Here is a 58,109-nt window from a genome sequence, read left to right as displayed (position 1 = left end):
TCCCAAAACTCTTCAAAAGAATGATTTATTTGGAAAATTACACATAACAGATTTTAATATATAAAACTAAAAATTTCTATGCTATTAAATCACGATAAAAAAATGTTGTTTTCACTCCTTTTTGATTCAAATATTTCTTACTCCGAATTGATATCTCCATGACATCCAATTATTATTTAAATTGTTGTTGTCTTTTTTTTCCGATAAAAACATACTTATAAATTGTTAATTATCCGTGTAATACACTTTTATCATTGTATATTAGCTGCTAATATTTTCCAGTGACCTATTTAAGCCTGAAGTTCGATGTCAATCACTGATAATCCCTTAATCTAAAGCTGAGTTGACCTGCCAACTACTGAAACATATAACCATTGGTATGTCACGTTAGACTGTCTACACTATATAAAAGTTATTTATCTACATAATATAATTAACTTAACAATAAAAACTAAAAAAGCTTCATGTGACTTAAAAATTAATTACTTTTGGTTTTTACAGCTTCATTCTTATTTTTATTCTTGAAATTGTAATTTAAGTCAGAATGAGCTACATAATGTAATGTGTATCTTGAGAATGAAGCATCATTTATACTATTGTTAAATCAATAAAACAATCGCTAATGATTAATTCACATATAACATAGATTTTATGTTATATCCATTTCTGTAGGTTCACACTATTTTATAATTATTTTTTGCTATCTCTTGAATAATTAAAATAATGCTAATACTATTATAATCCTACTACTACACGAGCAAAGTCGGCACCTAAGCTGTTAAAAATAAGCTGTCTATATTTGTCTCAGCAGGAATAACCTCTATTAAATTATAAGTAGATGCGATACCAAAATACAGCATCAATATATTTCAATTGCTTATTGGTTAAAATATATTTATAATTTCTCAATACATTCTCAATAATGCTAATACATTTTAAATGTGTTACCAACCTGGCAATACATATGTACATTCGTTTCGTAATATCGTTCCATTTTTAAAATTACCCTAACAGTGTAAAGGTGCTACTGCAGTTATATTTTACCTAAGTATTACTCCGAAGAACTTAATGGAGTACGTCAGGTGCACTTGTTTATGGATCGTAATCCAAGAAAGTGCCTTTGTATCATTAAAAACTAACTTTGTATTGAATTCTCACGTCATATTCAACTTGAATTGAAATGGATATGCGCATAGCAAGTACAAAAGAATTTAATATTTAATTTGATAGCAATAAATAAAAGCAGTTTCTTTCTTTTTAAATATAAATAACAACGTCTAATAATGGTTTTACATTCGCCTATAGTATATGCAATTAAAAGAAGATTTAACAAAAAAAAAAAAAGATATTTGGTAAAGTATAACAAAGGTTAAACCCTCTATCCATTCACAAAAATAAACGGTTTTTAAGGTTTTTTGCCCTGTTATAACCGTGTAAAAGGTTAATATGTACACATTTCTAGCATACTATCGTAGACTTCAGTGGTCACAAGATTTTCAAAATTTAGATTGAAATCTTTTCCAAATTATAATATCTTAATAAAAATAAATTACATACATTTTCATACAGCGTATTGTTGGTAATTGAAGATTTTATTTATAAAGTAACCTTGCTCGATACTTCGAATCCCGTTGCAATTGGAAAAGCGCGGGTAAATTAGATAGTTTTGGCTACTTTCCAATATTCATATTGAAATGAAAAAGCAATTAAGTTTTATGAACATCGAAATTAGCACATAGGGGAATTAAAAGCAATCAATTTCTGTAAATTAAAACTGATTATGACAGTTAGTGGATTTTAATTCAAGTAAGAATAATAGTATAACTTTTATTATAATATGACATAATGTCGCCATAACCTAAATTAATATAGCTTGTACACGATGAATATACCAACAACATTCATAGATATGTATTATTTCAACATTTGCACAGATTGCATAAAAAGGTCGCTTTTTGCGTTGCGCGATTTTCAATGTCTATGGGCTTCAGAGATGGGCTCAATCGGAAGTTGACACGAAAATCTTTCAAGTATGTGTTAACTTAAGCCATATAGTAAATAGTACTAAATCAATCAATTCCCGGAGGTATATCTGATGAGATTAAGGTCTCAGTAATGAGGGTTAGATTTCCATGCCACCGTCCCGAAGGAACAGCTTGACAAACGTAAAGTCAGTGAAATGGTAAAGGAAATTCGAGAAACGCTTTGTATGTTTGCATTATATAATATGCATGTGTGTATCTTTTACATTTTAGAAGTATTTAATTATAGATAGACAGAATTTCATACGATTGTGAGTTACTCTCATTTTAGTAAGAACTTGTAGTTAAATAAATTGATAATAAATTGGAGATTAATCTGTTAAAGAAAAAAAAATAAAACGTCACAAAACTATGCAGTACTATTTATAAAAGGCAACTAGCATTTAATAAATAGTACGTAACAATGTGTCTTTTATTTGTTTTATTTTGCAGTTCGATATAATTTTTACATGTAGGTATTACTGAATAATGTAGATTTATGCTCTGATAACGACATTTCGTCATAACTAAAGCTTTTTCTATTGTGAGGAGGTGTGAAGCCTCATTAAAATATGCTCGAGTCGATATTATTATACGTGTATGAACTACAAAAGAGGTTGTTATACCCGTTTAAATTTCTTTACACTCTCATTCGCCAGGACTTAACAAATAATGTTTTGTTTATATTCGGCGCGTTATAAAAATGCTAAGAGCAAACGTTAAAAAGGTTGTCGACTTCATTGGAACGTTTTAAAAGTACTTAGCTGAAGTTTATTGTTTGTAATAGACATTAAATATCGCATAAATATTTTATCTAAAGATATTAAAACAAAGCGTGGTTGGTAAATGGTAAACTTTATTATTTTACTAGCTGTGACCCGCGGTTGAAACCGCGTAAGTCTGTATCCCGTAGGAATATCGGTATAAAAAGTGCCTATGTGTTATTTCAGTTGTCCAGCTAACTACGAAGCAAAATAGTATTATTATTCACCAATAGATGTCAGGAAAAAAAAACACGAATAAAACACGAATATGACATTTTCTAAAAAAGATTCCTAGCTAGATCGATTTATCGCCCCCGAAACCCCCTATATACTAAATTTCATGAAAATCGTTGGAGCCGATTCCGAGATTCGAATTATATATATATATATATATATATATACAAGAATTGCTCGTTTAAAGGTATAAGATAAAGATATTTTAAATTTACTGCCTTCTATATTTTACGATATCAAAGTTCTAAACTTTAATGTGATAAGTGTATTCATCTTTATGTAAATGTTTTTTTGATTTTGGTTATTGCGTATATTAATGTTAATTTATAGCTATGTCCTTTTAGTTTTCATTATTATTAAAAACTAGACATCTTCATGCGGCCCCGCTTGCGCAGTCAAAGGAAAAGATATAGATAGATAGATAATCCTGGGATTTTTCACTTTCAATTCCTGTTACCGTGAGTATACCGGATAAAAACTATGCAATATCCTTTCTCAGTCAAATTTCATCTTAATCGGTTCAGTGGATTAGGCGTGAGAAGAGACAGAGAGAGTAACATTTTTACTATTAATTAGGATAAGAATCTCCTTAACGTTTTTCTTAAGGTTACTGCGTAGTTTCTTATTGTTTTAAATAATAGAAATTACTCAATGAGTAGTTCTTATACGTAGCATTAAAAAACACACACAATACCAATAACAAATACGACATAATTAATTGTTATTTATAATAATTGAAAAAATCATAAACATTGGACAATCCATCGCAGCCGAATTCTAACAAGCACCGTGGCCTCTTCACTAAATATACTCGAACACAGTAGGGTTTTAGTTGGTAGGAATCCGACATAACCCACGGTCCTATGCAAGATTTCTCTACTATTAATTAAACATTTCGCAGGAGTTACGTTAAAACGCTGACACGGGTACAGTATGTTAAACATATAATTTTTGATCATGCTATCACTATATTCCTTTTTAGACAAAAACTATGAAAGAGACGTAAGCCAATTGGCTAAATTTTAAATAAAGTCATAACAATATTTCAGCGTAACGAACACAAAAGGTATATTTCGATACAGTGAACACTCAAGTTAGCTGAAAAGGCATTTCCTGTAGATTTTCATGTGCATGTTCAATTCAAATAAACGCATTCAGGAAAACCCGCTTTAAACCCGATATTCGATCAAAACCAATAACTGTTGGCTGCGCTATCTCAATTTGTTACATTCATCATTTATTCCATGCGAAATGTACTTTCTGTGTAATAATGTGATATACGTTTATAATAAAACTATATTTTTGAACTTTTGCTTGAACCTGATTTGCATGATACTTTTTTATTTGAAAACTTGGTCTCCCGTGTGGCCACATTTGAATTTGGTCTAGTTTTGATAATTTGAATGTGGTTAATTTTTTTCATAAAAACAGAGAGAAGTTATCAAAAACAGTAACATAAAATTTTTGAAGGACTGCTAGGACCTGGGACTGCATAGACCTTGTTGAAATTCGAATTAAATAACTTGCGTTTATTAAATACTTTTAATGTAAATAACTCTAAAATGTACACATTGTGGAAAGATTTCCATTAAATGAAAGCTTTACAACATTATGGAAATATTTTAATATGCGTTTATGAAAACAGGGAAGACAGAGTGTATCTTTGTCCTTTTTATTATTAGATGGTAGATATGCATTATTAAGTATATATATCCAGTATATACGTGCAATAAAAAACTCAATATATTACTACCCAAATAAGGCCACAGCTGAAACGATAACTTAAAAGATAATTCCGAGTAATACTTTAAATAAATATCCCTAAGGAAATTATAAGCGGCAATTTCCAACAACTGAAAACGATAAACCCGATATTAAGCTGCTTTTAGCAGCCGTGGAAAACAATGCGAATTTTCTTGTGACGTAACAAATTGATAAAAATTTGATGAAGATATATTATGTTTTCCGTAGCTTCAGCTCTTTTTTATGTATCTACTTCTAATTTGGGAAATAGGTCATTGTTAAATTATTTTCATTTATTACTTAAGATTTTTATAGACGATGCTTTATATTAAGCTAAAATAATAATTAAATATTAATTATTTTATAGTATGAATTATGTTTTAGATGAGAGTAAAAACATATTCTGTATTTTAACAGTAACGAGGCATAATCACAAATGATAAAAATATTTATTAGAGTTTGGAGTACGCTTGTGCATTGTGTGAGTCACATAGACCTTAGGTAACAAATATTAAAGACAGCATAATAAATATTACAAGTACTTAAAAAAATTAAAGAACATGTTGTTCATATCTGTTTATTTAAAATTTTTCCATATAATACCATGATAATAATAATAAGAATACCTGTCTATCTGTTCGTTAAATTCCTTTTATATCGGGATACAAACTAATGTTGAGTGACGGATGTGATTTTCTTGTCTCAGTGGAATCAACATTATTTATTTATTATTTAGGAAAGCCAACAAAATGCTTACATCAACACAAATACAAAAGAAATGTACAAACAAATACAAATTTAATATGCAATAATTACGATGTAAAGGCCAACTCCACATGCTTAAAAATAGAAACGGTTATTAATAAAAAAATAGAAGTGAAAAACAAACAATTACAATGTGATACTAAATTGGAGATTTTTAGAAAAAACTATATTGCACCAAAAATAACAACATTGTCATAAAATGTGTGGATTTTATTCAACAATAAAATAAATTCATGACAAAATGTACAATTATTTAAAATAATATTGTTACTACGAAATGTTTGTTTTTACTAATTTAATGTAATAAGAAAATATTCCTAGTTATTGTCGACTATGTTTTCAACCAACTCAGCCATTTCCCAAACAAGGTACAAACCCTAAAACATTTGTCACACGGCAAAATGCCGCTTCAAATGCGGTATTATTTTATGAAGTAATTTATTTCCCCGCCAAGTATGTAAAATTATTTTGCTTACTTTGAAATATCAACCCTTTACTAGCAAATTTAAAGGATGTCTGCAAAACGTGAGTCATTCAATTTTGTATTATAATCACGATAATATTATATACCTACCTACTAATTGGATGTGGTTGAGGGTTAATTTATTCTTATTAGAACACGAGCAGGTTATATGTTGGCTGTATAATGTAATGTTTCATCGCAATAAATTTTAACATTGTTTGTAGGATATGAAGAAAAATAACTCATTGATAAATAGTACCCATCTATTTATTTATGTCCTCATTTCAATTACAGACTGCTGAAATTTAGGACATTTTGTGTTTTTTACATTAACTTATTTCAAAAGCAATTCAAGCACTTTCAAATACTAAATCAAAACTTTTTATTATTTAGGTAGATGACTGATGACATGATGATAGGTTCTAAATAGGTCACAATAGGTAGGTAGGCCACATATAAATAATTTTTGTTTTTTCCGCAACTTCTTCTAGAAATTTCCGATTTTCATTAAATACACTCCTTTACAACGTGCTAACAAAAATATTATTTAATAGAAGGTTATTAATACGAGTTATATTTGTAATGGAAACACAGTTACCTATATCAATAGTGAATTTTCTTTACGTAAATTATTATGAGTCGCATACAATTGCATTACACGTGGCGAAATGTAATGAAAGTCATAAATACTCTGTGACGCGTGTTGCGTGGAGATAATTAACGATGTTAACAATATATCAATGATTATATTGAATATTTATACATTCCACGGTGAAAATAAATAATTGGAATAATATAATTTACGTTCATTTAATCTTTTTAATGCCCATTTATTGCAGGATATTATATCATTTATACCTAAAATGACTTTTATCAATAATTATTTAGTAAAGTGATAAATCGTTTCACTTATTAATCTGTGTCGTATAAATTGCAAGGAAATTGAGCGTTAGATCATATACGTATAGATTGTTTCAAAACTCTTAGTTAATACTGTAACAAACCAAAACTAATACCAAACAACCATTCACGAAGCGCGTTTCGTATGCGATGTGAAACTAAAGTATACTGTTATGTTTTTGTGTTCATGAAATAGTTTCATAATGAAAAGTTCTTAAAAGCTAATTATGCATTTTAAAATTATTTCAATTCTGCCAAGGCTACAATAGTAGATAATTGTATGAAATATCATCAAAAAGCATGAATCTATATTAAGTATAATATTATAAAAACAATTTCCTTCAATTTATATTTCAAAATTTAATAACAATGAACAATAAAAACTAATTTTAGTATCATAACTGGAAGTTTAATAAAACACGGTTAGGTAACAATTAGATATAGATATTGTTTTAATTAAAATACTCACGATACGCCTTAATTAAATAATAGAGCAAATGAACTATTGAAACAACGCGATGTTGTTATAACTAAAGCTAACATAAAGCACACCTGTATCATGAGGGCTCTGACTCATCAACTCGTCACTTAATTATTGAACTCACTAGTATCGTAATTATATGTTTTCAATTCATATGATATTGTTTGTATTAATATTATAGATATATATTCATATATTTAATTCTGTTTCATCCATTATGTTAGCAATACAATCAGGTAGTACAGATTTCGAGTCCCGAGAGGCGTAAATGGAGCGGAAAGTAAGACGTCTGACAAAGCATATAAACCCTGATCGCGTATTTATTCTAAGAGAAAAATCTATTTGTTAAAGATGTGATAGGTTTACATGGAAGAATGGGAACGCAAGCTTTTGTTACGTACTAGAAAGGAATTTATTTAAAAATTTCATTCAATTGGTCCTTATCGTAATCCCTCGTAATTTCTTTATTTGATGCCATTTTTACGACTAAATAATTTATAATCATATAGAAAATGGAAGAAATATATACCAGCCACAGAGCATTGAATTATAAACACTCACAATACTTTATCATCACAAACATTGTCATTATCCATTACGCAGAAACTCATTTGCTCAACACATTGTAGTGCGTACCCACTAGAACACGAATTAATAGGATTATCACAAGTTCTGAAAACATGTGTGTATGTATGGTTAATTTTGGTGTTAGGCGGCAACCGCGAACAGGGAGCCTACCGCGGAAATAGTAATTAATGAGCTAACCTAACCGACGCAATTTATTTCATCCGATCGACGCCGTACAAATGTATTGTAAACGTTATTGGAGTGCTGTGTGAACGTTCTGATTAACTGGTTAAATTGCTAATGTGTTTATGAACTAAAAGAAACATTGATAGAAGTGGATGATGGAAATTATCAATCTACACCTATATGAATTCTCGTATTGATTGAATACGTATTCGGTTATGTTCTATATGAGAATTCGAATTGCATTAACATTATTTTTCAGATTGTTTTCATTTTAGTGTTCTTAAAATAAATCGGCAGTAGCTGATGATTAGTATTGGTGAGAAAATGAGTATATCGCTTTCAAAAATTAAGATTTGATTAATATCTAAGCTATAAGCAAGTTTAAAATTAATTAAAAAGCACGGAATAGTTTCAAAGATGTCAGAACCCTTGTTTAGTGGGAAGCAATTAATAGTCTCAGCGATCCATTCCTGTGGCTCCATATTGTAAGTTTCCATAAAGTGGATAAGCTTGAAGTGAATTTGTAATGAACATTTTGAACTGCGAGCGGAAATTGAAAGAAATTATTCCTGAGCGTGAATTTATTGAACGAGGATATTAATTAGGTGAATTGTTGTATTCTTTGCTTGTAAACGCATTGTAAAGAAGAAGCACCTCAAAAAATTAAACAGCCTTTTAATTTTTTTGTTTGTTTTCAAAAAAAAAGACCGGCTTTCGAAATGCACGCACCACACACACACACACACACCCCAGCTTCCAAATTGAAAATTTAGTAATAAATAATTTAGTTCACTTAGCCGTAAGTTCTGAAGTAACAGAGCCAAAGAAAAATTAAGCTGAATTGAGAGAAGTCCCTCCTTTTTTTGAAGTCGTTTGAAAGGTTGTTTTTTTTTATTTTTATCATACTTGATAGATCAGTTATTTTACTCGTATTACAAAAATAAAGTTGCTCGAGAGAACAAAATATTTTCTCACCTTTTCAGTGAACTACTAAGGAAAATTATTTGGTTTTTCATTTGTGAGTAAACCAATGTAGGTATTATATATTATTTTAAATCATTTCCACACATTCACATCATTATTGGACATCTTTAATGAGCTTGTCTTGTCAAAAGCAGTATTCTAATTTCATACATACCTATAGAGGGAAAAGGGGCTATGGAGAATTTAATTAATTATGTTATGCACTAAGCGAAAACCGATTACTACTTAATAGTTTAATAGTTACCTATATAGCGTAGCTGGATAGATGGATAATAATTATTTTTAACAAAACCTAAAACGCCTTCAAATTCTTAGAACTAGACCAATGTTTAAATAAGACCCCTTGGAAGGTGCTTTCAAATAAAAAGAAGATGCTTGAAAACAGATTGATCCAGTGTAAAGTTTTGAGGTATATAACACAAAAACAGTCGAATTGATAACCTCCTTCTCTTTTTGAAATCAGCTAAAAAGCCATACTTTAATTACGTAAAAAATTTTATTGCAATATAGTTTCCGAGTCTTATATTTTCACGCAACACCATTGTAAAAAAAATATATATAATAATAATAGAAAGTAAAAATAAATGTTTTTTATATGCGCTCAATATATAAAACAATATCCAATATTACAAAGGAAGACCTTTTCACAGCGTCCTCTACAAGGCCTATCATGAAGGTATGATATAATTATACTAACAGGTGAATGAAATTGCTCCAACAACTCACAATATAAGCAAAGGTCAGAGTATTAAATGCAACAATGTTTCCAGTGATGCTTGCACGTTTTGAATTAAACTTTTTATATATTTAAGGTGGAGAAATCAAGTAAGACTTCAGTGGTCAACTTAATATCAAATGATCAGGATTATGGAACGATTATAATTTTCAATGAATATGTATACATTTTTATATGAAATTATAGGCAGGCTTTTACGTTTTTTATGTTTAAAGATCATTGATTTATGTTCTTCTTAATGACAGATTGAATATATGTTTTGTTTAAGTTTTCCCCAATACGAATATACAGGGCTGTTCGCTCAGTCCAAACTTCACCTTGATCACTAAAAACAAAAAGACGCTGAAAAGACAACAAAATAAAAACGTTCCCAAATAGTCCAACAAACAAGCAAGAGTTAATATTGAATAAAGTGTTATTCAAAAAGTAAAATTGCTTTCACGCTGTAGTTCAATTTCGTTAAACAAGGAAGCGCCCTGTGTTGGCATGTGTTAAAATATACACCCCCAGTATTAGTTGTAATAAATTGCGCAGCATGTTGGTGGGAATCTGTTTCTGCTTTTTGAAAATAATTGATACGTTCGCGTTCTCAGCGTGATATTGCTTTCATAAATGATGCTGGTCTCTGGGTTCACAACTAGGTTAAAGATAACACTATATAGGGTGTATGTACATTCTTTTAGTCTATACCTCCAATCGAACTTTCGGCACACATGTGGTTTTTACTCGCTGATGAAAAGCATCATTCCCAAAATACAGTTGCAGAATTTGTTTCGTTTGTCTTAATTTTATTTTGTCCCATTCATTTTCTTTAAGCATGTGGAAGTTCTCAACTTTAAGTACTTGGCTTTATCCAATCAACGCCGAAATATATTTAAATTGCGACATATTTCTCACAATTACCTTATCATTTAAAATGTTTGCCCTTAACTTACCATTTAAATTACGGTAAAGTGAACATTAAAGTATAATTATTCTATACAATAGTAACATTTTCTACCAAATATTTGCAGTATTCAATAAATATTACAGATAACATAATACTTTACTAGATAGTGCTATATAATCTGTGCTACATACAGTCTGCAAAATATCATTCATGTTGGCAATCGTATCAAAAGGTTCTAATGCTATATTTATTTTCCTTGCAACGCATTGAGATGTTTACGATCTTTGAACCAGTTGAGCGCCATAAAATTGCCCGAAGAATATATCAATGGAAATAGACGCAGAGGAATTCTTATAAGGTTTATATTCCTGTAAATTATTTTAAGAGCTTTTATATCGTTAGAGTTTGAGTTTTAGCTTTTCTCTATTAATTTTAAAATTATTTATATACAGTAAGCATTTAGAATAACGAATCTAAAAAAATATAATAGATTGAATGAGGAATGATTGCACATACTACTTAATTTTAATTGTTATTCATTTCTTTGTTTTATGTTCTAATCACTATATAAAAAAAAGTTCATATATTTATTACAGTTATTTACCTGTAGATTTCTAGTTACGTAAAAAAAATCCGTGTGATCGAACAGATTTCATCGCAGTTTTCTCAGATTCCGAATGAAGGAGTGTTAAAATAAAAAAAGGCATTGAAATTGCTCCAGCCTCTGAGAGATAGCGAACGATTGGCGTTATCGAGCTGTGAATTAAATATAAACGGAAATGTATGGAAAAAGCGTGCCATAAGTTGTCGCTATAAAAGGTATTTGCCAAACACATCAATAGACATTTGTGCATTCATTCACACACATGACATAGGATACAAAAAACATAAGGGATAATTATCTGCTAGTAATAGCATTTGATACATAATTGTCGAAATGAGTCACCTGTTAAATGTTCAGGCAATTAGAAAACATTTTTGATATAAGATATTCACCGAATAAATTAACTATCCGTCTTCATTCTGCCCTTCAGTCTACCCTTACTGTCGCTTAGCTTTGAGAAAGTAAGGCGTCAATTATTTTAACTTTTGCTTATTTATCTATGAATTTGTATGGTATATTTATATGAATGTTGTATCCTTGTCATATTTAACGGTCTATATAGTTTTCTAAATTTGCTTCATTTAATAAAACATACACATTATATTAGTAACAAAATAAACACACAAATAAATACGTGGCATGTGGCGTGGCATTATCTTATTGTCGTATGTTTTATTTAGTTTCACAATTGAAACGTAACTTTTATAAGATAATCTATTTTAAAAAGAATTCGGTTAAAGTTCCTATAGATGAAAAATAGACGTACACGTAATAGAAACAAACATTTCGTATATATCTGTTTATAAGGCTTGGTTTATTTTTATATAAAATATAAGAAGATATAAATTTCTACGTTTTTCAAAGATTCTACTTTCATGAAATATTAAATAAGATATTAATGTTTTGTACAGAAACAGTTTTGTCAAGGCGACGAGTAGTTAATAAATTATGTACGCTCTTGTTTTAGTGGGAAGCGTATTTATAGAGCACGAACAAAAAATAATAAAAAAAGTGTATTCTTTGTTACAAAGAATATAGGGTCTATGTACATTGTTCATTTTGCAATAGAAATTCTGCAGTGCAAACCGATAAAATTTCAATTCTAAAATTGTTTGCATATTTGGTATTTTTGTAATATTGTGATTCGTAGATATATTCGTATATGCTATTATAAAATAACGATTGAAGTCTGTTTAAATTTAAAACTCATCAATTAATTATTTTAATAAAATTATAAAGAAGTGTTGTATGGGTAATCTGTTTAAACATTCAACCGATTTCAAAAAAGATGTCATGAACAGAAAGTCACATTATCTGTGAGTGTCATAGGCTATATTTTATTCTGAATTAATCCCGGATCAACGCGGACGGAGCCAAGGTGAGCGGGTAGTTTATAATAATTAAAAAACATTGGGATAGATAATCCCTACTAATATTATAAATGCGAAAGTAACTCTGTCTGTCTGTCTGTCTGTTACGCTTTCACGCCTAAACCACTGAACCGATTTTGATAAAATTTGGTATGAAGATATTAATGAACTTGGGAAAAGACATAGGATACTTTTTATCGTAAAAAAAGGGTAGAAAGGGTTGAAAGAGGGGATGAAAGTTTGTATGAAAGTTCGTTATTGTCAAACCGATTTTGATGAAACTTGGTTAACTTTTTAATGCAAAGAAAATACTCCTTACCATATCGCGCGATATTAGCGAATACTACGCGGGCGAAGCCGCGGGCGAAAATCTAGTACAAAATAAATTCAGGCGAATCACCACGGTTATGTTAACAAAGAATATCAATTCAAAATCTGAGTTTCAGAATGGCACGGGTATTAGACATTTTATACGTTTTACAAGCTCGGATTCTTAAAGGCTACGCATATGATACCTATACCAGTCGACTGATCACAAAGCAAAGCTGTTATCGTCCTTTTTGACGTTGAAATAGTGGCAAGAAAAGCAATAAACACATGCAATAATTTAACATTCATTTATCCTACTAATACAATATAACAAATAACCGCCTTCTTGGTACAGTGGTTAACGCGTGAGCGTAGAACCGAGGAGTCCTAGGTTCGATTCCCGACGCACAAAAAAAAAGTCTCGGTCTGGCAGGACACAGAAGGCTGATCACCTACTTGTCCATAAAAAAAAATCGATCAGTGAAACAGATGTATATCATCTGCCCCATAACCCTCTAGGGGACACGGGACTTCACTTTTATACTACTAATATTATAAATGCGAAAGTTTGTAAGGATGTGTGTGTGTTTGTTCCTCTTTCATGCAAAAACTTCTGAACCGATTCTAATGAAATTTGATGCGGAGACAGCTGGACAACTGGAAAACATTAAGTTCACCTTTTGGCCCGATATTCCTACGGGATAAGCTAGAACTAAATGAAAAATAAAATTCATACGTACAAAATTAATTTATAATATAAAAACAGAAAGTAATTTTATACATAGTCGTATTCCTAATGTTATGACTAAAATTAATATACCAACATATCTCAGAATTGTAAGATTTAAACACTTTTCGAAATTTCATACTCTACTGAATCTAAATTTCAGAAAGTTCTCATTGAATTATATTCCTTGGGAAAGACATTTTACTCGATTTATTATCATGACCCAATTTAAGTTTGTTACTTATGGCTAATTCAATATTATGTAGTGTAACCATATGTTATATCAATATTGTCATAAAATAATAGTCATAGTAATTCAAATATTTTATGTACAATTGATTAAAATAGTATTAAATATGTTGAAAGATGCCTTAATGACAAAAATATGAAAAATAAAGTAAAGATAGACAGGTTAATATTTTATAAAACAACTACATTTTAACAATGTCATTGTTTGAACATGTCATCGCGTAAAACTATCTTTATCAATTTTGTTAAACCTAAAATACGTAGGGTCGCTGCTATAAAGATTATGCAGGGCCACGTTAACCCCTACAAAAAGGTTTGGGTTTAATTTGAAAGCGATAGTTCGGTAGAATGGCAAAAAGCGGTTGTTCCTAAGAAACGTCATCAGTCTTGCAGGCGCCCGACAAGTTCCATCGATTTTGTTCATTCCTACGCTTGGGTCGTGCAAAAAGCAGAACTTAGTTATAAGTTCTGGTGAAAAAGTCATTTTTCAAGGCGCTTTTTATCCGTGCTTAGTACGTAAGTTTTCAATTGATGTGTGACTGAATAATATGAAAAAATGTTTTGGTTTCTTATGATCTTGAAAGGCTATTATAGGCATCTAGGAATAATATTTTAATACTTTATATTTTAATATATTTTATAGAATTATATTGATCCTTTTAAAAATATACGGTTACTTGCCCTTATTGACAGTGCGAATACTTATAATATGAGATTTTTTTTTGATATTTAAAGATATCAAGAATTCTATCAAAATACTTGTTTATATAACCAGCCTAGTGCCAAATTTAGTATACTATTGATCCCAGTCTTTGAAATGTAATGAATTGTGCATTCAGCTTTAAATATCTTTGACCTTTCAACCCACACATAGATATAACTCTTCTTAATATTTCAGTTTCCTAGGTTAAAGTTCAAACAGATTAGGCTATTGTCTGCGAATAGCATAAGGTTTAAGCCATACTATAAATTTTGTTCTTGTAGTTTAATTGTTGAATGTTTAGTTACATCCAAAGAATCAAGTACTTATAGATCAGAAATCAGAACGATATAAAGTGAAATTCGCTTGTTAATTAATATTCGTCTCTTATGAAATTTCTTGACTGCTTGAATGCATTTAATATTTACCTACAACATATCATACATTTACAAAAAACTTTTATTTTCTAAAACATTTATGCCAAGTTCTGGTCTAACCTTTTTTAAAAGCTCTATTCAAGATCTCTCTTGGGGCGTAGTTTTAAAAGGCTGCAAAATTTAAACTACAGTTTAACGTAAGAAGAGAAAAAGTACATAAATTAGGCCATCGGGGCTCAGGATTGTCCATAATTCGGTTCAGATAATGCCGTGGGAATGCTGCAAAGTTTATATTGTTAACTTCAATATTAAATAAGTATATTACACAACAAAATGAAGCAAGCTTTGCAAGTACTTCACCGGGATCAATACAGTGGGTTCTTTGTTTATGTAAATCTGGATTGGCAAGATTTTAAGAAAGCGATTTCTTACATACCTCTAACGTCACCGAATAAGAGACAAAGGTCAGAGAATTTTCTGTTATCCTCGAGAGACGGTAGGACACCAGACACTGTGACTTTCTATACTCATATTAAAACATAATACCTTTTTATCTTCATTTCATAGAACTAGGATTCCTTATCCAAAGGGTACAACGAAAATGGTAAACGTGACTCAATTACTAAGACTTCGCTGACTGTCTGACTGTCTGTACGTCTGTAACCAGGATGGAATTCAGAAACTGTGATAGTACGATTTCAGAAAAATTAGATAATTCCCGCAAAAAAAAAAAAACTTTTTCCCAGTCATGTTAGACCATAAAAATTATATATGATCCTTTATCTTTGGATACGTTCCAGAAAATTCTATATTTTATCCCCTATTGTACGCATGTGATTTTCTTGAAGCTTTAAGAAAATTGCGTTTCGTGTGACGTCAACGCATTTGCAACTTACGATTGACTGGTATTGCAATATGCATGGGAAAAGGGTAGCTGTGACGTCATTGTCATGCTAATTGGATGGAATATTGGTTCTGATATCCACTAACTTGTTCGTTTGAGGTTTTAAATTAAAAAAATTATTAAAATATCAAAAGGGGCAATAATGGAAGAAGGAAATTTAACATGAATATTGGAGTTTACTATGAATTTTGTCTGGTATACCGACAATAAGCAGTCTCCCCATGACCACGCTCGCTGTAAAGTGTTCGAAACGTCGGGTTAATAATATAATGAATATATCCCGATTCAAATCCGTTAAAAAGTTTTTAATTGAGAAATTTTGAAAGAATAGAAAAAATTTGATCACGAGGCAGGATTCGAACCTGCGTATCTTGCCTAACCGTAGCAAGAGTTGCTACGGTTAGGCAAGATACGCAGGTTCGAATCCTGCCTCGTGATCAAATTTTTTCTATTCTTTCAAAATTTCTCATTTATAAAGCATTTCAATGCTATAAAACTAAAAATTAAGTTTTTAATTTCTAAGTTAAAACTAATTAAATTCTTATGACATCCGGTTAAAAATATCGACAAAATATAACGTTTCCTAATTAAAACACGAATGAATACAAACATGAAAACCGCTTCTGCGAAAGCCATGTGAGTATTGAAAGGATACTGGCGTATAGTATTTTTCACTTAATAATACTTAAATAAGTCGCTGAACGTACACACCGAGTCAAGTACGCTCGGCAACATGTTGAGAGTAAACAAAGAAGAAATTAAGGCCATTAAGCGAAGAGAAAACACGTTATGATACGATTTATAGCGCAAATACATCGATGAGGAGTTACGTTGAGAGGGGTACAATTTGTTCCGATTTATTGCTTAGAATGTCGCGGATTTGGCGAAAAATAATTTGGCATTATGCCAAGAAAATCTGAGGCCTTGCCCATGGGTGAATTCACAGTATATTCAAATACTTTGCGCCTCAAATAAACACTAGTTTTATTACTTGACAAACTCTAATATTAGGTCCTTTTTTGAAAGTGAGAGTCTAGCGCGCTTTAGCACGAATTGGGTTAGTTCGCACCGGGGCAAGTAGCACACTCCCGCAGAAGATCAGCGTGAAATAGTAGCATTCTATTGTTTGTCTTTTAGTGAGTGGTGGAATCGGAGGCTTTATCCATTTCCTCTCCATTCCCAGTTCACTACACTCTTAGCAACTGTCTACTTGGCCATGGATGGCACCGAATTCAAATAGAAGAATGAGAAGCGCTTATAGGAATTATATTTTTTTCTAAAAACAAATTTTATCCAATGCTTCATTGAACTTTGAACGTAATATTCCAAATAAATAATATGATCATATATAAATCAAAATTAATTATTTCAATTGAATATTTCTTTCGATTTATTTATCTAAAATGTTACCAGTATAACACAACTCTATATAACTGAAAAATCTAATAAATGGAAGCGAATGTATCTACTTTTTTTATTAAATTCTGTATTATTGTTTTGCTCTCTGTGTTGTCCATTCATGGCCGATATTGATAAAGTACTGGCCTTCCGTTACTCATCATTCACTCGAAACGTTATCATAGTTTTGCAAAGGCTAACTCGTACCACTCGATAACGTTTGTGCCAGAAAATAGAAAGGCTCTAAGCTGATTAGGTTTTACGTGAAAGGTTGAGCGAAAAGCAAAAAAAAAACGGGTAACACGCATAAGAAAAAGTTTAAAGAGTTACTATACGTAGTGTGAATAGAAAAAGTAACAACAACGATTCCAGGCATGTTTCCTTTTCCTCACCCTTCCCAGTCCATTCCTTCTTTCCATTCATCAATCCGTTCCTCATCCTTTACCCCTTAAAAACGGACAGCGCATTCACAGAACCACTACCACTGCTAATGTTTTTGAGGGTTGGTGATCGCTTACCATCAGGCGACCAGTTGCCCGCTATGACATATTAAATAAAATAAAATAGAACAAAATCTATTGCTATGCAATACTTTGAAATATTTTTCAAAAGCACACATCTGCATTATACGAAAGTATAGTGTTTCGTATTATTACTTCAAGGCTAATCATTTTTTATTTATAATTAATTGCCTGCATTTTTAAAATCGCATATGTAATTATGTACAACGTACAATAAACCGTAGCCACTCGGGATTTCTTGAGTAAAAAAAAAACTTATTTGTCTTTCAATACATCCATTTTAATTTCTCACTTTTGTATAAGTTAGTTAGGGTATCTAGATCAACATAAATATTTTACATATTTACGATTCACCTACAATAGCCTTGCCAAACAAAAACGTCTGAGCAGAAAAAAGTAATTAGGAAATTCAAAGGAACTCATTATATCCCTTTACATTACTAAAACGGAGCGTAAAGAAACTTGGAAACATACATAAAATAAAGGTAACCTGAAGTTTGATTACAGTCTTTCATATTAAAGTCTTTAGTACCTACGTACTAGGTACATTTACCTATTATTCTTACCTATATACTTATTCCTTAATATAATGAGGATGGCCCTCATCTCTACCTTTTATTTTAAGGAACTATAAATATTATGAAAGTTCGTTTTACGGAAGTAACATCGCTATATTGTTAACGCGAGAGTGTGTTTTTATTTGTCTTAAATTAATATCACAACGGACATATTATACAGTGTGATTTTTGTTTCTGGAGGCAGATTAGAAGGTTTAGCAAAAGAGAGATCAAGCTTCTTTTTAGTGCATGGCGGGCAACAACCAGTTCATTTATATTTGGATAATATTAGAACTAATATCAGCCAGCAGTCTCATGTCTCACACAAGCTATGCTTACTTTTTACATGATATTAGGACTTCTCAAAAAATCCTATCAATAAATTTTTTTCGTTTCATATCGGAAATACTTTTAAAGAGGCAACATTTGTAGTTATTTGTGTACAATTTCTGATACGTTGTGTGAAATTTGATTTGAACAAGCGCGAGATTAAACTTTCATGGACTGGATATTGTTATTCATAAGAATAGAATGGCTTTAAGCATTATAAATATTATTTATGCCAAATATTTTGAAAACTTTAGAGAATTAGCTTATACCCTTGCGTAATCAATTAAACAAATAAATAAAATCATGTTTTTCTTTTGAAACACATTAACAGTTGTTTGTTTGATTGTGTCCACATCAGAAGTGACAAACAGACAAATAATTAAATAATAATTTTGGCCCATCAATCACACTTGCCCTTAATAAAAAAATAAATATATATTGTTATCCCACAAAACAAACATTATCAGACCTATATCATCTAAAGTATGTCAAATATTTTTGATAAATGTGATAAATATTTATTTTTACTCTAATAATATGAGGCTATGTTTGTATTTTTTATGTTTTTATGTTAATATGGTAACACACGGTTTTAAGTTTAATGATAAGATATTTCCGCTTTTCTTTCACTTAAACTTCACATTTTTCTACAACCTAAACACCTAATAAGTAGAAGTAACTAATAACATACATATTTTATTTGACATACACTATATATAAGAATATTAGTTTATACGCTTCTTCTACAGCGCCAATCAATATAACAAATTACAAGCTGTAATCTAGAACAACCATAATTACTTGGGTAACTTATCATAATGGAAGTAACTATTACTGTATTTTTTATTACGGCAACATTTAATACCAGCTTAGTATTTTATGAAATTTTCTTGCATAAATCCAAAATGTATTGTGTATCTAGACAAGATTTACTATACTATGATTTATTAAGGATTGAATTTTATTCTATTTATTTTCATTCGAAAATTTTAGAAGGGTAATTAGGGAAAAGAACCGTTTGATATTTCCTTTGTTTATTTCACACGTAGAATGGCTGAAAAAGGTCAGAGTTCGCGATTAAAATATAGTGTTACACTGTGAAAAGTAAGTTAATGGCTACGAAGTATTATTTCATCCTAACTTTTTTAGTAAATTCATTTCATACGCAATGAAGCAATATAATCACAATATACTATTTATTTGACATTTAAACTTAATATGGTTAAAAAAAGGCCGAGTTGTATATGAACTACATTTTTAGTAGTGGTGACGCTTTAGACAAAGGGGACAAAGCCGGAGTGGAGTATTGTAGAGTTCTATTTATCTCCATTGTATGAAGGTATTTCAATTTTGTTCGCCGTTGAGATTAAGAAATGAGTCTAGTATTAAGCTCGTTCAAGAATGTTCTCGAAGTTGTGGGTTTTCAGATTATTTATTATTAATTCTACAATATATATAAACAATCACAATATTGAAAAATATTATAACTTTGAATAGATGCCATTTGCAGAATAAAATATATACCAAGTACAAGACATTTATTTTTAAATGCTTACCAAACAAATAAAATCATAATATTAAAAATAAACAATGTTTAAAACTAGTTTTGTGTGCTCTCGCTATTAAAATTATATATTATATAGTTTTATTCGTCAGTTTATTCCCAAAATGCGTGTTTGTTATTTCCCCAATAAATTACACTAAGATATAAATGAGATGCTTGTTTATAAGACACTTACCGATTTTTTATATCACAAAAAACTCACTTTACTTACTAAAGTTAATAACTATGGTTTTAATTTAGTTTTAGTGTATGCACCTCTTTATCGAACTTTTGATTATTTGCGGCAAGTTCGTAAGAAAAATATATTTTTATATCACATCTCAAAATATTTTATCTACTAGTTCTATTTTCGTATATTATCTATATCGAGTTTTGCGCGCGAAAATTACAATATGGCGTCGTGACGCGGTACGGCGCTTTCCTCAACCCCTACTGAGTGAACAAACCGACACCAACTTACATTTGCTGAATGCGCCGCCTGATGCGCAAGTCCTTAATAATATTTTATAAAATAATTAATTAAACTTTTGAAATTTTATCGGAATTGAATCTACACTGATACCCAGATGTAAAATTTTGTGTAGAACTTTTTTGTGACTCTCAACTTAATATTGTTATATAACAATTAGATACCAGAAAATTGTGTTTAGTGGTATTATGTGTTCGAATCGGCACATCAGGTGACAATTAATTTATTACAAAGTTTGGGAAGCGTTTAAAAAAAGTTAAATTTTAAAGCTGTTATAAATTAAAATTCATATTGAAGAATTTTAAAATTTATCTCCTTATGATCTCAATAATTACGTATTTAAATATAAAAGCTTGAATATCAACAATATATTGTAACTACATAGTAGTACGATATCAGCACAAAATTATGTTATTTTCGTAACAACCTTACTGATATGCGCTATTTGGAGTGCTCGTTATCAATATCATATCTATCATTAATTGTAATCACTGGGGGCAATTTATGGACACCGATAGCATTGTATATAGTTAAGCGTTGCCAAAACAATGCAATAGGTAATGAAATAATGTATATAGAAAACTGAAAGTCTTCCGTTCAGAATTTCTGTGGGGGTGACCAATTTCAACAACTGAAATTAACTAATTGCTTAATTATGTATTCCCGCACCCGACATAACTAGTGTGTTCTATGTTCCCTCGCTATCAATGTCCGGGACGGAATGTTCGACTCAACAGACGAAAGTCAGTTTGAAGCAACATCGACTATATTTGATTCCCCGATATCAGTTATTAAATTATTACTTTTACCAACCAATTACGTTCCAATTTTAAAGTACAAGAGAACTTTTAACTTCTGTATATTCTCCTAGAATAAAAAACTACAAAGCTATAAGATTACAGTGTAAACTTAGTATAAACGAGCTTTGAGTTTGAGATCGAAGAAACTTTAACGTCGCTTTTAGCCTTAAGATAGAATAGAACCAAGAAAATTGCATATTTCTTGTAAATATTTAGAAATTGTTGCTATTTATAGCTTCTTTAACATCTAAGGAGTTTTTTCTACTATAAAACGCGTGGCTTGTTACTTTCTATTTTATAGATGTCGTTACTCAAACGCTAACCGGAAATCCTGATAACAACACCGTTAAGTTCGTCCATCCTTCCTCCTAACCCACGAATTCGCTCTTGACCTAATTTTACGACTCGAGAGTTCCTTTATCAAATTTAAAGCTTGTTTGAAAAATTGCATCCATACGTCTTGTCTTCAATATTTAATCAAACTTTTTGTTAAGATACCAGACATATAATATAAATTGTGTTTTTCTGTATGGGTATTATTAGACAACTTAAATATATTATACACTCGTTGTTGTATCTTTATCAGTACAAAAACTTTATTGAAAGCGAGTTAAAATTAATAAAACAGTCAAAACAAATATCTACATAAACTTCTGAAAATGTTACGTAGTGTATCAGAAAGGTTCGTAGTTGGTTTCATATTATTATCAGCCTGTCACAAAATTACGAGTGAAAACGGTGGGATGGCATAAAATATTATCGTTGTGTAATGCATTATATTCTTATGAATTTCTCAATACAATAATTTTGGTTATAATATCACTCGGCTCGTTGATATGTTTTTGCTTAGGGTGCGAGAACATTTTGCTTAGAGTTCATTTAATATTAAATGAATAATATATATTATTCATTTAATTGATATCACAGTATAAAATCTTTACTCATTAAATTTGAAGTAATTAAGTTTGATTGGCAGCAATTTACAGCGAGCATTCACGATTTTATAAGCCATTTATATATCATCGATGGTGTAGTTTATAGAACTATTTATGTATTTAAAGGTTTTGATAAAAAATAATATTCGTTAATTATTAATTGCTAGGTCCTGGAATTTTTTAATTATTAATTAATATTAAATATTTATTTTACATTAACTTGTTACTTTTTTTTGTTAAGTGCCTCTTGAATGGATAAGCATTTGAATTTTAATTAAATAAATATTAGTTTCCAATTTATAATACAGTAATTACGTAGTAGGACCATAAAATACTTAATTATTTATTTTATTGCTATTAGCTTGAAAACATTTATTTTTATATAGAGATATAACATCATAATAGCTGTCTCTGCTAATATTAGTATATAATTTCACTTGAATAAGGTAAGAGGAAGCCAAAAATCGGCCATCCTAACTAACTACAGTCTTTGATACACCCACATTATCATTTAAGCTCAGTAAGAAAACAGCTAGGGGCACGCTGAATTCTGAGTCAACATTTTGTTTACTGAGGAACCTCGCCTGGCAGCACATACACGAAAGGTTAGAATAATAAAATAAAAACCCACGCACGAATACGTTTATTAGACCGCGTTTATATATTTTCTTCTCCCCGTGAAAGTGTGAACGGAAAAATGTATTTCAAAACAGTGTCAATACAAAGAGAATAGAAGTGTATTTAATTGACAAATTAAAAATAAAATTGGCTCTTTTATATACTGAAACCATGTTTTTTGTTATAATTTTTCAACCCACTTCGAAAAAAGGAGGAGTTTATCCATTCGAAGGTATTTTTTGTGTTTGTTACCTCATAACCTCGTCCATACCCTTGGTGTAGCTCTGAAAATTGAATGGTAATGTAATTTTTTGTTAGAAAGATTTTACAATTATATACAAGCCTAACATAAGCTACAGCTACCATTATTTTAGTAAAAACATTAACGATGGAACAACAAATTAAATGGAAATTTATGATAGGAATCACAACATTTACTTAGAATTGCAGATAGAAACTCTAAGCCTGAACCGTGTAACTGGTGTGAATATAATCCTGTAACTAGCTTTTAGAAAGTCCTAATACATTTACATAATACGTATCTATTGGTAGCTAAAAATATTCACCACTGATTAAGCAACTAACAAAATTATATTATATATTATTATATATACCTTGATGTCCACTATTCACACAATAAGTTCTACGTCGCGTTGAAATTCACCATAATTTGTAGCTAATGGCGTAGAAGTGGATTTGACCACGACCATTCCGCAGAGTCATAATGCGTCTGCATTCATCACAGTCGGGACCACAAACATCATTCATTCCGTATTACTACGTATCGTACAAGTGACAATGCATTATATTAACCCTTTCCTAAACATGCACATAGCTACGCAGCTTGACTTGAATGGATCCTATTCACAATACGGTGCATGAATTGAATGCAGTCGCTCTCTCTATTTTATACGAAAATGGAGTAGGCTCGTTGATGTTATCAAATTATTTTAAACGTTTAACGCAAAAGTTGTATATATTTAAGATTTCTGATTTATTTGTTTGCTAATCGGTTCGCTCAATATTTAAGAAAAATTTTTGAGAAGTGGATTCGATATTTGCTGAAGAGCTATTTGAAAAGTTAATCTTTACTGAAAATAATATTTATTAAATGAGTGTTTTATTTGAATGTTAAATACCAATTTTTTGTACTTAAATAAATATGAAATTTTCCGCCTAGATATGATCGACCCTGTACCAGATTATTTTAGACCAAAATTTACGTTCTTATTTATTTATCCCTACACTGATATATTATCTTAAAATGTTAGTTCTTTGAAAAACATAAAACCATACAAATATTATTCAAATAAGGCTTTGCAGGATGTTTCGTTCTATAAATAGCACTTGAAAATTCAACGTCGTTGCGAATTACGCTCATAAAATAGATACAGTCACCATTAAAGAAGCAATAAAATTATATAAAAGAATCCCTCTCATTCATTGTGAAGAGGAAGCGCTGCAAGGAACATCTCATTTTATCAACTCGGTGATAATAATTATTCACAGTTAATCTTTTTATCGCAAAAGCTTTCTAATGACCGCAATATTATCCCCACTTTGTGCTTGTCCCGCGCCGTTTAAACAAATTAATTTTGATAAACACACTTTGATTTCATGTGGGAATCCGATTAGTTCTTAGCTAGGATTACTTCTTCATTTGCGTTATAGGTTTAGCTTTTAAATTGCTTGTTATTCTTGTAAAAATATTTTGCAGTGATTCTTTACCTGTCCATTAGAACTTCCTTTAATAATAACCCTAGCCCGTTAATGAACCAATCCTCCATCTACTATTATATATACTCTTTTTACATACATAAATATAGAAAGTTTAGTTGCTTCAGGATCCCTTCCAAGTAAAAGAAACAAAGAGGTTTTGCAAACTCTTCAAATAAGCCGCCGAATTAGTTTGTGTCTTCCCTTACCAAACTCTATATATTTGGAATAAATGCGAGCAAATTCATCAACTTTTGCAATATCGAGTCATATGTACAAGATTACATGTGTCTAATAAACGTACCCAAGCTCAATATAATAAGAAAAACCTTTTGTGAGACGTAAATCAATACGAATAATGTAATTACTAAATCGAGATAAGCCGTATTTCAGATCCATACATATCTAAAATTATAAGAGACAAATTGAAGAGAGAGAGAGAGAAAATTTACATCACGAGATTAATGGAAGACTCCTCATTTATATTTATAGTTAATACCATCAACTCTTACTACTATAATAATCATAAAATTTAAAATGTACAAACTTCAATTGTCAAAAATAGTCTTGAAAGATTGATAGTTCAAATCATTAATAGAACATTTTTGTTGCTCGGGCAAACTCTTACAAGATGCCATAAAATTTAATCCTCTATCTTTGAAATTGTATTTCCGGGATTTAAACAAGTTCCGCATTAAAACCCAGGAATATTCCATTTTATGGCATTCTAAACTAATAGCATATACCATTCCTGACTATAGAAATGACGATGGATAAAAATTTACGACTCGTATTTAATGTATTCGCTTGTATTCAGTACTTATGTTTTGAAATTTTTATAAGTTTCTCTAAAAAAATAATAATAAATCTTGGATAAAGAATGTGTATTAATAAAAAACAGCGGCTTTGTTTGTACAAATAGGTATTCTGGCAATGTCCATGGTACGCCTCCTTATTCAGCATATGAAATCGATCCTTTATTACTGTTCGACAAATAAATTCCTTTTCTATAAATAAATATAACGTTTAATATTGGCAGAATTGTGTTATAGGATATTTGACAAGATATACAAAAGGGCTCTTACATAAAGCCTGATCGTTTGCACGTAAAGCAGCCAGGCAATAAGGTCACGGCAAATCAGGTCTGGGTTTTCACATAAATCCAAACTCCAAGTCCTTTTTTATGAACCTGTCAAAACTTTCAACTACCACTCCACACCGGTATTATTAGCCTATTATACCGTTCCTTAACATTCAGTTGGTTTAAAAGTACTCCATCGGTGATTTATGATAATGTCCAATTAATTCATGGATGCAAATTATACTTTGTTTTAGGTAGTTCGGGATGAGAAAATTTAGTCCAACGTGTAAATTTTACAGACCCTAGGTTTGTTTATGAAAATGCACCATTGTTATAATATATATTTTACCTATTTACTACCTAGTTCCGAATTGTTAAAAACATATCACGCCTCATTTTGTCTATAATTTTTAGGGTTCCGTAGCTAAAAAGAAAAAAACGGAAATCTTCTAGGATCACTTTGTTGTCCATCCATTTGTTTGTTTATCTGTCAAGACGATTTTTCTTAGGATCGCGTGGAGGTAGTCTCTTATTCCTTGGAGCTCAAACTTCTAAAACAAGGTAATCAAAAGATACAGGGGCTTATGCTGTAAATTTTCTGTATTCTTATGGGAATCAAATACTGGGTACTTTCCGTAAGCTTAGAATTAAATTTAAGCAGCGTTTTATAGAACAGAAAATTGTAAAAAGCACATCCTATAGTGACATCATACCATATATATACTGAGAATAGTAGGGAATCCTCAGACTCGCACTTGGCCGGGTCTTTTTAGATGCACTGAAAATATGAACTTAAAACATTAACTAAAAATATGAGTTTTCTTGAAATATTTTCATATGAATTATGATAAATATTTTCATATGAAATATTTTCAAATATCTTCATATGAAAGTTTGATAAGTAACTATTTGAATAATGGTGTTTATTTCCTTTTATCGAGCAACAAAGCAGTCAAAAATACTAAACTACAGCAATTTGTTTTGAACATAAAAGACAAAATATTACTTATGTCAACCTCTTTGTATGAGAACAAAGCTGTCTAAAAAGTTTTAATAACACCAGTTTTTACCTCATCCGCTGCGAATAGGGAATAATAAAATCCATTGCCGTAGCCTGCATACTTTAAAATACTTTTAAAATATAAGTGCAGTGAGATGTGTTTATCTCCTACAGAGGCAAGTTATCATCTTCAGGTAATATATTGCTTATACAATCAATATTTCAGAGGGTTAAATGATTATGTTGGAAAGGATTTTGTTTGCTGTATGGGAATAAAAGTGAGAGACTGAAAAACGTAATCCTTTTATATTGGTGTAATATCTGAAAGAAGTTTGTAAAAAAAAAAACATATACCTAGGTAATATTTCTTATAAATAACAAGCGGTCCGCTCCGGCTTCGTCTGTGGTAAATATAACCTTTAAATTAGCAATAAAATAAGCCTTTCAAATGGGTATAAAGCATGAGCAAGCATTACAAAATATTGGTAAACGCAGTAAAATGAAGTAGTTCTTTAATATTTTTATCAGTACTTCATTCTGATTATTGGTTGCCAGTTGTGTGGACAACAGAAATAATTTATATTATTAATTATCAAGTGAATAAACAATAAACTTTTTTGAGTTGTTTATTATCGAGACTTTACTCGAACTTATGCAACATGCCCAAGAAAATCGCTCCCCGCTCTTTTTTCTCTCTGTATCTATGCTTGGATCTTTAATACTACACAACGGATTTTGATGCGTTTTTTAATAGAGGTAAATATCAGGATATCACTTGTTAAGATTTAGTAAGTCGCAGGCGGATAGATAGTTAAAAAAATAACCTAACGAATATCTACACAGAAAACATGGCAGTCTGAAATGAATGCGTGAAATGTCACGTTAATTAATCAGAGGGTGAAAATAAATGAATCGAATCGATTTGTTTTTCAATAGACTGATATAATTGTTTTTATTCATACGTATTTTTCAATTATCTCGCTTTAACTTTATTAAATATAATAACAACAATTCAAAATTGCCATGCCATGTTGATACATTTTATAAAATGTTTGTATTTATTATATTTTCTATTTATATCATTCTCATCAGCACTCAATAATCATTTGTGAAATCAAATCAAATCGAAACAATTAAAATAAAAATTAATTTTAAACCCACAAAAACTATAGCAGCTTAAAACTGCTACCATAACTGCTTCATCCAAGCTGCGTTTAGATTTTGTGCGAAGTTAATTGTAAATACGTTGCGTATATTTACTATTTCATAACACACAAACTACCGAGTCGACAAACATGATCTTTTAACAGGGCCTTCCTTGACTTCCGAGGGGGTCGCGGATGAATTTTAACCAGCTCCCGTGGCCCCCTCACTCAAGTGGCTAGACGGAACACAGTGGGGTTTTGGTCGGTAAGAATCCGACATAACCCACGGCTCCATCCCCGGGGGCCGTGGGTATCTATGAAAGATTTCCCCACTATAAAAAAAAAAAAAAAAAAGGGCCTTCCTTGACTTGGGACAAATAAAAATATGGTATGATTTTAACAACTTGGCTTATTAAAATACTCTGTGAAACCGAACAGGTTTAAATTAACTCCAAAGTACACAAGCTGTATAAAGTTCCATTAACTTTTACTGTCTCGTCTCAACGCTTATATAACAGGAAGCAAGACGTGTTGTGAAAGTAAAACTTATTTTAGCGAGGATTTAAGATAATTTTACGTTTATCTTGCATTAAAGTTGCATATAATGTCCTATAGGCTGTTTTCGGCTGTAATTACATTATTAAATAGGATATTACAACAAAGTACAAAAATTCTTTCTCTCTCGGGCTCTCAATTTTTCGGCCCCTTATCTGTCGGCCCCTTATATCTTATGTATTAATTTAAACAGCTTCTTTTCGATAGTCGTAGTTAAGCTTGTAATGCCATTAAGTACAAACTGTTCTATTGAAATTTGTTTCGAATTTCAAATGCGCAATCAACCCAACTATACAGATTATCCCACGAAACCCTCATTTCAAAAACATCGTGCGCCGATTTCAGTTATCCTAAGCCTTTTATCTGTTTCGGTCTTGACAATGTTCTCTTTATACGGTACAGAGATTGTCCAGTAAGAAAATTCGATGAGGAACTTGGTATATGTTTATTTATATTGATATGGAAAATAAAATATATATACCAACTCCAACAAGATAGAGATGATTACAATTAGTCCTTTAAAATTGTTTTAAATAATAATTACAAACTCTGGACATGATGCCGTGTCCGTAATACCAAGAGTAATAAATACTTATATACCAAATAAATAGTACCAAGATATAATTTTTCACGTACCTACATATTACTGAAAACTTTCGAATCCCCTAATTAAACATTTTAAACGTTCATAATCTATAATTGCGTAGGCGTTCTAATAATAACTCTATAATTAGGCTAAGTAGATTACAGAAGTGAATCATTAAATATTCTTTCGTAGAAGGCAAATCGTGTACTCGCCTAATTCCGTTACCCCTTTAACCCTCTAAATTATTTGGTACGTTAGTCTTCGATCTATAAAAAGCCTATTAAAAGATTAAGTATTACCTTTGTTTTCGATTTCCTATTATGCCAAAGTTTTAGTTTTTTTTCTATTATCTAAATACTAATTAGCATGTTTTCGTAAAAACCAATTCTAACACTAACAGAAAGCTTTATTCCTCTTCTAGAGATTAGAAAATTGTATCGAATAGGAAAAATTTAATAAAAACATCGCTTGCACAGAGTGTGTGAGAACCATGCATGAAAATTTCGTATTCGAAAACTATTTTTCTCGTAAAACGTCCGAACTTGTCACAAGAGCCTGGAGTTGTATTCGATTTTATCGAATACAATACGCAGAAGCGCTCATGTAAGATGTAGTAACTCTCAGATGCGGGTATGTGGAAGTTTATTTAAGGTTAAAATATTATTTCGATAACTGTATAAAACATCACATGATATAGTTAAAATAAGAGAAGAGACGTACATATTAAATACGACTCGTTTTCTATAACTTATATACGTATATACGTATTCTTAGTTTTTTTGACATGTTACCGATCCACAAATATCTTTTTTATTTGTTGTTTTTACACTATAATGCAGAATTTTGTAATGTGTCATCACCATTTTGCGGTTGAATGCAGTTTACTATTGAATTAATTTAGCTTAAAATATACAATATCAGAAGAGTGCATGGGATAAATAAAATAATAGATTATATACTTATTGTACTACTTTAATAGCTTCTTCAAGCACAATAAATAAGAAACTGTATATTCTATATCATATTGATGAATAATCCATGAACATAGTTTTTATACATACAGAAATTTCATTAGATAATAAAAATACATAATAGCTACAGTAAGTGTTTTTTATAATTTTAACAGTCTTTTATGTAATCTCATCGAACAGTTTAGTTTTCAGTACAAAAGTGAGAATATTAGGTTTAATATTTATTATTTTAAATTAAAACAACCTCGGAAATGACATATTTCAAAATAAATATAAAACGTCACTTAATACACAACCGAGGCTGTTTTAATGTTTATTTTTATATAAATAACTTAACTATCTTAAACTAAAGTAAAATGAGCATTAGCAACGTAAACATTTGAACTTCAATAGAACGACCTTATTTCGGTATCACTGAACATTGGTATAAAGAAATTAAGTATATTTTATGTGACATGGACAATCCTGTTAGAAATATCGCAGTCATTGTGCTATAGTCTTATTTTATCCACGTTATTGTTTTCAACTCAATAAAACACTTTCACAACGGAATAAACTGTCATTCATTCAAACCCATATTGTTATTGAAGTTCAAATATTAAATGCTTTTTGTATCAAGAAACAATTCGATTTGCTTAATGTCATTCGATTTTATGAATGTCTAGAACAATCGATCGTTCACAACCATTCTACGATACGCAAGCAAGTCAAATTGAAACCGGATAAGAGGGTAAAACAGTTGTCCTAATTTTATATTTATTATTTACATTCATTTCTGTCAACATTATCTGGCCAGTCGCAAACATTCAGTGCCGTATTGAAGACGGTGCCAGATTGGCATGTGAATTGCATACGTTCTCCGTTTACGCAACGCCAGTACTGTAAAATAAAGATTGCATTAGTTTATAGTCATAGCTCGTATAAGAAAAATCGCTGAAAATCCACAATAGAAAATAAACAAGAGATTATGATTCATTATTGTTCTAAGATTATTATTACATGTATAAACTTATTACAGAGACATGAGACAAATTATAATATCAACTTTTAAGATAGCTGCCAAAAACAATAAAGATAACATAAATGTTTGATCGTTAGTGAACATAAATACACATAGTCAAGTTATCTTTAGCAATGAAATTAAGATAAAAGAACAACGATCATAGTCATAACCACAATCTATTAATGCATATCTAATGGTTTCAATAAAAGAATTCTCATTTTATACAATACTCGGCAAAATTACATTAAATTCGCTAAATTGCACTGAAAGGATTTCCATTTATCAACTTAAATAATTATTCAGTTTTAATCTCACCTTATCGCAGCGCTTTTTGTCAGCTATATAATCCGCTTGCGAGCTACAAACTTCGGCGCTGTCCACCTCATTTTCCTGTTTAATTAAAAACATTATTTTTAAAAGGAATTAATGATTCGGCAACTCTTTTCAGAGCCGTAATTACTTTTATATGTCTGCTCAAAGAAATGTTGATGAGCGGTGTTTGACCTTTGAATGACTTGTAAATCCCGCAGGATTTGAAAGGGAGTTATGGGTACGTTTTCTATTTGTTTGTTTTTATTACGCAGACTGTAAAAAGATGAATAAGGTTAACGAAAAGGTTAAAGTTTAGCGACATGAAGATATTTAATTGTAGACATTGCAGTAACTTTATATTTTATATTTATTCCGAAAAATACATAATGTATTTAAACATTTTTGGATTGGAGAATAATAGGATAGATAAATACGAAAATTTATAGTTAAAAATTAATTGAAAACCTTTAATCAATTTTATTTCTTTTTCTTTTTTAAAAGATCCTATTTTTTAGAAACCCATTTCCCCACACTTTCATTGAACTTACAGAGGGAGGTTGTTCTACATCAGGAGTAGGTTTATTCTCCTCCTCCACTGGGGCACTGGTGGTACTGCTGGGCTGAGTAGGTCTTACTGTAGATGCCTGAGTTGGTCTTAGTGTAGGTGCCTGGGTAGTAGTTGGAATGGGAGCGCCTTCAGATGGGTCTGATGTTGTTGATGGTGGCCTCGCCCATTCAGGCTGATGTGATTAAGAGATAATTGTTATTAAATATTTTATAATGAGTTAAAATGCATTAGTAACAAAAGTAAATTGTATCTAATTTTTGTATATACAATCAAGAATAAAAAGTTCAATACAATAAGAAATATCATAAACAGTTTCTAACCTATATAGCTAACCAAAAAACTGTTACAATAACTTGAATTAATTCAGCCACTGTCACTCACCGTTGGAGTAGTATTCCCAGATCGGGGTGGAGGTACTGTGTACGAAGACATGTGTTTGTGCAATAGTTTGGAAAGGGGATTCTTCTCTCCACAGATGCCCTGGAAGTCGTCCATATCAATCGCCCATGTCATAGCACCAAGATAACCCTTTTGTTTGATCCAGTTTAACTTGATCTCAACACTGCGGGGATCTTCGTAGCCCACCCATTGCGTTCCTTTGTAGGCGTAGGGGCACATGCCGTGTTCGTCCCATTTCTTTGTCCAGTCGGTTTCTGGCTTGTCTACGTCCATACATATCTAAAAGACGATGTCAATTTAGTTATATAGTATGTTATTTAGTGTGATATTTATATTAAAAACCATCTATTTTATTGCGAATTATTTGTATTTTGTAAATTTAAGATAAAACACGCCATTTTTCTACATTCTCTGAGGCAAATGGATGGTTGGCTCTTCCAGGTCTCAGTAAGGGTGGCAAATATATGTAGGTGTGTAGTGTTAATAGATTTAAAGTTATCGTTTACTTAACGTGTTTAATGAATGCTTACTTCATAATAGGCCCAGAATCCGGTGGCATTTGTGTACGGAGCTGGATTACCGCCACCGGCTTCCTTATTAATATACGTCCCAAGTCCATAGTTGTTATTACCCGCTGACAAGGTGAATGAACGACCGTAAAACGGAATACCAACAACCAATTTGTTTGACGGACATCCTTTCTCCTCCCAAAGATTGAGGCCGTCGTTCTGAAATGATGAATGGCATTACTAAACAATATTGTTGCTTATTTACAGACATAAACATCTCCCTATTTATCTTATAAGTAAAATCAGATTTCAGGTATTTATTTACACGTAAAACACCGCTTTTTTAAAATACACATGTATTTTTCGTGGACGCAGCAACGAGGGCATATTTTAAATACGCGCCATATTTGTTGTCAAAAGCATGACACAGATAAAGAGAAAGAACCTACAATTGACGGCCTTTGTAACGATAGTAATTTTAAAATTACTATCGGGAAAGTAAGCTTTATACTTAAATTTTGTACTCTTGAATTTAAAATACTACATAATATTATCAATACACTATAGGCTATTTAATAACACTACAAATACTTTTTTAAATCATCTAATAACAATTTCTACTAATAATAGTGGCCTTTATAGTACTCTGTACAGTTCTATACGCATACAGACGCCTACATTTATTAAAAAAACGACTTTATAACTATAACAACTTTAAAACATTTAACCGAAGTTAGTATTTTATGATGATAAAAGGGACATACCACATTAAGCTTCTCATAAGCCCACTGGTCATGCGGACGTTTGTATAGAGGCGAATGGACGTCCGCAAATCCAGCCCAATTACCACGAAGATCGTAAGACATGACGTGAATTGCGTCTAATTCCCTGAAAGATGTAAAAAAATAATCGTGTTTAAAATATACATCTATAAATTTAAATATTATGTATGAGTAAAAAAAAATCAGTCCTTAAAAGTTCATTTAACAGCTTATTCGATGTATGTTAATATTCGATTTTCAAATATTAATTGTAGTTAGGTACTAATAATTTCTTTTTAATTTATTTATAAACGGTACCTATATTATTAAAAGGTATATCTAAGTCTATATAAGTTGCTTTTAAATAGAATAAAAAGTTGTTGTTTCATTATGAGTTATTTAAAAATGAATTAATTTGAGATAAATTACAGGTATCATATTTGTAACGAAAACTGTAATTAACCAATTGCTGACAAACTTCGGTGAATACAAAACTTTATTCTACTTATTTCATTTCATGGAGTACTTTCAACCTAAAATAACTAAGTGTATGTCTTAAACTTGTACTACATTAATCGATTGAAAGGCAATTAATAATAAATTCAGTACAAAAATCGATCAACGCACACAAATAATTTAACTACAAGCGCCTATCTCGTGAGTTTAACATATGTTGGCTAATGTTGGATTATACATATCGTGTAATAGTGCTTGGCGTTATTCTCAACATATAGTATGATGACTTGAAATAGCATTGTGTTTGGGTTTCATATGGCAACCTTTTATAATAATTTTGCTTACTGTGCAACTTTGCTATCTCAATATATAATATATTTCAATATTCTACCTCTATTTTCCTTTTTTATACAAATTATCAACTGTATATAATTTAGAGAATTTAGGAAGAAATTAATTATTTTATGACAGCGTAAAGCTAAATAATTAATTTGTAAGATGCTCGTTCTTTTTTAACATTTAACAAGCCCCGAACTTTCACACGTGATGCGATTTTTAGTAGATGAAAAGTCAAGTTTTTTTACAAAAGAAAATAACTGAAATGTCATAAGATAAGTATACAGAACGTTCATCACTGTCTAGATTTACATCGAAAATATTTTTTGCTCGCAGCGAGACAATCAAATAACTCTACGCCTAAGATTAAATAGGTTACAGCCATTGTAAAAATTATAAGAAATCATCGTAATAAATCTCTCAAAGGTCACCTGAGGAATTTTATACTTCGAAAACCGGTGAATAATAATGAATTTGCGAAAGAAACACTGCCTTCCTCTGTTTGTGAATGACTTTGAGAAAGCAAATTCCCTGTACGATTTAACTTTAGTTTTTTTTGTTATAATAACAGCCAAAAAATTTAAGATAACATTTGAAAAAGAGACAAGAATACTTGTTTTTGGAAAGGATATAATTATAGTAAGATACTATTATAGTATTTTAGTATTATTACAATTAAACAAAAGCCCAACACATCTGATATTATATATACTTACTGGCACAAATCTGGTACATGGTATCCTTCCATAAGCCTGAAGTTAGCCAGCGGTACGGCAGCAGTGAGTTCCCAGCCCTTGCCCTCTCTAATGAAGGCCCTCCTCAGTTCTTGTACGAGAAACAAGAAGCGATCTTTGTCGGAGAAGGAACCGCCGCGATCAGCAGCGCCAGGGTACTCCCAATCAAGGTCCAATCCATCGAAATTGTATTTTTTGAGGAAATCTATAATAATTTTATGATTATTATTTAGCATTATAACAACACGTACCTACAATGTATACCAATGTTATAAGTTTGTGAACTTGTGACGTTGTGAGAAGGTACAATAAGTAATAAAACTGTATATATAAAAACTGTAATATATAATACAGGTTAATAACAAGCTATTTAAAAAAGTGAAAATTTTTAAATTTAAGGTAAATATGAAGATATCGAACTACTGCATACAGGTCTCGGAAGCATTTTCATATATTTTACACGTCTAGACAGGAGACAAGGCAGACGGGAAAATATAAAAATTCCCGGTTCCGTTGATTCTGCTGACTCGTCCTAATTTTATACCTTTATCTTATAAAAGGTTTATGAAATTTAAGTATAAGCCAACTCTTACAGATTTTATATACATTTATTAAACAACTGACTATTCGAAGTTCTACATTGTTTCTAATGTTTTAAGAATATTACTAATATTACGAGTGCATAAATAGCTCTGTCTTTGTGTCTTTCCACCTTCTGACTGTCTGTTCCTTTTTCACACATTGATAACTGGAGCGTTTTCGATGAAATTTGGCACAAGTATTGTTCGAAATCCGAGAAAGGATATGGTGTAGGTATTAATTTCCACGAGAACGGAAACTTTGCGGGGAAAATCTTAGGACTACATATATTGTCTTTTGACTACACGGGCGAAGCCGCGAGCTGAAAACTAGTATAACAATATATTCAATCACACGTTTTGATAGATTGCTATTACTTCGTAGAGAATGCGGAAAGAGTGTTGGATTCTCTTCACGTAGACGTCGTGTTTATTATTCATGCTTCTGTCAAGAAACACGATAATACATTACATTATTAATGCTTAAAGATTACAATCTGTTAATATATTAACGAACATCTATTCAGATATATTCAATACCCCTGGTCTGTAAGCTTTTCTTTGCGCGTAAGTAGTTGCTTTAGAAAATTTATCAAAACCACAAATAAACCAATCATGATTCAGAGTAATCTTATTAAGAATAAATATTATAATTGATCATGCTTAACAAGCCAAATAACCCGCATAAAAATATAACAAGGTTGCGAACAAAAAGTAATTGTTTCACCATCCCTATGACATACATTATAAACAGTCATAAAAAAGTTTTAATGCTTACCGACGACACTTCTTACGAAGGTCATTCGAGAACTTTTCTGGGCCACCATTTGCGAATACTTGGTACCGCCTTCAGCCCACCCTCCTACCGCCACCATGAACTTGACATTGGGGTGAGTGTTTCGCAACGCCGTGAAATTTCGATATCCTCCCTTCTCTACGTCCAACTGAAAACATTAATTTTTAGCGATTAAATAATTAAACGTTGTATGTTGAACTGGGGATTAAACCTACGCGTAATGAATAGTAGTCAATTCATAGTTTGGTAAATCACACAATCTATCCAACAAAATAAAACACTAGAATCTATATCTTTCAATTGAGTATTCCTACGTATGAAATGAACATTTCTATTCCTAAATATGTACATAGTGGCTGTTGGTTCTTGAAATTCTGGTGTATTATTTCTGTTATATTATTGTTTCCATTTATCACGTCGTATAATTTCAAGCTTTCATAAATCAAGTTATTTCAATACTGGAAATCTAACATAAATATATGAACTATGTTACAAAAACTATCCATTATCCTAAGAAAATAAGAGCAACCGAAACAAAGGGGTCTAACAGAACACAAACGCTTGCGGTTTAAAGCTACACACCGCACTCAGTACAATGTTAATTATTTGATGAAACTTTCTTAAAATACCAATTTTAGTGCACATACTTTTGTAGCGTTCAAACGTTCTTTTATTTTTATAATCATTTCCATTGTATAGATATAACTATAAGAAAATTCCAATACTATCAAAAGTCGTTTTAATATTTAAATAATTGCTTCAGTCACTTCACTGACTCTTAGATAGTTCTTACAATGGCAAATTATTGATGATGTGTGTGTTCTCTACATGCTTTGACATGGAAATGTCCAAGGACTATGAAGCCTTTTTAAATACCCTCTCCCCTTTTATTTCTCTAAATACCCATCACGTTATTTTTCCGCAGACTTACCTCAGGATCTATGACGAGAACTTCATGAGATTTTTCAGTTACGCCGATGAATGAGTAAATAATATGTGTGCAAAGATCGACTGGGATGTCTTCTATGCCATAGCTGCCAATACCAGGTCGGTACACCGCCCAATTGCTGAAGTAACATACGATGCGCGCTTTGCTGTCCGCTGCAAAACAAGTCAGTATTAGTATTACAGTTAAAATTGGCAGCGTTGTAGCGATTATACCTACAAAAATTATAAATACATGTGTATAGAAATTAAAGACAAGGTATATTTTGAGAGTCTATTTGGGAGCATAATATTAAAATATTATGTTACGTTCAATGAACCAATAAGCCAATAGAAGCTATTGATCCATTAAGCTATTGTAGAATACATTTTAGAGGGAATGGTGCATAATGAATGCACAAATTATGCGAATTATATTAAGTGGAGGAACGTTGACAGCATAAACAACATATTGTGGTCGATTATGTTTTCGCTTCGTGAATGTACAATGATGTACTGTTTATACATATAAAAAATACAAAATAAATATTGTAAAACACAATAATTTTTTGTCTTTTTTCTAAAAGAAGCATGATCTATCTTTGTTTTTTATCAAGATAATCCGGGTTTTGTGCGCAAAACTGAACGCAAAACAAAACTGATCATTTTCTTACATTCAATGTGCAATTATAAACAGTAAATTGTTTCTTACATACAATTGGATTATATTAAATGTAATTAACACAACTAACCGGGAACCCTTAAAAACATGAAATGGGATCGTTCTTACCTGTATAGTGGGCATACACAGAGAAACTTTTAGATTTTATACTTTAACTAAGGTCTGGCCCTCACGGGCTCTTGCTCTAAAATAGGAATTGTTAGACCATTTTTTAATAATTCTACGACTAGCAATATAGGTAAAATGTTTTAGCTTGGCAGCTTTACGTGTCTCTATTACCATGGGGACATCTAGTATTCGAATCACATCTGTAATAACTACATTTCGATACATAATTACGTGCATGAAACTGATTCAGCATCAGAAAGGGATTTCTGACTCTAATACACTTTTGATTAGATTGTGGTCTAGCTAATATTCAGCATTTCAATTGCAACAACAACCGAAACATTGCTAAAACAAAATATTGTAATGATGAGCATACTTAAATAATAAAAATATGTAAGTACCATCCTTAAAACGAAATAAAGGACAGCATTTCAAACTTTGTTTTTTTATGACTACCTCCGTCTCGCAACTTTTTGGTTGCTCTTTAACTGTTGTTCAGAACAATGAATTCATTTTATTTCTCAAATATTTAATATGGAATTTTTTATCTTATAGATCTGCTAATTACACTGTATAATATACAAAAACGATATTCCCAGTTCAATAAAGTTTATTGCTAATGAAATGAGTAAAAGAGAACTGATTCAAATTAAACTTGAGAATTAGGCGGGTAGGATGAACTTCCAAAAAACTTTGGCAATTTAAGAGAAATTCACACCAATAATATTATCCGAAGAAACTTGTGTGTGCCGAGACTTTGAATGTATTTTTTGAACCGAATCGAAAATAAGAAAGTGAAACTAATAATAATACTGTTATGCATTGTAAAAATAAGAAATTTCAGTTCATGCTACTCTTTACATATTGAAATTGACTGGGAAATAAGCATAAAAAGTTGCGCTAAAGAAGCCACCAATTTTAGACTTTCTCGACTATTTTTTCAATATAATTTTTCTACCATCTGATTAAAGCTGTGGCTTACTTTTTAAATTTAAATACAAGTGTAGTGTATAAGTGAAGATCCGTGTCCCTTATTGGGGTATGGGGCATATGATATACACCTGTTTCACTGACCGATTTTCTTTATAGATAAGAAGATGACATTCTTCTGTTTCCTGCCAGACCGAAACATTTTTTGACGGGGAATCGAACCCAGGACCCTCATTTCTCATACACACATTTTAAACACTAGGAAGCGGTCTGTAAATACAATTCATTCATTTACAAAGACTACACATAACATTATATGGTATACAAACGCGTAAGACACCGACTTTTCAACAAAATTCCTGCCATCAACATATTCGTAAACAAAAATTGTGTCATATCGGCTCAGTTATTCTCAATATTATGCCCATAGAATAGGACATTTCTATTAAAATTCACCTTTTTATGATCCCTGATTAAAGTGGAAGTTAAAATTTAGTGTTATGTATTGTTTTATCAAGAGATTTTATATGTTAATGTTATTAATAGAACTAATAGAATATTATAGTGCTACGCCCGAAGTAACCGCCGCACGAAACTGTCTGCAGTCTCAATTAATTCTACTTTGATGTTGGCTCAAGGCATCGCCGGAATTGGTGAACAGCGCAACTATGCGATCGCTTCGTAAACAAGGAAAGCCGACACAAACACTCTAGCTTACAGTTTTAAGCCTGAAAACTTGTGTTTTATTTCGTAAATCTGAACTCTAACAGACAATCACGAATCGCAAGGAGAAATACTTGCATAATATACAAATAAACTTGAGACTAGAGACTCGCACATTCGTAAATAAATAATAACATTATTTTATTAATATCAATGTTAATAAATATTTTTTTATTAACAGGAGCAAACTGAATGATAAACATCCTCATAAATATAGCAAACAACTTACCGTCAGCTGCATTTAAAGCAGCAAGGACTGCCAACGACGCTAGTAATACTCGCATTTTGACCTAAAATAAAAAAATGTATTATTATTAAAGAACCAGAATCGCGCTTTATTGAAAAAATAGTAAACTAGTTAAGTAACCGATAGAATAGGAAGGTTATTTATTTTAACTCTTAACTCTTAAATAGTTTCTTAAACTTAACTGTTAAATAAAATAAACAAAATTATTTTGATTGTAATAAAATAAATTGAAAATTTATTTGAATCCCAAATTTATCACAATGCAAACAAAATTAAATCATAAAGCGTGATACGCATTTGTAATACTATTAACTAACTAGGTTACGAATAAAAGCAATGCTATTAGGGAGTCTTTTGTAGTAGGAAATACAGTACAAATTTAGCCTAATCCTGAAACCTTTTATGCGCTAAATTTGTTAAAGGCCCTAAGTTATATTTAGTAATGTCGGAAAAGGGGTTATAAAAGGTATGGGTTAAAAATACATTGTGATATTTTAGATAATAACGTTTTGTTGTTTTTGGTAAATGTCTCTTCGAATAAATAAGGATGATCGTGGACATTTTATCCTTTTCTATTGAAATGTCTTTGTATTTTTTTTTTTTTTTGTTTAATCCTTTCTTTTTTCAAACTTTAACATATTTAATATCAAACGCAGATCATATTAAAATTTTTATCATAAAATGACACAAGAACAGTATTTAAGATGAAACATAACACAATAAAACTAAATTGAATATTTGCGCTACAAATTTTAATAATAAAACGCCCACAAAGTACAAATATGCAATTCAATAACGTTTATTTCTGTCTAATGAGCTAACGGGACACACTTGTAGTTAACGGGACAAGCGCTCTAGATTGTCACTCGTTTGACCTAGACTATAACATCACAAAAACATCCTTTTATGCTACTGGAAAACGGGAGCAAAAACTAAACATACCTTCGCTATTCTGTACCCAGTTTATTGTTATTGAGAATATACTTCTTATGAGCCTATTTCGTTCTTATTACAAACGATTATTTATTTTTTACGCACCTTGCTTTAATGTTGGTTCTATTGCATGTGTATAATGATATTATCCATATTTAAGTATATGCGGAATTCGGTTATTTTACTTTATATCACACCCAAAAACCAAAACTCCGAATGCAACAAACAAAGTAACAAGCAACACTCATTAAATTCTTACAAAGTCTTGATAAGTATGTTACAAATAAACCAGATTATATCACTTAGCCTAACACATAAATTATAAGGAGAAGATTATAAGAAGAAAGTGGACAAATAAACTAGTTACTGATGTGACGATAACACAGTAAAGAGCCGGTTTGACATCTGCTAATCTAAACATTTAATTCAATCAGCGATGCTAATATATTCCGGATTCCCGTTTCGTTTAAAAACAGATCGACTTTAGCTTTTAATTGATAATTAAAAAAACTTCTATGCCAACACTTTTGTATTACTAAGCTTTAAATTCGTATATTTATATACTTTATTTCTTTGTAAAACATTTTCTGTTGCCATCTTGTAAGGATTTTTAGATGTGGAAAAAAGTGTACACATCTCGTGTAGGTATCTTTCTCAAGACGATTTATTGGTCTCATCGGGGAGCAGATCCAATAGTTTTAATGGTACCATGCCAAAAGAGGTCAAATATATATAAGTACTTATTTATAGTATCTACGTTTATTCTTTGAGGACTAAATGGAAAAAACACATATGTATTGCTAATACATTAATTAGGCGATGCAAAGCGAGTAATTGCGTACAACATTAAAAGCCGTTGCCATAATTTTGCTTTAAAAACAATACAGTTAGAAGTCCTAAATATGTTAAAAAATTCTTCTATTTTTTATTGAATGGATTGGGAGCAAACTAGTATGATAGGAAACTCATGACCTGGATCATAGATACCGTCTACCATTCAACTATTATCTTCTATTAAAACACACTTGACATTAAAAAATACCGCATTTCTAAAAGGTCTACTATTCAAGCGAGCAGTTATAGTTCAAAACGGTTTCATAGTATATTTGTAAAGTCATTTATTTTTAGAAATATCAAGACCTTTATTAGAATGCCTTGCATCCTAGTATAAACGATGAAAAATAAGCATTTTAAATATTGTTCCGTAGAGCCTGCTTTAATATAAATAGCTGGATTTCTATTGGGTCTAAATACCGATCTAAAGACATTGTATTATATAGAAACTATCGTCTTCTAATTTGAAAAGGAAGAGCAAACAAAACTTCGCAATATATTACTAACACAAAGCACGTACCGTTTGAGTTGAATTATATCGAATTGTCTTTTTTCTTGTTATTATACTTTTTCCTCAAACATCGAAAACAAATACTTCCCGAATTTGTATGCAAGCATCGATCATGGAATCAATGAACTGAGGAGTACAATATAGTTCGTTACGGCGATATATCACGACATCAAGTAGAAGTTCAAATAGATATATATAAATATAGAAAATGTTTCCACCACAAATGGATCTTTGACATCGTCGGTTTCAAGTTAACTTTTTCAAATTAAGATTTGTCTGTATAAAAAAAATGTCTCTGGTATACTAGCGTGTATAAAAAGAAGTAATCTTTTCTATAAAAAGAAGACACTCATTTACATCTTTTTAATCTCTACTAACACAAACCAAGTCACCAATATAACTAACCCGGCTAGACAAAAGAAATAAAATTCATTCCGAAACATATAAACATGTTCAGTAACAGATAACCGCTCGTTAACGATTTGTTTCTTCGACTATAACATTACTCACGTAACTTCCTAATAATATATTATAGAAAAAAATTAATAATATTACTTATCAATCGAGTTAATAACCTTAAGATATTCCCTAACCATAACGTAGCGATAAATACTTTTCCTTCATTCCTTCACGCCCATTAATCTATTGTTAAACTATTCAATTTATATACATTCGCTATTTATTATTTATATTAATATCTGCTAAGAAGCTATTCTGCGTGATGCACGCAACGATGGGGCCACGTGCTTTGCATTGTAAACACAAAATGATGAGTTCATAGTGTCAGTATCCTTAGGCTAAGGTCACCGGCCGAAAGTGAAACCTTTGTTCTAAGACTCGACTTCACGAAGCCTGTAGGGAAATATTGATACTTTGCTTTCTCCTGACAATAATGGACAATTTTAATGAGATAAATTTACGGACAAAAATTTAAAACGGTTACTTTTTTAAAATTTTTGTTCAATAAGGCTTTTTTAATAACCTATCGTTAAATCAATACTTTTATAAAAAAACTTTTTTATTATTATTATACGTAGTTACAACTACTATATTGTGTTATTCAGGTAAAAACAAAAAAATAGTTTTGTATGATACCAGCAATAAACACAGAAAAACGCTATCCAACTTATTAGAGTAATATTATAAACATAAAATCCAATATGATAGCTGTAATAACCTGAACATTTTAAATGACAACGAAAACGGGCATCGTTTCAGCACATTATAACAGTAACAGCAACAATAATTCATATTATAAAAATTACGATATAATTAACCCTTACAAGAACAATAAATTAAAGTAGAACTATAGTTTATTATAACAAAGAATAACCGAACTGTAAATTCCTGATTTTATTTTCCCTCATATGAATGCAAAAAAAGTAATAAATGTGCAATATCAATTTCAATTATTATTAATTATGAACATAATTATGTTCAATAGTTATTAATTACTTAATTTCCCTAACATTTAAATTATAATTAAGTGAAAATGGTTAATTATCGGATTAGTTTAATAATATTCAAATGAATAATTTTATTTGACTTGCAATGTACTATTATCGTAAAGATAAAATAAAATAAATTTGCCACATATTTATGGAACTAGACACTATTGACATTTAATCGTAAATTAATTATGACTAGAATTTAGCTAAAACCGACAGGAAAAATCATTCAACATTCAATTAAGAGTCAAATTGTTGTAACCATTAATAATTAATTTTGGTAGTATTGTCATATAAAATTATATGTAAATAATGGTATCTATTTTGATTAAATACTACTTCGTAAATAATATTGAGTATAAGAGTCTGTGTATAAATGAACACGCAGTTTCATTCAAATAATATAAAAAATAGCATCGTAACCAAAATACCTAAACATTCATTAGTATATCACTTATAACATGACTTTATTCACTTATTATTATTTATATAAATATGTTAGAAAAAAAAATTATACTCACGGCTCGCGACTCGACGGCGTGCGTGCGATTGCGCCCCATCGGCACTGCAAGGCGGTTATATGCGCACGCGCATCCTCACCGCGCAAAGGGTGCGCTAAGATGTTTTGGTAGTAATTTTTATGCATCTCCTAAAGATTGATGAAAATATTAAAAATTGTATGGGTATTGTGAAATTGTATTTTAATTTTGTTTCGTAAAATCGGGCAAAATATTGTAAAAACAACGAGAGAAAGATCCAATGCTTTTAATAAAAGTGTGTTATTAGAAATCTCTCTGATTTGTTTGTTTTATGTGCAGCGTATTTAAAACAAAACATAAAACAAACCTACAAAAATGAAAAGCCAATCCCTACTTAATATATATTATATTTGTGAAAGTAACTCTTTCTCTTCTTCATGCCTACACCACATAAACGATTATGAAATTTGACACAAGAATATTTTAACGCCCGTGAAAGGATACATTTTGTCCCGAAAATCTTACGGGAACGGAATGTCTCTCCTTCCCTCTCAACATGCGGACAAGGCTATGGGCAGGAAACCAGAACGAAAAAAATGCACATACAGCTAACACTAATTTCATAAGATATAATTCAAATATTTTAACCCGGAATTTAAGAAACCTTACTAAGGAATTATCGCAAGCGAGACAGCAGAACGAATAAAATTACAACATTAGTCCTAAAATCACGAGCTGAAACATTTCCTATTTTTTATCATTTCTTTTATTTTTCATTACATAATATAATTGCACAGCCAATTGTCTTAGGCACAGTGAGTGCCTAAGACAATTGCTATCAAAATATTATAACAAGAAAGGTATTTTACAGAAAAAAAGCGATCAGAAATTAATGCAAAGCTACGCAATTAGTCTCATACCTAAGTATCACAAATCAAAGAGAAAGATTTACTTTCAAAATGCTTTTAGATAAAACATTAAATTAAGCATATTTACTCGTTCACTTTTATTATTCTGATAGGCTGTGTTTGAAATTATCACCTCATTAGCTATTTATACCGTTAAAGTAATTAACTGCAAGAATTTGTAACAGTCGTGTCATTTAATATTTTGTTATTAATTGTCAATCAATGTGTGGGTGATTATCGAATAATGATATAATATAGTGATATGCGCAATATTAATTTAAAACACGAATTAAGAATTATGAATTCAAACCCATTATAAATTTGATTTTTTTATCTTTATACAATTCAAACCCTTGAAAAATTCTATCATGAAGTGGTCTTCGAATCTGCGTATTTCTACGTAAATTTTTTCGTGTCTTTAGTTATTAAATAAAGAACAGCCTCTATACAAATGATCGAGTACTGCCAAAAAGTGCAGTGTACGACACCTATTGGTAGAAACAGCGGGTCAAGCAACGGTTCGGAAACCAGTATTACAGTGAAGGTTTCAATTCCCTCCCTGATATCTCATTACATTTATTTAATTTATGCTTATGTCGCGTATATTAAAAATATAGTACTTGCTTCTCAGAGGCGTCTCAGCCACTTTATGCTCCAGTTAAACTCGTATTATTACATAGCCCGTTATAGACATGACATCTGTTGGAATAATGTCGGTAAACATAAGGAACTCGTTAATAGATAACTATCCCTTAAGAATGTACGCATGCAGAAAATGCAGTTATTGTACTTAAACATTGTATCCAGGTTTCTTCAAACTTACAGTGGCATCCGAATTCGGTTAGAAAATAGTATTAAAATTTTTGATAAATAAATAGAACCGTCTTATAAAAACCTAATATTCTACATTTAATTCTGACACAAAATCTGGTATACATATAATATAATAGCTGGTACTTTCCCTGTCTTAATAAGTTGGCAGAAAAATGTTTAAATTGTATCCTTATTTAGGTAATATGTTGCTTAGTAAACTGAGGTACACAACAATAGTATCATTTAAATTATTAAGGCCATAAACAAAAATAAGTTACAGTGACATACTATGAAATGACTTCGTTTCTCGATCAACATTTTGACCTCTGAAATATTCCGTCATTGTACATAAAAACAATGTTTATACCTATTCATAATCTACATACATACAAATCTAGAAAATCTTAGCTCTCTCATTTAAAAACTCTCCTTTTCCGAGAGGATAACTTTACTCATTAAAACTCACTTAGTGTTAAACAAAACCTTTGTTTATTTTACTACATTTTTGCCTGTAATTTGCGATAAACGCATTTGTTAGTGTCGTAACCTGAATTTGTTTGTAAACAATGTTATTGTTCGCATTTACAATATGGGACAAAATTTACCTCAATACCATAAATGCTCAGAAAATTTAGAACTATTATTTACATTATCATAGAGTTGAGTAAAATGTATTAATTAAATATTATTTTACTTTCATTATAAATATGCGAAAGTGATTTTTAATGTTCTACTTTCTCACCTAAATCTCCATTTGATTTGCATTTAATAGGAAATGATATAGGCTATTTGGAACCTCCGAGAATTTGAATATAAATAAATTATTGTTTACATACATGTTTAGTATCAAACATAGGTTTCCTCCATCGCTATTAAAGGAAATGAGAAATTAAAAACAAATAGTAAATCATTCAAAATATTTAACAAATATTTATTGATACATAAATTGTGTCTAGTTTTATAACGAGTTTTTGTTATTTACATAAACATTTCCACAACAATTCCGGTAAAAGGTGTTTAAAATGATTAGCCATTTGAAATTATTACTGAACTCAAATCGCATTATGTTTATTTCCTTTTTAAGATGTAGCATCGTTCTGGTCATTTCTTTAAATGCATAAAACCGGTATAATATCTTTAAACGACTCCATGATTTTTATATTTCAATTTATTACTCGTGTGACATAAATTATAATTATTTTGCTTTACGTATTCCAAGTTACTGCATTTGTAATATTTTCATATGTGATCGGGGATTTAATATAATTTAAGTTTTAAGCGATCCAACTAAGACAAGGCTTCATTCGACGCAAAATTGTGATGTCCTTAGTTTTAATGCAGTCTAAAGTAAAAAGTTACTAACAATGCAACGCAAATTGAAATAGCCCATTGTTGAAATGAAAAACTATCTAACACAATATATCACTATCTATTCTATTGGGTCACATTATATCATTAATAATTTTACTATACTGCAAACGTATTCCTGTCTCAAATAGCATAATATTATAATAGACATACCGGCAGCTGCGTCAGCTACTGATTAATATGTGAAAATGGTAAAAACATTGATTCAGGTGTTTACGAATTAAGTTATATGTATATTAAAATGGAAAAGATTTCTTTATTAACCGAATTTTTATTTCTTCTACCCCCTGTTTGATATTTGAACTACATATAGTATTATGTTATCTGTGGTACTATATAGTATTAATGTAGTCCTTGTATATTTGTTTTACTACACTCTTAATTCTCTATTTATTGACTTTACACTACTAATATAAAAAATATTATTTTATACTGCGTACTTTGTACAAATGTTTTATTTATTTAATTGTCTGTTCTTAAATAATAATAATTTTAGTTATTTCATAAAATGTTAAAATCTTCTATCAGCTATAAATTTATCTTTTTTATAATATAATCAATAATAATTCAAATAGAATACTTGATTGCTACATCTATCCAAATACAATAGCCGATTAACATTTATCTTAACAAAGTAGGATTTATAATCATCTTGATCAATTTAATTGGTATTATAATTAACCAACTGGCATAATATCCATCTGGTACTACTATTTACGACTTTATAAAAAGTTAGTTTTTGAAATTATGTTAATTATTTAATTAGTCTTTAAATATTTTTAGAATAATAGAAGTAATAATTGTAGAATAAGTAAAACATTGTAACAATTAATATATATTCAAGTTATTTTAAATGATGCGTTAGAGTATTTTTTATTGTGTATTAATGTTTGATAAAAACACATTTTTACGAACCTAAAAAGGTGAATTTTGTGCGAGATCAAGGAATGAACATGCCAAATTAAACAAGACTTATACCAACCAATAAATACCTCGACCTAAAATAGTCACATTGTTTTAATTGTTTTTAACACATTCAGCAATTTTTTTTTATGTCTATATCATAAGACATAAACAACAAAGCATTTCATACATTCTAATACGATTTTTATTTGCGATATAATTGAAGTCACACTCCTATGGATAACCGTCAGGAGTGCTTCCGAAGAGGCCCTTTACATGTAATAAGGAGGTACTATGTTTGACAAAGCCTCTTATCCCAGAGTTAACAATGCCATAGACTTACATAAAATATATTTGTTGACGTAAATATTACAAGTTGTGACGTAATACCCTTTATTTGATAATAATGTTTAATTTAATAGCAGCTTTTTATTAAAAAAATTACGCCATACACTTAATATATATAACTATAAAATCGACGCTTTAATTCGGGCGCCTTTTGAAACAATATTTAATCACTACTTTATAATTTCCAACTTTACGATCAATCGCAATCCAGAAAGCAAAGTAAGCTATCACTATTTACAACAAAAGTACGACCCTTATACTAAGACTAAGATAAAGTTAAACTAACATTTAAAATGAAAGCCTTTTCTAGACTCTAAATAAAGGCCTTCAAACGTTTAGTGGGCCGTCTAGATTGCTCAAACAGACACCCTTGATCAAAGTACCGACATTGTACGCCCTAAAGCGTTTACTACTATGTCTATTCTCACGGGATCGAAATCATTGAATCTATATTTATAAATGATGGAAATAGCAGAAAATACATATGATTTTCCTTCCTTTTTCATTGATTTACAAATCTCTATCTTGTATTATAGCAAGTTCCAATACCATCAGATCTCCTCAGATGTTGTTTGCATAAATTATGCATATTGTTAACGCTCTTATATATCGAGGCTGCAACGGATCCCGCAAACTTGAACCGAATAAAGCTATGGAATATATAGTAGGGTAGCCATGGATTTCAATCTATACTAGACTCCCACATGCGGCTTTCTACGATCGATATAACATCACATTTTTTTTTTTTTCAGTCCTAAATACTAAATCAAACATCAACATACAAATTTGCGTATACATAAAATTAGTCTAGCATTATTCTATCTCAATGTGATACTTTTATCGTTGATATCTGCCAATAGAATGCAATTACGATTTTTTTTAAACAAATGCTGTCATTTATACACAAACGTTTAAAAACAATGAATACAAACTACAAAAATTAAAAAATGGAACCCTTTTTCACAATAGGGAAGTTTTTTCCCCACGATCTTGTCTGCTAGTAAGCAAAGATATAGCCTTAATTGTGCTATAATAGTTTCTCTAGAAGTTAAATCGTCTCTTGAAGCACTAATATCCCAAATAAAAATAAAAGCATGCTGTTCACAACAGTATTTGGGCGCGAATATCGTGGGTGTATCTCAAGATGTCAAGCTAACGGAAGGAAGAGCGCCCGACATTGATTTTACGCGTGCCAGATACACCGAGCGAATCATAATAAACACATCACAATGGATTTGAGGACAAACAACTACATATTAGCATACGTGTACTTTGTGTATTGATGCGCATTAAAAATTGATCTGGACGTGACAAAACAGATGTGGGTGTTTTGTTCTGTGAATACGTTAGTAATTTAAGATTGTGGGGAAACATTTTTGACAGCCGAGCGGAAAAGCGAACGTTGTGAATTTTATTCCATAGTCTACATTTCCGTCTGTTGGAGTCTTTGTAATTGCCAAACATTTGGATCTTATATATAGTGCAAAAAGTTTATTGATTTCGTGATGTTTAATAGGCATATTGGGATGGATTTAAAAAAAAAAAATCAGCTGCTGTTTGTTAAATATGTTATAGTTGTTTTACTTATACTTAGGATTCAAATCTCGAAGATAATTCAAATTATGTTATATGCAAAATAAACCAGTTTCAATGAAATCCTGCACAAAACATCATTGGAGATATTTTACAAAATTCCGAACACACACCGTTACTTTGACAAAAACCATCCAGAAACTCTACCACTCTTTATCTCGAAATGGCCTATTTTTTATTCTGTTCAAGAATAACATAAAAAACCTGAATTTAAGCACAGCTATAAAAAGTGTGCTCACATTAATGCTCTATAAGTTCATTTATTTTATGAAATTGCTACACAAATTAAATATAATCATCGGGATTTAAATATATTCATAAAACAAACTTATACCACTTCAGAATATAAGTACGACATTTTGACTTGTTTTAAAAAAATGTTAAAATTGTAATTTAATTTTATTTTAGCTTAATAGATCTCAATAAAATTATACAAGTAATACTTCATGATCGAACCGCAGTTTAGACCTATATAAATTATAGATAGATTTTATTTATTTATATAGATTATAGATTGATATTATAGATTTTCTACAAATTACAGCCGACTTCGATAAATCACCCTCGCCTGATATGATGTTAGATGTAATGTATACCGAGGATGATATGTATCAGTGAATTTATTTGTAAAATCAAATTATATTTTCTTTTCCTTTATACCCGAGGCTTCGTCCGTGTAGACAAAGGAATAAATAGTTAGTGGATGTAATCGCATTCTCTCCTTCCCTTTTGATTCTAGCCTTTACCTAGACTATGTACATAACGTCTTTGATAGCCTTACCTAGGCTATCAAAGACATTATGAATCAATACAAAAACTATAAAAATAGTTCTCACATGCAGCAAATTACTTATAAGAAATTGAGTATAACATCTCTCATTTCATGTATCGGAACAATAAGGCTAATGGGTTAATATAAAATATATTAATTTATTCTCCTTAAAGAAAGCGATTTTATTTATAGAAATTAGAAATTATTGAAGTTTTTGGTTGTTTTTGTTCTCTGCGATCATAAACAAAATGCAGGTGACTTAAAAACTACCTATAAAAGTTCGAATACGTATGTATTATACCTAATATGTTAATTCACACGTATACTAACATATTGTTTTTGAAATATTTATGTCATATTTTACCAGTAGTAGATAATTTATAATGGTGGTATTAACATAGATAAATCGAGTTCAAAATATGTTCAGAATTCAATAAATATTTTTAAAAAATCAATACAATGTTTTGTATGTCTGATAGATATGTGAATAATAAAGTATTCTAAATGCATTTAGTTTTTACGTATGCATACAATCGACCAGAGAGACACTATTTTTGTTATTTAAATAAAGATTTTGAATTACATAAGAAAGACTCATAATCATTGAATATTTTGTCATATTCATATCATATTTTGTCCTATTCAGTATCTATGTAATTTAATCATAATTCAATGTAACGTATTTGTGAAAGAAATCAATAAAGATTGTAGAGTATGAATTGAGTTTTACTTAGAAATGCAAAAAAAAACATTTGTAATGGGATGACAGAATGCATTTAAAGAATAAAAAAGAAAAGAACATTCATCCAGGAAAATACTAATAAAATACAAATTTAATAATAATAAGAAATAAATATTCTACTTTTATTTTTATCTCATACCTATCCAATACTTGTATTTAAATAATGCTAGAATAAATTTGTACCTCAAATAGCTTCTCAGTTTATAACAATAGGTTTCCATTATTAAATCTTTAATACAAACAATAAATTTGAGAGGATTTATTAATAGGTATTCTACAAAATGTTATACTATGTCGCTTCGAGCCGAATTCTTCGCGAGCTAAAGATCTCTATGCAGGCAAATGTTAGGATTCATTAGAGGCAGCTACTATTTGTAATGCCAACGATATACAAAGTGAAGATTACAGTACAACTGCATCCAAAAGTCAAGGTATTTCGTGCTAAGTCGACTTAGATACCATACTCGTGTTAGAATAACGTACTTATTATAAGAGAATCAATGTGAAGGGAACACCTTATTAGTCTTTATAATTGAGTATACCTACGATTAGCGATTAACTATACATATTTTTATGGTTGGTAATTTAAACTTAAATGAAGCAAGGCTGGCTGAACGAATATTGATGAAATTTGACATAATTTTTTTTAGTATTTATTTAGTAATGCCGTTCTTTTTATCAGAATGCTTGAAAATATAGTTAAAAAGTTGTTTTTTCATGTCATAGTCGGTAATGGAGCTGGTGGGTCGCCTGTTAGTAATCGCTACCACTGCCCATGAACATTTGGAGAGGTATAAAGTCAATAGCAGACCTTACGCCTCAAAAAATGGATTGCCGACTTTAAATTGGGTAGGGATTAAGAAAGTATTATTTATTTATTTATTTATTTATTTATTCTTTATTGCTCATAATAAAGCTGCAAAAAAGTTAATAAAGTTACATTATAAACAAATGGCGGCCTTTTCGCTATATAGCGATTTCTTCCAGACAACCAGACTACAGTGAGGAGAGGAATAAAGAAAGGGACTGAGAAGGGTGAGCAAAAGGATACGGGCCTCCGTGATGAGACAAAAACGTTCTCTGGACTTATTTTACATACCTAATTATAACTTTGAATATCGTTTACTAGCTGCTCGCCCCGACTCCGCTAGGGTAAACTATTAAAAATTTTCATTTAATGCTGTTAAAAACAAATAAATTATAACAATTTTATATAGATAACAAACACAAATTATCCGACATAAAATTTAAAAACAATGAGACCAAACAGACATTCAATTAGGTACGCAGATGTATTATAACCAGCTCCCGTGGCCCCTTCACCTAAGCGGCTCGACGGAACATAGTGGAGTTTTGATCGATAAGAATCCGACATAACCACAGCTCCTTCCCCGGGGGCCATTTCTATCTACGAAGATTTCCCCAAAAAATAAAAAAAGTATAAATGCCTAAGAAACAAACAACATTATTTATTTCATATATCTTTTATTTCCCAATACAATATTACATTATAAAACAATCTTTGTTTTCATAAGGATAGAATACGTACATAATTGACTATGTATAAATGATATAAGAACAGTCCATTGGATAGGCAGAAACGGGCAGATAAATCATTTCTAGGACTTTAAATAAGTCTTAATTGTGTAACAACAAACAACTATAGAAACAGTGTGTAGTTTTGGTAATTTACAGTTTCGAAAAAAATATTTATTGTCTACCATACAGTACATAAGAATTGAGCTATGAAAAGATCTTATATTGGAATAAATAATCAAGTTCTTAATATTAGAATATTAGTAAATAACATTACCAAAACTACAATACACTTGTACTATATAAGATACTTATGTTCTCAAAGAATAGAAATAAAATAAACAGAAAAAAATTCACAAACTCATATTCCTACTATCAAGATAGATTAAGAAACTAAAGAAAAACTTAAACTAGTTAATATATTATTATATTATACTCAACTATGAAGATAAGCAATGTTGTATACATTTATATTATATATAATTATAACCATTCCAGCATTAACATATATTAAAGATAGGATTAGACAAGTATAGGTTAACTTTATTATATTAACATACGATAGGGTTAAGTCATAAGTATTTTAAAGCTTTATTTTATAGGCTGATAGTACCGGGCCTACTATTCTACTTTCAATATATACGAAGAAGTATATAAACCATATATTTTTATATCACAAGGATTACCAATTCGTTGCTTCTGTACACGAAGCTGTTGGAAAAACAAGCTTGATATATTTATTTATTCATAAGAATCCCTACAATTGACGAACTATGTGCAATATGGATAAGTTTATTTACAAATAATAATATGGTAAATCATCATGGCATATGAGTTGTGATTATAGTTTCATAATTAATAATAGGTTGTTAGATAGAGAAATAAAAACAATCTACAATTACTAAAAATATAACACCGTCAATTTCGTACATTTATTTCAATTGGAAAACAATCACGTCACATTAAAAATAAATTAAATAAAAATGTATAACATTTATTTGACGAATAATACTAAAACGCATTTGAATTCGTTCTAACACAACAGATAATAAAACAACGAACAAATGAGGAATAACTCTATTCACACGTGTATTTAAACTAAATTTATTTAATGTCGTACAAAAAATAAGTGCACTATCTAAGGTCTAATTTATTAATTAACATGGCATCATTTTGTATAAATAGGCGTACTAAGTCATAAGTTTAAATGTGATAAAAGGCCCTTGACAGAAGACATTAATTACACAATATAAATTGATTTTTACGGGAAACTAATACATACACATGTCCCTGGGGAATGTTTTTATTTGAGCCAACATTTATTACTCAATTCCTAAAAGCATCATCTACACACAAATTATGGTTTTAATTTGATATGTACAAATATTACGAACCTAATTTGAACGGGTTAATCATGGTCATGATCCAATAATACAGTATTTTATCAATGTCATTTAAGATGTCATAAACTTTTGTTGATTCAAAGTATTGTGATGGTATGAATCAGTTCTTTCCTTGTAAATTCTTGTATGAAATGCACAACTCTTTAAATAATGTAGGGATAATATTTTCTTAATAAACAAATCGAATAGTACATGAGTATTATGTACCTTATTTTGACAACTATAACTTTTAGCTCATATTGATAAATATCATTCATCAGTTATATGCTTATATATTTTATTATATAATAATCATACGACATAGTGTATTATTTAACGTTCTATATTTTCTATTCTGAAGGTAAGCTTCATCGTTTTGTTTTTATTTAAAAATGTTTACAATAGCGCCTTTGCCTTTGGGGTCTTCTATAATTGGTCATGTTATTTTAATATTTACCTGTATCTAGTTACGAATATTCATGTAAGCATAACGACGTCGATATCTCATTAACTAATTGCAACATCGAAATTTCAATACCAATAGCTAACAATATAAAACGTTTAGGTGAAGAACACTTATTAAGATTATTGCAAAAGCTGTATAGTCAAATGTACATTGGGGCTTCGTTATTAGGCAAGACATCAATCATTTGAAAAAGCATGAAAATTTCTTTATGAAAAGAAATTCTCCCTTTGTTGATAAATTGGCAATTCCACGTCCGGCGATAGGTCGGAATCCTCAGCGTTATTCTGAAGAGGCAGCTCTTCCAATGCTTTCACTGTCGATAACAAAATTGATCAATGCTAAAAACCTTCAAAACCTCTCAAAGCACAGATAAAAAAAACAACAAAACGCAAAAAAAAAATCTACTCACAACAAAATGCATAAACGAAACCATGCTGCGACGAAGATTCTCGAAGGACCGTCCGTTTTGCCAATTTTAGTGCTTAGCATGGGCTATTGTGATATGGGATAGTGTTAAATGTTTTTTGATCAGTTATTCGCTGAGGACGGCCCTTGCTCGGTGTTGGTTCCTGTTGAGTGGGACAGACATCAAGCGAATCATTGTTACATGCGGACACACGTGATCGTTAGTCACTTATATAGTATAGGAATTGGCATAACGCATTCAGTTGGATTAAAATGATACCTACTCTCGATAACGATAGTAACTAAGAATGTGATATTTAGGTATGCAATACTGAAATATTATTAAAAAACCTTTCGAAATTAACGTGCGATACATATATTAACACTGAATTATTTCGTTTATTAATTATTCATCAAATCTGCAATATAAATAATACCATTATGATAGATGATTTGAGTAAAAAAAAGTGTGTGCAAGGGATGTGTATCCTATTACACGCTTCTTGTTCTATGTATGTTTGTAATTTGGTATCATCTTAATCATTCGCAACTATAAACTTTCAATCAACATTATTTTATTTATAAAGACAGGTTGAACTTGATGAGTAGTTACAAAATATATTACAAAAAAATTGTGAATCATTTTTAAAAAAGTTCACTTATGATCAAATTATCAACTTTTTATACCTGTCTTTGTAAAACTACATCACAACATGCGTTCATGCGTATGCTAATTCTTATAATAGCAAATCACAAAAGTGCAAAATAAAATAAACCAAACGGTAGAGTTACATCAACACGCTGCTACAGTGAAATTACTGACTCATAGCAAACAATTGAGAGTTAATAAAAACGTATGTATTAAATTGTTTCTTTTTTTCCAATTATGTTTATTAAGAGATCCATTATTTATAAACAATTTAATACATCAAAAATTAAACATCATTCAAAATATCAAAATCATCGTGATCGTCCAAGAGAGCTTTAAATATTTCTAAAAAATTAATTCATAATTAGGATCATAACTGTCCAAGAGATTTGTCAATTGCAATGAAAAGTTTATTTATTTATCAAATTATCAAATGCCACTACGGGTTTCAGCCCAATGCGTCAGTGACTTAAAAAAATAGAAACTTCACATTATCTAGCTCTCAAAAACGATATCACAATCCGATAGACCCCAAAACTTACCAGCTATGATTTTGCTCATCTCCGTGACCTGCTTGGCGAGAATCTGATTCATCTGAAGCAAATGCTCCCGTTGCCTTTTCTGTTCGCCGTCCGGGCTCTAATCATAAGCACATGTATACAGCTCGTTTATATACAGCCAACATTCGAAGCTGCTACAGGCTTTGTGCTTGCAGATGATTTTATTATCGATGCTTTGTATGTAGTAGGTATATAAATCCAAATAGAATTTGTTATAATTTATGCATATCACTTTTAATAAAGCATTTAATTTGTTTTTTAAACACCCAGATAAGCGTAAAATTTCTTAAAAATATGAAATTCAAAGAGATTTCAAAGTTTGTATGATATGAAAAATAAAATTGATGACAGAAATAGAAAAAATTGTGATTAATATGATCAAAATAGAAATATCAAAAATTTACAATTTGATGATAAATACAATGTTAAAACAACATGTGAATTGATATATAATGAAATTAGAAATTTCAAGAGATTTCTTTTATAGTAGTAACTTAGTAGTGAATTCTAACTACTCATGATCATCTGCAAACACATTTACGATACATTTGGATAACATAGAAGTATACTTTAATATGATAATAATGAGACTGATAATGAAGCATGCAGTACATTCAATTTATATGATAAAGCGGAACAAGACAGGATGCAAAACTACAGAAAAGTGATAATGGATTTAAAGATATTAGGTACATCAGAGCAGTATAATATATTGGATGATATGAACTGTGAAATGGTAGACGTATGGAAAATTAAGGAAAGGAGAGTTAATTATGTTATTTCAATCATTTTATTATAATGTACCAATAAGTACGCTCTTGCCATGATCTTTTTATTAATGTAGTTGAGATACAGTTATATTTTCCAGGGGAGTTAGTATTGGAAACTAAAGTTATGTTACATGTCAAAGGGTTTCAAATTACCTTGCTTGGATCTGCTGACGAACTTGTGAGCATCTTCTTAATAGATTCAACCTTTTCTTGTCTCTTCTGTTGCTCTTCTGGAGACAGTTCTGGCGGCTGCAATTATATTATAGAAATATATAATTTTTGAAATAAAGTTTATGTTGAAAGTGTGTGAAAATGTCATCCCACTCAATAAAATATATTTTTGACGTAGGTTAACAACCATTTCGTATTATAATTGAGTAATGAAAAATTCATTTAAAATTTTG

At 30.4% G+C, this 58,109-nt stretch overlaps 1 protein-coding gene across 1 annotated transcript; it reads right to left on the bottom strand.

Annotated features, from left to right (window-relative positions):
- Positions 1 to 30,199: 30,199 nt before the first annotated feature.
- On the bottom strand, positions 30,200 to 44,629 carry LOC119829119 (endochitinase). Its single transcript, XM_038351508.1, has 11 exons — positions 44,533 to 44,629; positions 40,268 to 40,328; positions 37,603 to 37,772; positions 36,654 to 36,819; positions 35,280 to 35,502; positions 33,775 to 33,898; positions 33,032 to 33,229; positions 32,484 to 32,780; positions 32,083 to 32,274; positions 31,538 to 31,612; positions 30,200 to 31,098 (listed from the first exon to the last, which is right to left on the bottom strand). Exons 1-11 carry the CDS (start codon positions 44,569 to 44,571, stop codon positions 30,979 to 30,981), a joined length of 1,665 nt encoding a protein of 554 aa, XP_038207436.1. The 5' UTR covers positions 44,572 to 44,629; the 3' UTR covers positions 30,200 to 30,978.
- Positions 44,630 to 58,109: the final 13,480 nt, after the last annotated feature.

Source organism: Zerene cesonia, chromosome 9 (assembly GCF_012273895.1).
Source record: "Zerene cesonia ecotype Mississippi chromosome 9, Zerene_cesonia_1.1, whole genome shotgun sequence".
NCBI lineage: Eukaryota > Metazoa > Arthropoda > Insecta > Lepidoptera > Pieridae > Zerene > Zerene cesonia.
Note: the sequence above shows the minus strand (reverse complement) of the source record. Positions and strands in the feature narration are given on the sequence as shown.

Bases quoted from the DNA above. Each gene is read 5' to 3' on its own strand.
- LOC119829119 (XM_038351508.1), bottom strand. From the start codon at position 44,571: ATGGGGCGCAATCGCACGCACGCCGTCGAGTCGCGAGCC. The intron at 35,503-36,653 runs GTAAGCATTAAA...AAATTATTATAG, and splicing joins CTTCGTAAGAAGTGTCGTCG to ATTTCCTCAAAAAATACAAT. The intron at 31,613-32,082 runs GTAAGTTCAATG...TTAATTAAACAG, and splicing joins ATGTAGAACAACCTCCCTCT to GAAAATGAGGTGGACAGCGC.